Source organism: Pavona decussata, unplaced genomic scaffold (genome assembly GCF_977016875.1).
Source record: "Pavona decussata unplaced genomic scaffold, jaPavDecu1.1 SCAFFOLD_476, whole genome shotgun sequence".
Lineage (NCBI taxonomy): Eukaryota > Metazoa > Cnidaria > Anthozoa > Scleractinia > Agariciidae > Pavona > Pavona decussata.
In genome coordinates, this window is record NW_028145812.1 from 375,001 (window position 1) to 431,972 (window position 56,972).

A 56,972-nucleotide genomic window follows, 5' to 3' on the forward strand; every position below is an offset into this window, starting at 1 on the left:
TGCGATTGAAATACTTTTGGCGAGAGGAGAGAGGGAACGCCTTCCGTAAAGACCCCCTTCCATTGATTTCTGCACATCAATTTCAGTAAACTCAATTTCGTTATCCTCCAAAAACTGTTAATTCAGAACTAGCGACCAGAAAACGATGCAAAAAGTATGAAAAACATAATCTCGGTAATGACAACAAAAATTTGCAGAAGAGGGGAAAAAGCCTCAAGAAAGGGAATCGAAACAAGTACTGTAGATTTTGTGACATAAACTTGGGCCTGTGGGGAGAACACTGTTGTTTAAAAATTCACATCCGTGACAACGAGGGAGGAAAGTGCCAGTCTGATTTTGGCCGAATGTCGTAGCACAATCGGGCTTCCATAAACAAAAACAAATTATCAGAGTGTGCATAACATGTAGTCATAAACTGGGAAATGCAGCAGAATTTTACCGGTTTGCTAAGGAACTGGTTTCTGCCACTGAATATATGAACCAGCAGAATCGAAGAAAAAAATACAGCAGTTTCATTCAATTGCGCTCTGACCAGAGCAAGAAACAATATGAGACTGATTTTTTTTATCCATTAAGTGACACGGGAATGCTCGGAAAAGAATCCGAGTACTCCTATCAGGAGTCGAACCTAAGACCCTCCGATTACTAGTTCGAATGTTCTACCTCTGAGCTACAGAAGACTCGTGGGAGCTAAGGTAATTAAACTATGTTCATGGGACAAACGTCTGCATACTGCTAGGATTGGAAAGTCATATGTGGCATACGCGCAATGGAATAAATGTGATGGAACATTTTGAGCCTGGTGAACAAACGGGAATGATCCAATCGCCGCCCACCGTCAGCCCTTCTCTCGTAGGTCATCTTCCCTTCTCGTTTCCGTCATCATGCATGAAAATGTAAATTGGGTAATTCTACTTTCAGCTATGCAAGCCAGCAAAGTTGCAACAGCAGGAAACGTCGAGCATTAGGCTGTTGGACAAGGCTGAACTGATGCTAGTTGAAAGAGCTGAATTGATCATGACTGTATAAAAATATAGACAAGAGTGTAACCAAATAAACGGATGGATTTTAAAAATACAGTATGCATAATATAAAAGCAAAAGGCACTCTACTAATAATAACGCCTTTACGATCTTCAATATCCTGCGCCAACGTGTCACAATGCATCCTGTCAGTTTATGTTAGAGCTAATATATGTGTATCCTCTTAATTTTTGTAGTTAAATTCTCCCAAAACAAGATTGGTAAAGGTTTCTGAAGGAATGCACTCATCCGCTCTATGCATGTCCTTCGGGTCGACCTGCGAAGTAAGCCTACGAAGCAAGCGTTTCCGTGAAGTTTTCTGCTTTCCGTATTATGAATGCGCGTTATTTCTACGCAGTTAAACAGCGAAAAAGGTACAAACGGAATTGCTTGCTGCATAGGCTACCTGCGAAGTACTGAGAACAGCAATTGTTTACAAAATAACTGAGAGAAAGATGTATTAATTTTTGATTAATTAGTCAATAAACCCTTTTCAGGCAGCTGGTACTGATATCGCAGAATAAAGACTAAGGCTGAAAGATTGTCCCAAAAAAGAACCGTCGGCCGAGAAGCAAAGCTTCGGGGGTAGCATTGAAACTTTAAGGGTAATATTTAACCCAATGAAATTCTCTTCCGATATACCAACAAAACGGGAAGAGGGTTATTTATTTTATCACACTACAACAGGCGTGCTTTAGCGTATAGAAGAAAAATGAAAGCCTATTTGGTTTACAAGATTTCATTAGACTGTGTTCCAATTACAGCCGTTTAGGACCTAAAAGTGTAACGTTGTTTCTTTGCTTCTCTCTTGCAAAATATCAGACGGCCGCTATATATCAAATCAGACGACTGTTATCGTCACGTAACCAATGTCCGATTCCGTGCCATGCGACGCCGTTTTGTCCACTGCGAACGCGCGTAAATTAATTGGCGGTTTGTAACACCAGACAAAATTTTAAATTTTCCTTGCTATAAACCTAACATAGGGTGAAAAACAGTTTATACTTTCCTCTAATATTCGTTTACATGGCCGTTTCACTTTCTTATGAAAAAGACAGATCAAAGTTGTCACTAGCTGATCAAATATTCGTCCAGCTGCATTTTAACAAAATGATTCCAGTTTTCTTTCTATCATTCAGGGATTGCTTGACAACCAATCGTCTAGTCTCTAAAAAAAAAACACTCTAGAGACGTTCCCTTGTAAATACAAGTTCACAACGCTTTGATGCTTTAACATATCGGTGAAGGTTAGAGTGAACGTCATAGTTGTAAACATGTTCATTTAACGCCGTTAATTGAGAAGACGCAACTATATTCTATTTTCAGCTATTTTAAGACCAGAATCGACATGGAACAAGAGAGGATCGATCCTCTCTTGACATGAAATTAATTAAATGAGAAAGAACATGCGACCAGAACCAAAATAGATAAACAGAGGATTAAACGGCTTAGCACTTGGTCGAGCACGCAAGCGTGCTTTTAGTTTTTTTTTTTTTCGTCGGGAGGACATATCAATTCAAATGAATCCCCCTACCCCGCCACTACCCTGCGAGAGCTGACGCCACTGCCTTCTCTCGTAGGCTATCGCCTTGTTCGTTTTCGCATTCGTGCATGAAAATTAGAGCTAACACCTCCCTGGCGACAAAAGCCTGGTAAAACCAGGGTTATACCCTTGTTCAAGCCTGGTAAAAAAACCGGGGTATCCTGGTTCGTGAACCAGACTTACCAGGCTTGAACCCTATGTGCAAAAAGTCTGGTTAACCCTGGTATTTCAGGTAAGTCTGGTAACCCTGGTCTTGCAAATAACCAGGGTAACCAGGGTATAACCAGGCTCCCAGACGTCTTGGTCAACCGGGCTAACCCTGGTAACCCTGGTAAGTCAGGCAACCCGGGTTCCATAAATAACCAGGGTTACCAGGGTTTAACCAGGCTCTAGAGTTTTCAAGAACCAGTCTTACCAGGCTTGAACCCTATGTGAAAAAAGCCTGGTTAACCCTGGTTATCTAGGTAAGTCTGGTAACCCTGGTCCTGCAAAAACCTGGTTAACCCAGGTTTTAGAAATAACCAGGGTTACCAGAGTTTAACCAGACTCGACCCTGCAAGAACCAGGATTTCCAGGCTTTAATGCAATGTTGAGAAAGCCTGGAAAACTCTGGTATACTAACAGGTTTATGGGTAACAAAGGTAAACAATTCTACATTTGGTTTGATGGCAAATTTGAATTTGAATTTTCTTTCAGCAGCTGTAGATTCTAAAATAATATAATTTTATCAAAAGCATGGAATTTGTCCAGCACAAATTAGTTCACTAAACTGTTCAACTTGTGCTGGTCGTGACCAATAAATTAGAATTACTTCATGATCAGTCTCTGATATCTTAGATCAGATGTGAAACTACCAAATGTAATCACCTTTTAGGAACTATCCTAATTACATGTATTAAAGGGACACAGTCACCTGGTGCACATGCGAATTAGATACCATTTCTTAGCTGATTTGCATATCACACTTTATCGCACGCCCTCGCGCTGAGAAACGCATCCTTTGAAAAATTTAAACAGTCAAATCTTGTCGAGTCGAAGTATTTGCCAGTCAAAATTATTATAGTGATTATAGACCTAATGTCATAATTATTAGAACACTCATTTCTTTGATACCATGGAATAATTTACTGATGGACTTGTCCAGGGAAAGTAAATAGTCAACAAATACACACTGTACCTCTAAAGTCAAAGAATCATTTAATTGTTATTTCGGTATCCAGTCGTGTGAAAAATTATCTTAGCTGTTTCTACGTTTTTGCATGAGAAGCAAGTTGAGTTCAAACATTACAGAATATGTCAATTTTAAAACGTAGCGAATCAACTGAACCGCAGTGTAACAAAACTACTTTGTGGCGAAACGACCAGTAAGCTTTATTTCTGCTTTCAATCATATATTTTGCTTTCATAATTTCGTTTCGACAGCTTCTCCACTATCTAAATTTAGGAACCAAACCCATGTCATTGCAAGAATGCTTGCTTGACCCGTAGAAAACAAGGCTCTACTACAGATTGTCCTTGTCGAGGAGATAATCGACTGTGTACCGAAGCTTGTCTTCGTCAGAGCTCCAAACCATGCAGTCATGACGCGAAGTTTGAATCATTTACGAAGATTCTCTCCGCACGAACCTATCGTCAGGTTGAGAAAATGCAATTTTCCAAATATACATGTATATCATGGTGATTTGCTCTCCAATGTTTTTGATTGATTTCTCTTGTAATTTTAGTCGACGCAGGCGGTTGAGGTAGACGCTTTTCAAACTGACAAAACTAGTGTCCAGGTCAGCGTGGTCACAAAGGTGACTGTGTCCCTTTAACATTACATTATACAGCATTGACTTATCTGCTTGTAGTGCTCTTTTTCACCTGCTTTTTCACTTCAACTTCCATTTGCCTTGTTCATGTACATGTACCATGGTGAATCTAGTAATAATAAACAAGAGAGTTTAACTTCTGGGATTACTATATACATGTATGGAATGTGGAGGGTTCAGAGTTTGTTGTTGGCTTGATGTACCCACAGGTTGTGCTCTTTGGTCCTAGTGACCAGTGACATGAATACAGGTAATATTTTTTCAGCAGTTTTCAATTGAGTGCCCAATGCAATTTCATGTTTGCCTTGGTTTTACTTTACACCAGCTGTGCTCTATGATTTGGTGGCAAAGTTCACATCACTGGCAATTATTATTGTTCTTCAACAATGGGAAGCCAAACCAAATGCTGTCTATGTCTGTTGTGAATGGTCAGAGTAATAATACACTCTCAGGTTTTCAGCACTAAATTGAAAACCATTAAAGGACACTATTCAAAGCAAAACTAGCAAGCAGACAAACCACTAAAGTCCTTATTAATATTACATGCCTAGCAGAGAAAACATGTACATGTAGCTACAGGTGCACCATTTTTTGACATACAAGCAGTCAAAACCTTAAAGCCCTTTATCAATATTACATGCCTAGCAGAGAAAAGCTACATGTGTACCTTTTTTTCGACATGCAAGCAGTCAAAACGTTATAGCCCTTCTACAGTATCACATGCCTACAGTGTAGCAGAGGGTAGCTCCCATTCTTTTGAATAGTGTCAAAACAGTTCAAAGCTGTGGAATTTTGTAGTAATTGGCAAAGAAATGAGACATAAAGTAAAACTACTCACTGCCAATGGCTAAAGAGAGGTTTCAAAACCATTAACCTTGTAAAGCTCCAAGTTTACAGAAAGTATGATTTGACAGCCTTTGACCATCAACTTCCAGTAGAACTCAACTGCTTTGTTTTCATGGCATGACAAGAATGTCCAGAAGCTCACTCCCCTTCTTTATTACTCCCTCTCCAAGCACCATTTTTGTCTTTGCCCTATACCCCACATGGCAGCCTGTTCACAGGCTATGTTTTTTATAGTTTCAAGAAAATGATTTATACATGTAGTGTGTCTAAAGGAAAGATCAATAACAGACATTGCAGCGGTTGCTCCACAAGAGCAGAAAAGGCCAGTATGGCAGATCAGGCACCACAGAATCAATAATTATAACCATCATGTCAGTTTTCAAGATCACCGAAAGAAAATCAGCCACATCTTTACAAATGTATGTTGAGCCTTGCCACTAAATGGCTGCTAAAACAATTAAACTCCAAAGATTGGAATCAGTAAAATACCCTCTTGTTTACTGAATTTTAAAAAGCTTTTTGTCAGTCCAATGAGTCAGTCTTTATTTTTGAATAAAGATAATTTGCTCTTGGCATGGTGTTTACGGCATAGTTCAACACCAACAAGACAATTAGTATCATCTCCACAAACAAGAAAACAGGAAGAAACAGAATCTTAATTTTTTTTATTTGTACACTGCATTGTTGGAAAATAGCAATTTGGTTGACAAACTAGAAGAACTATAAGAAATATTGCTGGCAAGTTCCCTGCAGCCTTTTTTTCAAACTCAAACATTGACACACCTTAAAATGGTAAAAAACCTTTCACTCAGTACACTGTAGATTGGAGGACAATTCAAAATAATATTCTTATCTTCAAATTATATTTTTCTAGCAGTTTGACACACCACGACAAAAAGCCATGGACAAGTTCCTTTAGGAAATTTTCTTCAACCAATCAGATTAACCACCCAGATCCTGGTATATGTAGAAATTACATCATGACATTACAGAATTTCTGTGGTTATTACTCAGATGCAGCTTTCATTGGGAGACCGGGTAAATGAACAGAAGCAGGCAACAATACCCGTTCACTCAGGCTAACCAAATAGAAATTATTTTTTGATGAATTGATGAAGATTAGCATACTGTAATTGAGCATTCACACCTACAGTACATGTACAGTGCACACTGCAGTCAGTTCAAGAACTGCTACATGTATATCATTTTAGTGATTAATATGTACATGTAACACTGTACATGTACTGTAAGTCAGTTCCCATTATTACATGCTGGTTATGCAATGCTTTCGAGTGGTATACCATGAACTATCCTATGAGCAACTTGACTTACATGTACCACCAGAAAGCACTGCATACAGTGTAACTACAGTAATTTATCCCATGCCACTCATTTAACGACATGTCAATACGCGTATGCATATTTTGGTTCGCTTATTTCTGATCTGCACTGTAACTTTCCTGTTTCACGTCTGGTTCCAGGAATTCAAAATTAAGGTCAAAACTGGGGTATTCTTCTTCCATGTTTTAGTCAGTGTTGGCAGTAATTTTTTCTGAATGAAAATTTTGAGTTGTCTTAGGCTCTTCAATCAATCTTTTGGCGGGAAAAATTTTTAAGCTGCGAGGAACACCAGGATTTTTTTGGTTGCATACCACAAAATATGCAATAGGTTTCTAACTTTCTGATTGGCTGTATTCCCCATGGCATGGGATAAATGTATGTAAATGACTGCGTCAGGAAAAACAAAATTCACTACAGTGTATTCATACTTTCAAAAATTTCTGCAGTTCAGCGATGGACCTTGAACATTACTTACTGCGCCTTTCAATAACATGCGGACTCTAAAGTTTAAAATTCAGCCAACCGTTTCGCTTTTCACTGCCGTCAATCACTAGAGCGGACCTCTTAGAAAACAACGACGTTTGGCTCAACGGGGTCAAAAGGTCATGTTCGTGCGCTGTGATTGGCGGATTTCGATCCACTTTGTCGTTTTCTGTATTTTTGTGGTCAGTCGGTTGTCTCCGTAATTATGATTGACGGCAGTAAAAAACACAAATCGTCAGCTGGGGTTGAAGTTCAGAGTCCGTATGTTATTAAAAGGCGCAGTAATTTGAAAAACTGGCCCGCAAGTCCAGGAAACTCAAATGGGCAGGAAATTAAACAAAAACCTAATGTTGACTGAGCTGGAACAATTAAACTATTAGAATTAAACTGCTTTAAACTACAGTGTACATGTATTTCAAACAAAAACCACAACATGATTTCATTTACACTGAAATATAGCTTGCATGTATTGTACCTGATCAAGAATGGTGTTCCCAACATGGGAAATTATACATGAAGGTGGTAATCTGTAAAAATAATTACAAACAATTTTATTCTTAGTCAGATTAAGTACATGCACATGTGACAGCAAATTTCCATGTACAAAGAATAATATACAAAGCAATACACAATCTGCGAGGCTGAGTTTTATCAGGTTGCATTTTGCATCTATAAGTAGTGGGTTTAGCAGTTTACCAGACTTTACAGACTGTATGTGAAATGTTCATATTATAACACTGTTGATTGCACGAAATCACCTGCAAATCAGTGTCAAGCACAGACACTTAATTTTGCCAGCATTACAGTCAGTGCAACCTAGAGCAATAGGCATAAGTCACCTAAATCTCAACCAACAGCTTTAGACTGAACATGAAACATAAACAATAATTATTACTTCTGGGAATCATGTTGTATGAGTCCAAAAACACCAAGTAAAAATCAGGCCACCCAAATCCCCTCACAAACTTTACACTGTACAGCCATCTCTTGCTGTCTTATACCATCCCACATCACCCCCACCCATGTACAAATCGCTTGCTTGCTCAGAAAAAAACTGCAGCAATAAAATGCTTTGACAAATAAAAACATGGTATAGAGATGGTTTAATAAAACATTAATGCCAAGATCCTATAGTATAGCCAGCATTCAGGTAGGTTGCAACAAATTCAATTGCCTGGAATGCCATTTGTTGCAATATTGGAGTGGATTCCTTTTATTAAGTGACCGTTTAAAAAAGGTCAACACAGTATAAAAACAGCTTGTTGGGATTTAGTAAAGGATGACCACTACCGCTTAAAAGAGGTGACCATTTAAAAAAGGTCAAAATGTTACAGTTATAAAGGAAAGAAATTTTGGATTTTGACAATTGACCGCCAGAGGGTGACAGTGCAGTGCAGTGTAATACAGGTTCGACTTAAAAACTACAGTACATGCAAACTAAGCCTCATGTTTGCCACCTTTTGTTTCAGTCTTCTGTGACCAGATTACATTGTGCATAGTAGTATCTTGTTTGAAATAGAGCCCTGTTTTAAGGGTCACTTCTGTGTTATCAGCACTATGGCATTTTCGCACAGAAATTACTTTTGAGATCAAAATGAGAAACATGCGCCGGAAAAGGGCTCGATTGAGTTGCAATCGAGCCTCCTCTAAAATGAAGTTAACGTACTACAGACAAAAAAGTACATTTTGTCCAAAATCCAATGAAAAGTTGACTGATGTGGTTTCGTTCGGGCCTTCCAAGCCCATTAATATTTTTAACCGATCGATACAAGACATGCCGCAATCGACTGAAGTTAAACAAATGAAATGGCTTCTGTTCCTAATTCACTTCGAGATTTCACGAAATAAGATGTATGTAACGAATGTTAAGAAGGTGATAATACTCTTTAATAAATGGAAACGTCATGAAATAACCAGCCAAGAAGGGAAGAAGCATATCGATATGTTACTGACCTTGAAATCACCACGTCCTTTGATCGCTCCGCTTACCACAAATGATCGTCTCACAGTCATCTTCGAGCACGATAAAGCCTTGACCTTTGTTATCGTTAGCAAAAATAGTCTATATTTTCATCCGTTACCATATAGGCTATTTTTGCACACGATCAGAGCGAGTTCGTTTGCCGAGAAAACGGTTACAAACCAGTAACTGGTACCTCTTTCTTCAAAATGACCGCCTGTTGCTCCAACCGTGGGACCGCGCCTCATCAAGTCATGTGACTCTGACATCTGCTGGCCGCTGGTAGCGCTGGCGTAAACAAAAATAATGTCGATTCGTGGGAATGTAGAGGAATGTAAAGTTGTCTGTGAATTAATGATTGCTGTGGAAACTCTGAGCAGCCTAATTTCAGCTTCAGGATTCCAAGGAGATGTGGTCTAAATGACGCTATAAAGGTAAGATGCAGTAGTGATCTTTAATTTTATGAAATCAGCTGTACACGATGTAATATAACTTTGCTTTGGCGGCCATTTTGTTTGAAATATACATGTATTAAAGCTCAAACTTGACTGATTTCTGCCCTCAATGCAATATTCGGCATTGAAAGCTGTTGGTTTGAATTTAAGCAAGTTTGACGTTTCGACTCCACGAGAAATTACACAGGTCATAAATCTTTATTTCCTCTATATAAGCGTAAAAGCAAAACGGTAACGGGTCGTTTCGCGCGTACGAGTTGTTGGCCAGGCCCCAGTTGTTCAAAGGCCGGATAACTTTATCCGCTGGATAAGGCACTATTCGGGGTCTAAAATATGCTTCACGTTAAACGTTGTCCAAGGTTTTCGTTCACTCCTAAACTAGACTGTGCTTAGAGTGTGCATATTCGCTTGTACACGATGAAATACTGAAATCTTTGCACAGATTGAAACTGTCGGATAGTGACTTATCCACTGGATAAAGTTATCCGGCCTTTGAACAAATGGGGCCAGGCAACTAACGGCTAAGCCAGTTCGCTGATGTCTCATCTTGATATAATACAAATTATATGTTTACATTAAGGCAGGGCCTAGCTAACATGAGCAAGACGAGGCACTTGCCTTGCATTTCGAAGTAGAAAAACTACTATTACATTGAAGTTGAAAAGTAATCAGTTCCCCAATAAGCATTTTAGATTGCATCCGCAAAGCTCCCGGCATAGTAAATCGAACGTTCGAAAATCGAACTCAATCGAACTCAATCGAACTCAATCCGTGGATTGAGTTCGATTGAGTTCGGCAATCGAACGAAATCGAACACCAGACTTTCAGTGAGTTCGATTTCCGAACAAATCGAATTCAATCGAACAAATCAAACTAACTCGAACTCAATCCATCTGATTGTGTTCGATTGAGTTCGGAAACCGAACACAAACGAACACAATTTAATTGATTGAGTTCGATTGGCTCTGGTAAACCTATACAAAGCAAGCCCAAAGCAAGCCCATCAAAGCAGGTTTTTCTTGTGCTTTGTTACAATTTATTCAATAACAGAAACCTCATTTATAAACTGTTCACGGCAGTTAAGAGAACAGAACAGAACAGAACAAAGCTGTCATTATTCCCGCGGGCGTATTCCGAAAATGTCGTACCCTTTCCTTTTTTAGCTAACTTATAATTCCGGAGTGACAAATCGAAGGGTTGATTTTATGCAAAAATACAAGCAAATTACTAACCGCGACACAGGCAACGGCACACAGTATTTGAACCTTTCAATCCACAGCGCATCTGAAGCCATTTCTGCGTAATTTCTTCGTTTACGAAAAACACGTGCGCTACACTCCGGACTGAAGTAACTCGAGCTTCCAAGATCTGGTTAGCGATTTTCAAAGCCTGTTTTACACAAATCACGAGTTCGAAAATCGAACGTTCGATTGGGTTCGATTGATTTTTTGTCTTTTCGGTGAGTTCGATTTCGTTCGATTGCCGAACTCAATCGAACTCAATCCACGGATTGAGTTCGATTGAGTTCGATTGAAATTTAGTTCGATTGTGTTCGATTTACTATGCCGGGAAAGCTTAATCCCCGGGATTAACCCTCATAAGCTTATCAAGCTTAGGGAAAAATTCACTGATTCCAGAGGGCAATTTGTTCAAAATTACAAGTGAGAGTCATCACAAATTCATTCAATGCGACTGAATGGTGAGTTTGCAGACATCCAAAACTGGCCCTGGTAAAGTCACAATTTGCTTTGTTATGCATGTTAAATAACAGCCAAAACTTCTGATTTCTCTGGTGGGATGGCCACTTTTACTCTCTGCCTTCTGACTAATTAACTTTTTTGTGTACACTTAAAGTGCACTTACCATTATACGATGTAGAGAGAGGATTTGATACTGACTGAACAAAGCCCTGTGTTCACTTGTTTCAAATTTATAGGAGTGCAAAGGTCATTTCTTTCCTACATGTATGAATTCTGTGGCTTTTGGCTTTCTCTTTATTTTGTATTTAATGTCTACCATAATTCAGTTTGTTTTGCCACTATGCTTCTTATCCTGCAAGAATCACGAGATCATTGCATTAAGAGCAACTCATCCCGGAAAGGGATGAGATCTTCAAAGGAGAATCTAAAGTTTTGTCCTGCCTGTTCATATTATGCGTACTCAAAGCACAGTCAGTGACTAGCATAATTTTATGGTAAAAGGATGGCAAGGTGTTAAACTCCTATGAAACAAACAAAGCAAGGCAAGGTGATAGAAAAGACATCCATTCCTACAAAATACAGTGTATTCCAAGATAACACGTTCAATATTGAAATCCTAGCAGCATGCAGGATGTTTGTCCCATGAACTTACACGTAGTTTCATGGCCTTAGCTCCCACGAGTCTCCTGTAGCTCAGTGGTAGAGCATCCGAACTAATAATCAGAAGGTCTTACATGTAGGTTGGACTCCTGATAGGAGCACTCAGATTTCTTTTTTTCTGAGTACATTGTATGCCTGTGTCACTTTCTGGAATAATTCATCATTCTCTGCTTACAAGAAAGGCTCTTCATGTACATTGGCTGAAATATATTTAATGGGCCAAACCAAACCTACATGTATGTGATGTAAGAAGCATAGTCACAAAACAGACTAAACAATGGGTAAATTTACAAAATATAGAGATTAGGCAAAAGCCATGTGCAGAACGCATTACAAAGATATGGCCTTTGAGCTATGAATGTACACAGGAAACTAAATTAGTCAAGAAATGGTGAGGAAAGGCAGCCAATATACATGTAAAGAAAGTCTAAGACACGCAGGCCTTACACCATTTTATAACGTAAACTATCTCCTCGTGACACTTGTCCCATAGAGGCCATGCCAGGAGCAATGCTAAAATAATAATGTTGACTTGCAAGAAACCAAAAAGTTGCTATTTTACATTTGAACAAGAATATTTTTTTGAACATTGTATCCATGAAGAAGAGCTCAAAATAGCATTCCAGAACTTGTGCATTTCACTCTTTTCTGGGGGAGCATACGTGTACCCCCAAATTCCCCCTTGAAGCTCAAGTCCTTTTCACTTTCAATGCTCACCTTACCTTTCCTAAAAGTCTGGCTATGGCTCTGTCACAGAGTGAAAACATTATTTTGCTATGTTGAGTCATGGGTATTAATAATTTTATGAGTGCCCCCTTCTCTTGCCACTTTGTAACTTCAACTTAAGTGAAGCTGTCCTAGATTGTATATATTGAAATGAATTCTTGAATGTATACATGTACATACACACTTTAAAAGGACTTTTGCATGAAGCATACCCAATGTGTACCCTCTGGGCCAAAACTTAGAATTACATGTACCATCTACTGTATTGCACTTTGCATAAAGGAATGGATTGTAGCTCAATAACTTCAACGCAAGTCATTGTACTGTATGTGAATTCGAGGTCTGTTTCTTCACACTCTTGACACACAGTTGGTGACACAAAATCAATAACCCCATATGCATGTAAATTCAATCTACAATGTAACTTACCGGTAAACCTCATTCACGAGACACAGTCATCTGAGTGCTGGATTTCACATGTGGTGATGTCCTGGTCAGTTGTTTCCCTGTCAACCAAGAGACATACTGTAGTGGGGTAATTCAGAACTTTACTTTGGCAATGGTTAATGAATTGGCCCCTACACTGACATTCAGTGTCAACATAGACAAACTGAGTGCAGTATGCTGGCAGGAATTAATACACAGTGATTCTTGAGTTGTTCTACATTGGCTAAAAGAAATATCACACCTTTAATGGGCCAAAGCAAACCTACAGTACATTTATGTGGTGTAAGAAGCATAGTCACAAAACTAGAGCTAGCATGAAGTATGTTCTGGGAAAATACATGTATTGGTCAAGTTAAAAAAGGACGAGACCATTATCTTTCTAATACCAACCGAACAAGTTACATGCAGTTAATTAGTAAGGTTTTATTTTTCATACTTTCCCGTTGTTGCTTTCAAGTCTGCGCGGAACTTGTTTATGTTCTTTGTCTGGATGATGAAATGTTTTGCTTTTATGTTGTAATAATACTGTGACATGACAGTTTCAACAGTTTGTTTTTCATAAGCTTAGAATAGAACATTTTTGTCAAAATTGAAACACTTTGTTCCTTTCAAACATACATTGTACAACAAGTGGCCCATCTTATCGGTGTGTATAGACAAATTTGCATCACTCACGGAGCCAATCAGATGGCTCCTTTTCAGTGCAGACCAGTTCAGCTATAATTTTAATATCAATTTAATTAATATTTATTTAACTGCTTCCCTTGTTTGCTTGACAACTATTGACATTGTTGGTGGAGAAAATTTTTCTTTCTTGTCAGCAAAATGTATATGTAGGCAAAACAGGCATTTTAACCATTGGGGTGGGTAACAAATCCTTATCCGCCTTGTTACAATTTATTTTAGTGATTGAAAATACATGTACCTATCATTATACACTGTATTGTTAGAACATTGTATTCAACTTTGTTGTGAATTGCAAGTTATGAAGCATTGAACCTTGGGGAAAGAAATACCGTAAAAAAAACTTTGAACCAAATTTTGTGTATTATGCAGTTTGTAATGCTCAAATGCCATAAAGTTTGAGATCATGAAAATGAAGGTGCAAGTAACTACAGATGTATTTTAATGCATTTTAAACATTTTTTGTAGGCTCTCCCATCCTCTAAGAGCCACTGAATAATTGTGTAACTTTAAATTAATATTTACACATGTATTTCCTCACCTTTTTTCCAGGTCCATTCCTGAAGAAGAAAAATAAATTTCCAAGCAGCAGAAACAGAGCAATCATTGACATCAAAATCAGATAAGAGTTGTATAATGCAACATGTACAATTTCAATGAAGTAAACATCAGATCATTTATGAGACATGTATTATTTTCCTGACACCAATGAGGCATTGGTGTAAAAAGGATTTTTTTCTCAGAAAGTTGTTAACCATCAATTTCTTTACAAAGTTTATAGTTGTAGCTGTCAAGAATTTATCTTCTCAGCATGTGTACATGTACATTCTCCGTTTTAAATTCCAAGGAAAGTGTAAGAAATTGCACAAGAGTTTGCAATAAAAGTTGTTACAATCTACCTGAACTTGAATGGGAATTTTGTTATTATTGTGATTTATGATTTTGTTTCTGATTGGTTGAGAAATTTGCGCACATTTTGCTACCCAATCACAGAACGTAGTAAAGTAGAACCATAGCCAAAGCAAACGTGAAAAAACGCTTGGATAAGCTAGACTTCTCTGATTTCCTAGTTTGTTTTCCTACTACAGCTGCGTATGCACCCTTTAACTGAGAAAACCAGGCTAAACTTTGCTTTCCAGGTAATATTTGCCAACTTTGAAAGCCTGGGGAAACCAGGCCAACCTGGCTTTTCAGGTTATGCTTTCCCACCACACTTACCCTGAAAGTCTGGGAAAACCCGTCTAACCCTACTTTTAAGGTACGGTGTTTTAACCACACCCTGGTAAAACCAAGGTCACCTGGCTTTTCAGGTTCTAGTTTGGGCGCCGAAACCAGCTTTACCAGGCTTTTTAGGTAACTTTTGACCAAGCTAACCAGGAAAGGCTGGTAAAACCAGGCATACCAGACTCTTAACCAGACTTGAGTTCAAACCAAAAGCCTGGTAAACCTGGTTGAACCAGACTTCACCAGGCTTACCAGGCTTTTGTTGCAAGGGCTTTGCAGTCAATTAATTTTCGCGGTTAAATTCTTCCAAAACGAGATTTATAAGGGTCTCTTAAAAGAATGTGTTCATCCGCTCAATGCATTTCCTTCGGGTCGACCTGCCAATTTTCGAGGCAGTAATGGTTTTACAAACAAACTTCGAGAAAGCTGGGTGTAATTAATTTGTCAATAATCCCACTCAGGGGACTGGTATATCAGAGGAAACTGCCCAACGCTTAAAAATAGTCCGAAAAAAAAAAAAAAAAAACAGTTGGCCGAGAAAACACAACCAAAACATTACCAAGCCATTGTCTATTCTGTGCCAAAGACACTCTAGCGACAATCAAGTTCACAATTTTTGGAAACCTTAACATATCGCTGAAGGTCATGATATAGTGAGCGTCATGACTGGAACAGTGTTCATTTAAAACCATCACCAACTGAGTAGGTACAACGATATTCTACTTTCACCTATTTTAAGAGAGGAATCGACATGAAATAATCAAATGACAAAGAACATGCGACCAGACAGAAAATCAATAAATAAAGATTAAACGGCTTAACACTTGGTCGAGCACGAAAGCCTTTTAATTTGCCGTTACGGTATATCAAAGAGGGGAGGGAAAGGAGGGGACTGGGGTAATCTAAGGGAAACTGTTTGTATGAGGAAGCAGGATCTTTGATGTGAAAAATACTGGGATATCAGTGTGATCTTGTGACGTTAAATATTTTAGTTAAGTCATATTTTATTTTAAGATTTAGGCGCGCGAAACCAATAATAAATTTTCGTGACTCACTTCATTTAGTTCCTTTATTCTAATTTTGCCCGAGAAACCTCCTGTTAGTTAGCTTACAAAAAGGATGCGTTGAACATAAAACGAATTGGAACTTGTAGAGGGAGCATGAAATTGGTGTTGCCTTTGTTCAAGATCCCAGATACTTGCGGTACCTCTTGAAAGAAGCTAGTAGAGTTGTCCAAACAGCTTCTACGTACTTTCTTGTAATGTTTACTCACTCGGCCTTTTTGCTTTTTTTGTTCTTTGTTTTTAGAACGAATGGAAGAGGTTCGTCACTTGCTGATCAAATGTTTTCACAGCTGCGTTTTATCAAGAATGATTTTACTTTCCCTTTCGTCCTTCAATTGGAAACCTTAACATATCGGTGAAGGTTAGAGTGAGCGCCATCAACTGAGAAGACACAATCATATTCTGCTTCTGCATATTTGGAGACCGGAAACGTCCTGCAATCAATTACGTAAATGACAAAGAACGACATTCGACCAAAAAGAAAATAAATCAATATTAAATAAAAATTAAGCGGATTGACGCTTGGTCGTGCATGCAGGCTTTTTTTCCATTATGGCACAGTACAAGCCACTACCTTTTCTCTCCGCAATGGCTCAGGAGAAGTAATTCGTCCGAAAAATTATCCCTCTACGACGGCACTTGGTTGTTGAAGAGCCCACACTCTTAGAAGGATAGTTTGTCCTCAAATCGATCTATATAGACGGATAATAGGGCTTATAAAATTAGACGAATTGCCCGTCTAAATTATAAGCGACTCGTTCACTTGCAAACGCGTAACATGTTCAAGATTGATAATCTGTCAGACAGGAAACTGAATTTTCAGGACCTGAAAATGGCCAACACATAATGGGTGACTTAAGATCAAAAAGAAACAGTCAAATATGCGTGTGTTATTTCCGGCACGAAATTATTAATATAACAATAAATACATTAATTGCCATTTGAAGAATGCACATTATCTAATATATGCCGTAAAGAAATTGGTTTAAGTTTCACGTGCTCGCTTACCAGAGCTTAAAATAGAAAAAAAAAAAAAATCAGCAGAAGTAACAATCAGCCACCTTCAAACATCCAGCCGTTGATTGAAAGAAACCGACAGACTATGTATTAAAAATTTGTTCGCGTCTGTATTATTATTACTTATTTCAAAATTTTATTTCTCTGTATAGAGTATTATAACTGCATATTTTTCATTTATCAAAGTACCGAAGATAAATGTGTCGTCCGACTGCCAAAGCCCACTTAAGATAAGTCCTCACTTGGGTCATGCCATACCCCGCAGAAACGCGAGCTTGTGCATATTGGGAACAGCAGTAAAGTGTATATTCTAAGAGATGGGTTACTCTTAGTTGTGAAACCTCTGACAAAGAAGAGTGGTTAGGCGATTCACATAGAAACTCGACATTCAGTCTTGCAGCACTGCCGATAATAATTATGTGGAATATAAGTCTGCGCAAGCAGCCTGGAAAAAAAAAATTAAGCCGCAGACGTACGAGCAAAGTGGATCGACAAAAATTCACTCGGTCGTTCATTTCAGTTTTAATAGAACAAAAGCTTTTCGTGGCTACAGTACCACTTTTCTCGACGCTCGTACAAAGGACTGAATAACAGCCACATACCAAACAGGAAGTAAAAACGTTTAACATAAGGCACTTACTAGTTTTTTAACAGTGAAAACGTACAAAATCCATCAGATGTAACGCAATTCACTACTCTTTCAATTTAAACAGCCAATTGCAAACAGTATGAAACTTAAGGTTTCTTTCAGTGCGAAAATCAATAAGATATTGAGGTTTGTGGGGCTTTTTGTTTTCATATTGAACAGGGAAATATTCCCTGCACATGGTTAAACAAGAAAATATGTCAAAACGGCGGAATAAGTCGTGACCCGATTCAGTAGAACTTGAAGTGGATTTCAAAATTATACTGCAGGGCAGACCATTTCGATGAAATTATTGAAATTATTTCAAAGAACCGTGATTTACAACAGTGTTAATTCTGGGCTACATTTAGTTTGTTGCAAGTTTCAATTTAGTTTAAACATTTACTATTATTGTTATACTAACTAGAAGATTACAAACTCTGTCTAAACATGTCAATAATTATCTGGCTGTTACTGAGTACGCTATTTTGCCCCCCTAAAAGGGATTTGAAGGTCAGGGGAAGGGAGGGTAGCAATCCCTCAGATAAGCGATGGGTTTGCGAATTTTCTTCTTGAGAAATGATATGGATCGTAACACTTTGGTCTGAACATTTGAAAGCGGTTATGATTCTTAAACACTAACCAGCCTGGACTGTATTGAAAGCGAACTGAATTTTAGAAGCCAGGTCAGTTGAAAAGGGGAGCCATTCAGAATTTCCTATCAGTCAGGGGGGGGGGGGGGGGGGGGGGGGAGAGAAATAGAAACTCCATGGAATCCCCCCACTGCTGTTACCAGCTAAAAGAGCTGAGTTGATCATGGCTTTATAAAAAGAGGAACAAGAACATAACAAGAAGGTGATCGAATTATACGCGATTTTATATATCAACATTAAATAATAGGCGCTCTACTAACAATAACGCATTTTTCATCTTCATACGTCAACGTGTGCACAGTGTATTCTGTATGTTTAGTTTAGAGCTAAGATGTTTGCAATCTCTTAATTTTTGCAGTTAAATTCTCCCCAAAAAGAGATTAATAAGGTTTTCTTGAAGGAATGCACTCATCCGCTTACTCCATGGCCTTGGGGTCGACCTGTACAGTTGCGAAACAGCAATGGTTTTACAAACAAACTGAGAGAAAGCTCTCTATAAGGAATAAGTCAACAGAGCCCATCTGGGAACTGGTATATCAGAGGAAAATGTCCATGCAAGGCTAAAAGATTGACCGAGAAAAAAACCTCCGAGCCAACTGGGAAACTTTGAGGATAATCTTTAATGCGAGGGCATTATCTCATGCCGGACATGCCAGCAATACCACAAGGGCTTCCTTTACAGATTCATTACTTTACTTTGGAAAAGACAAAACAGCTAGTGATGGCCTCCTCTTTGTGATTGCAGCAAAATAAATACAAGCTAATTAGTTTCCTGTCGTTTCTTTGTTTTCCGGATCAAAAAATTTGGGCCACTGTTATCAAATCGGACGACTGTTATTAACCGTCTGATTACCAAAGTCCCATACAGTATCATGTGCCGTGTTTGTCCAGTGTCAACGCGCGTAATTAATCAGTGGGTTATATCTCCACTTTTCGTTGTTATAAACATAGGAATAGTATTAATAGTTGTCCGAACAGCATCTGTATGCTTTCCTGTAATATTCAGTTACGCGGCCGTTTTGCTCTTTTTTTAGAAAGAGAATGGAAGGGGTCGTCACTTGCTGATCAAATGTTTCCACGGCTGCGTTTTATCAAAAATAATTTTACTTTCCCTTTCGTCCTGCAAGGGGGTTAAAAAAAAACATTACAAAGCCATCATTTATTCCGTGTCCAAAAACACTCTAGCGACGATCAAGTTCACAATTCTTGGAAACGTTAACATATCGGTTAAGGTTAGAGTGAGTGTCCTGATTGGAACAATGTTCATTTAAAGCCATCAACTGAGAAGGTACAACCATATTCTACTTTCACCTATTTTAAGAGCGGAATCGACATGAAATTAATCAAATGGAAAAGGACATGCGATCAGAAAGAAAATCAAGAAAAAAAAGGATTAAACTGCTTAACACTTGGTCGATCACGAAAGCTTTTTTTTTTCGTTACGGTGCATGGGAGGGGAGGGAAAGGAGGGGAAGGGGGTAATCTAAGGGAAACTGTTTGTATGAGGAAGCGAGATCATTGATGTTAAAAAATACTGGGATATTAGTGTGAACTTGTCACCTTAAATATTTTAGTAAAGTCATACTTTATTTCAAAAAGATTTAAGCGCGCGAAGCCAATAATAAATTTTCGTGGCTCAGTTTATTTATTCCTTCATTCTAAGTTTGCGCGGGAAACGCTTCCACCTGTTATACCAGTTCTTCTGATTGTTTTCTGTTTCTGCTAAGAAGACTTACAACTCATGCTAATTATATTAGATCAGCGCTAATATTCTCGATATCTTTTTCTTTCCTTCACTTAGTTTTCACGGGTTTCAAATCTGCCCCTTCTCCCAGCTAATTACCTTTTATTCCCCTGTACCAATAGAACTAAACAACGCCTCTTAAATTATTACCTAAATTTTTGCTGGCTTCGTTCCATAGGATTCACACCTAAGGGTTAGGTTGTAGCCTAGTTTAGCTTGATTTAATAGGTTTAAGTAACCTCCTGTGAGTTAGCTTACAAAAAGGATGCGTTGAACATGAAACGAATTGGAACTTGTAGAGAGAACTTGTAGTTGTTGTTGCCTTTGTTCAAGATCCCAGATACTTGCGTTACCTCTTAAAAGAAGCCAGTTGCTCTGCTGTTCCCCGTGCCAGTACAAACTAAAAGGAATTGAATTTTAGAAAGGATTAACTGAAAGGGATTAGATCAAGGGATTAAACGTCTTAGCACTTGATCGAGCACGTTTTTTTTTTTTCCGAGGACAAACAATTTCAATGAATCCACCTACCCCTTCACTAGCCTGTGAAAGCTAACGTCATTGCAGTCTCTCGTTGGCTATTGCCTTGTTCGTTTCCGCCATCATGCATTAAAAATCGAGCTAAAACTTTGCATTCTCTTAATTTTTGCGGTTAAATTCTTCTAAAACGATATTTATAAGGGTCTCTTGAAGGAATGCATTCAACTGCTCACTGCATGGCCTTCGGGTCGACCTGCGAATTTACGAAGCACAACTGGTTTTACAAACAAACTTCGAGAAAGCTGTGTGTAATGAATTTTTTAAATAACCCTTTCAGACGACTGGTATATCGGAGGAAAATAATCAGGGCTGAAAAAAAGCAAAAAACAGTTGCCCTAGAAGTAAACTGCCGATGGTGACTGTTTAACTTCAATGATAATCTTTAAGTCGAGGGCATTAAGCCGCGGCCACACAAGCGATTTTTTGCTCGCGCAGGTGATGCGATTTTTTCAAATTTTGTCGCGTCGCCAGCGCGAGAGGGTGGCTACACGAGTGACAAATTCTAGCGAGTTTGGCGACAAATTGAACGCCGCGTGAATCGCATACTTCAAGAGACCTGGCGCTATAAACAGACATGGCGGACGGCCCTTTCGGACGAGGATATTGTTTTATCGCCTATTTGCATTCCTCTTCTTGACGATAAAAAGCAAACGAAGGGAGAAGAAAATTAAGAAAAGGTGAACGTGGGTCCGTCCGTGGCTCGGAAAGAGAAAGGAACAAGGATTTTACTATCAACTTCTGACGGAAATTTCAGTCGTTGATATCCCGGCGTTTCCCGAGCTATTGCGGATGACGAGGCTTAGTTGCAGGGTGGCTACACGGGCGCTATCTCTACGATTTTGTCGCGAAAATTTCAATTCTGGCAACTTTTTTCTTGCGATTTTTTTTCACCTGTCGCGTCGCAAGTTCGAGGGTGGTTACACGTGCAATTTTCATCTCGCGCTGGCGACGCGACAAAATTTGAAAAAAATCACATCACCTGCGAGAGCAAAAAATCGCTTGTGTGGCCGCGGCTTTATGTCCTGCCGGATATGCCAACAATCCCAAAAGGGCTTCCTTACAGAATCATTACTTTACTTAGGAAAAGACTAAAGATAACAGCTAAAGATTGCCTCCTCTATCTGATTGCAGCCAAATAAATACAAGCTAATTTGTTTACCAGTTGTTTCTTTGTTTTCTGGATCAAAACGTTTGGTCCACTGTTATCAAATCGGACGACTGTTATTAACAGTCTGATTACCAAAGTCCCATACTGTATCATGTGACGTGTTTTGTCCAATGACAACGCGTAATTAATCAGTGAGTTATATCTCCACTTTTTCTTGTTTTAAACATAACAATAGTAGAGTTGTCCAAACAGCTTCTACTTTCTTGTAATATTCACTTACGTGGCCTTTTTCAGTTCTTTTTTTTTTTTTTTTAGAAAGAGAATGGAAGAGGTCGTCACTTGCTGATCAAATGTTTTCACAGCGGTGTTTTATCAGTTTATTTAAAGCCAGCGGTTGAGAAGACATAAGCATATTCTACTTCTGCATATTTTGAGACCGGAAACGACCTGAAAAGAATTACCCAAATGACAAAGAACATTTGACCAGAAATAAAATCAATCAAAAAAAGTAAAAACAAAACTAAACTGTTTGACACTTGGTCGAGCACGCAAGCTTTCTTTTCTTTTCTTTTTTTTTTTTTTTTTTGATTATGGCACAGTACAATGGAGGGGAGGGAGGGAAGAAGATTGTCTAGAGGAAACTATTTGTATGAGGAAGCATGCAGTACCTCTGAATCTCAATGTGAAAAATACTGAGAAACAATTACAACAACGCATTTAAGATCTTTATCCATTACGTACGCCGACGTGTGCACAATGTATTCTGTCTATTAGAGCTAAGATCTTTGCATAACTCTTAATTTTCGCGGTTAAATTCTCCCACACGAGATTAATAAGGGTTTCGTGAAAGAATGCATTCATCCGCTCACTGCATGGCCTTTAGGTCGACCTGTAAAGTTGTGAAATTAAACATTAAACAAACCGAGGGAAAGATCTATACATGAATAAGCCAACAAACGCAATCAGAAGATTGTTTTATCGGAGGAAAATGTCCAAGGCTGGAAAGATTGTCCGAAAAATTAGCATTTGACAAAGAAGAAAACCTCTGAGGAAAACTGTGACACTTTGAGAATAATCTTTAAGCTAATGGTATTATCTCCCGCCGGATATGCCTACAATCCTAAAAGAACCTGCTTTACTGAGTAATAACTTTACTATGGAAAATACAAAACAGCCAGTGATGGCCTCTTCGTGATTGCAGCCAAATAAACCAGCAAGCTAACTAGTTTACTAGTTGTTTCTTCGTTTTTCTCGCCGGGCATTTTGTGGCGACTGTCATGAAATCGGACGACCGGTTATCGTCTAATAGCCAAAGCCTCATTGGATACCATATGACGTGTTTTGCAACAGAACGCGCGGAGGTTGATTGGTGGGTTATAACTCCAGAAAAAAAGCAGTTGTCCTCTGACTATAAACATAACATAAGGAGAGTTTCCAAAAATGTGTCTACTTTCTTTTAATACTCACTTACATAGCCCTTTTACTTTTTCATTGAAAAATACAGGTCAAATTTGTCACTTGCCGATCATGTTTTTTCACAGCTGCGTTTAATCAAAAATGATTTGATTTTTCTTTTCGCCCTTCAAGGGGGTTAACATAACCAAGCAGCCGCTTTTCTGTGTCCAAAAAAAACCCTGCTGACGATCGTTCGTAAATACAAGTTCTTAATTGTTGCTAGCTGTAACATATCCGAGAAGGTTAGAGTAAGCGTCATAATCATGGAACAATGTTTATTTAAAGCCGTCAGCTGAGAAGACACAACCATACTCTGCTTTCACCTATTTTAAGCACAAAAAATGCAATTAATCAAATGACAAAGAAGAAACGAGGATAAAAGAGTTAACAAATAACAGCTTAAATAGCTTAACACTTGGACCAGCACGTAAGCTTGCCCAAGCATGCTAGCTTTTCATCACAATAGAAGGGAGGGATTGGAGGGGAAGGGGGGTAATCTAGGCGAAACTGTTTGTATGAAAAAATGAAGAACTCTGATTCTCAATGTTAAAAATGCCGGAACAATAGAAAGTCTTTCAATGGACAAAAATGAATTGTTACGTATCGATAAGTCTTCTACATATACGGTTGCAATATTACAAAAAAAAAAAATCGCTCCGTCACATCTAACATGAATCATTACAAATTTCACACGATGGCTTTCATTGGATATGAACGCCCAGAGTAGATGTCCAGATGTTTGTTCAATTTTAAGTTATGCTTAGCAGTTATTGACTGCTGGGCAGTGTAGGCTTAAAAATACACCTTTATTTTCCATCTACATAATTCCTCTAGCCGAAAGTCATTCTCCCCAAAAATGATTTATCTAATTCCCTTGTTTTCTTTTATTGAATTATAGTTTCCTTTACGGTTTATTTATTTCCACTGAAAATAATAACTTAACTATTATGTAAATAAATTGCAAATCAATAATTTTTGGCCAAAGGATGATCGTTCTAAAATGATTAAATGCTGGAATTTCGGTAAGCTAAGTGCAGTTAATAATTTCCTTCAAATAATAAAATTAAATAATGAAAAATAAAAATAAGAATAAACAAATAATTTCGATGTTGGAGGGGAAGGTGGGGAGATACCTCATCCCCCGTGAATGTCTGGGGGTTAAAGAGGCATTAAAAAAAATATTAAACTGAAAGGAGCCTTTTAAATCTGACGTGTGAGGGATACATCTTAACCGATACATAAAGGATTTCTATTAGAAAAACACTTTAAATGAGGCCAAATAAAGATGATGATCACGAAAACGTGTTGCATTTAACATTGCCGCACGAAGGTTTTCCTTCAGCTGAGGCAAGATGTCTGACGAGCGCCATCTCCCCCTGCACCTGTGCTTTGTGTTATTTACAGTTGTGCTGCTAACCCGAGGCAATGAAGGTAACTTGAAAAGTCAATTTGCTTTAATTTCAACATTTTCCTGGTATTTTTCGTAATTTCGTCTCTTAATTAAAGCTAAAAGAGTAACAAAGATTTGAGGGTGGGGCGGAAGTAGATCGCTGTGGAATTTACCAGATAAAATAGTATTTTCAAAGATAATTTCAGGTCTTTAAACCTTTTTTGAAAGCATATATTGCACGCTTTACAATTAATAGTCACCTGCATAGCTTTCTTGACGTCTAGAATTAATTTGAACAGCAATTATTGGTTGGGTGCTCATGGATGGACTATACAATCAACCAAAATACTTTTGTGGATTAGTTTACTGACGACAAAAAAGTCTTCAGTCTTAGTCAGCCTTTGTCTATTGTCTCCTTTCATAGCCGCCAGTTTTAAGGCCGGAAAAGACAACGTAACAACATCCAGTCCAGGACTGTTCGCTTGCAAGAAAATATCGTTTACTCAACCTTTCAATGGTGGAAAGAAAGTGAAAGTGTTTGCCTCATTTGGTCATTCAGTGCAAAGAAGCCCAACTCGTGGTAACGGTGCAGCTATTTGGGTTGAATCAGAAGATCAAAATCAATTCACCACTTGTGTTTCTGAATACGGTGAAGGTTCTAATGGAACAGCGGAGGTGAATTGGATCGCTGTCCAATCCGTTCCTTCTGGGGCTCAAATAGGAACTGCTGGCTTGGATCCTTGGACTACTGGGACACAATGCAAAAGGATCGACTTCCCACAGGTTAGCATAATTGGTATTTCTATTAGTATTTGTTTCATGGAATTTCGATTTGCAAAAAAGAAGTAGAAAAACTTCTTCCCGCCGGATTCATTTGTAATCAGAGTTCTAGGTTTAAAATAGGATCTTAAAAGTAACGGCCTTTCGTTTCTGGTATCAACTTAAGCCAGCTTTGGAAAAAGAAACCGTCTGTTAATTTAGACAATTTACTTTCCTTGCGAAAAGTTAGACGGACAGTATTTTCAACCTTATTTGCCAAAATAATTTCTCGATTACAGGACGTCAATTTCAAAGTAAGCAGTCGATACCTTTTTTGTCAAAATTGATTTGTCCTCTCAATTATCGATATTTTGTGTAACTGATGCTTTGGAAATTAAAAAAAAAAGCTTACGCTCGTTATAAACTTAATTAACCATTGCAGTTGGTTTATCGAGGTTCACGTAAGAAGTTCTAAATCATAGTTTTTGTTTTTCTCACTTTTCTAAGCCATAAGCACCCAGACAGAGGTCCAAAAGTTCATGAGCTACTAATCTACTTTTCAGACAATGCTGGCACAAAATCAATGATACGTTAGGATTTTGAGTGAGTGAATGAGTGACTGAGTGAGTGGGTGAGTGAGTGAGTGAGTGAGTGAGTGAGTGAGTGAGTGAGTGAGTGAGGAGTGAGTAAGTGAGTGAGTCAGTGAGGGAGTGAGTTAGCGAGTAAGTGGTTAGGTGGGTGCATGAGTGAGTGAGGGGGTGAGTGGGTGCGTGGGTGGTTTATTCGATTAGTGAGTAAGTGAGTGAATAATGCACGCGTTTCTGCGTGTGTGCGCGAGTCAGTTGGTGAGTGGGTGGGTGGGTGGGTGGGTGGGAGGTGAGTGGGTAAAAGTGTGAGTGTGTGATTGAGTGAGTGTGTGATTGAGGGTTTAAGTGAGTCTGTGAGTGAGTGAGTTGCTGAGTGGGAGGATGTGTGAATGCGTGAGTCAGTGAATGAGTGAGGGAATGAGTGAGTGAGTGAGTGAGTGAGTGAGTGAGTGAGTGAGTGAGTGAGTGAGTGAGTGAGTGAGTGAGTGAGTGAGTGAGTGAGTGAGTAAGTGAGTGAGTGCGTGAGTGAGTGAGTGAGCGATAGTGATAGTGATAGGGTATCTTTTATGCGCCTTAATCTCTAAAGGGAGATATTGGTCTAGTTACAATAAACATTTCGATGTTAACTACAATAACGAATTAACTAATACAAGGAGATTACAACAAAGAATAATTGATATGAAAAGAGTGAAACAATTCATTATTTACATGCTGATTCGAGGAACTTTTCTCTCTTCTGGAACATTAAATTAGTATATTTACCTACTGTTTTAGTAGTATTTTCCTTGTCTAGAGTAAGTGGACAACTAATTTTGTCTTTATTACTTAAGTTGGCGATAACATGATTATTTTTGGAAATGAGAGAATGGAGTTCATGTCTAATTTTATCATACTCTTGGAAATACAACAAGAAAGCCGTTTGTCCTCAATGAAATTTCTTTTGCATATTAAGCAGGTTCTTTCTTCTACCGAGATTAATGCCCCTTTTTTTTCTTATTTCCCAGTTTGTATACTCAATGAATGAAGCACTAGTTGCAATTTCGAATTCGTAATACTAATTCTATGTGCTGGGTTTCTGATGGTCTTGAGAGAGTCCTCTAGTTGGTTGTCATTTTAACGTGTTTGTGAGTAGCTTTTTCTCTAGAGTTTTCAGAACTGTTACTGCGGATCTTCGGCTAATTTTGAAAATAGCTTTTTTTCTTAGTTCCTTTATAAGGGAGGAACGACCATTCTTCATATGTTGTCGATTTACTATATTGCTTGTGGAGGGCATTCGTATTAACTATCACTATTTAATTCATCAAAAAATCTTGCGTAACAAAAAGCTTCATTAAAGAGATGATTGTTTGTTTTATGTAGTAGGCTTTGCCAGTAACTAAAAATTAAAGCCTTTATGTCTATAGTTGAGAGGCTCCGTCCAAGTTCTACACTACAGGCTATGTTTTATGTTTTATTTGTACCAGGGTGTATTTATTGTTTCTTTTCATAACTTAATATGGACTTGTTCAACAGTGCTTTTGTCAAAATAAGTCTTATATGATAATAATTCAGGCTCACCAATTTCGCGTTCATATAATAGTATAAGTTTGACAAGGGCATCACAAAGTTTATTCCTAATTGTAATTTTGGTCGTATCGGAATTAGAGAACGACCGTTTTATTATTGTTGTTATTTGTCCTCCCAAAAACCTTTCCTTATTCTTGTATGTTTGATATCATAGCTCAGTCTGCCTTCTTACTTAGCAGTAAAAGGCATTCTTTCTCAGTTTTGTCATCCTGGCCCGTCTAGATTAGCTTTGCTACCTGCGGCGCCCAGAAAGTGTCCATGTAAATTTATGCAAACACCAAATAAACTTGAAAGTTTAAGTTGAAGATAGAACTTTGTAAGCTTTTTTACTAATGCGAATTCGTGGGATATAACGACCAGATCAAGTCCTTCTATCCCTACTATGTTTGTCTTTCTCTCAAAGATATGTTTGGCTACATTGTTCTCATTTTGGTATAACATTATTAAATTTAATTATATTTTGAATTTAGGATGTCTTTTCTCTTCTGAAACATTAAATATGTGTATTTACCTACTATATTTGAAGTGGTTTCATTTTCTAGGGTAAGTTAATACAGTATCTTATCTTCATCATTTATGTTTTTAAAAATCATCGTGCGTTGAAACGAGAGAATGCTGCTCATTTCTAATGTTATTGAGTGAGTGAGTGAGTGAGTGAGTGAGTGAGTGAGTGAGTGAGTGAGTGAGTGAGTGAGGAGGTTGAACTTATATATTAAATGGTGATAACAAGTACTGTTCGATTATTATCAATTTCGTCTTGTTTTATATTTGATTTTTTAGCGTTTTATGACTCCACCAAGTGTTCTGGTAACCCCTTCTCACAAGTTAGCCAAAAGACCCCAGGATGCCATGGCTCTGTGGATTCAACATCCCAGTGTGGACAGTTTCACTCTTTGTGCCCGTGAAACGAAGCTTTTTGATGGCCTACACCAAAATATAAAAATTGTGAGTAGTTACTTTTTATTATTACTGTTTTTCAAGGTATTGCTTTTTTCTTCTGTAGCGTAATTCTTTGTCTTATAAAGAAATAAACTCGCCCTTTTAAAGGGTGAGTTGGACTGGAATAGAAAGTGCCCGAACTTGTCTCTGAACATTCGTGCCTATTGGAGTGAACGTAGCAATAAGCACACTCTCTGACTTTTCCTAAAATTAATCTAAGGAGACCTTGGTTTTGAGACCTTTATTGTGAAATGATTCTCTTAGAAATAAATCGTAAACGATTTTGACAACGATGGTGCTTCCTCCTCTAAAATGTCTTTGTCCTTTGATTATAAAACACTGCGTTTATCGTACTTTTCTCTTTTTACATTTTGTTAGTTTTATCAGGGGCTATAGAAAACAGGGTCTCGACTAAATAAATATTACAGTTTATCTCAAGTAAAGTTGAAATACTCACAATGAATCAGTCTTCTGTTTTTTCTAATCGTTGCTCGCCATTTATGTCAAGTAGAATAGCCCTGATAACCCTGCGTTTGATTCAGAAATATCCTGCAAGCGTTCGTCAAGTCTTGGTAACCGCGCGTCGTACTCCAATCCCAGGCGCGGGCGCTAAGCGCGCGAGTGTTAACCCTTATGAGTTAAAACTCGCGCGCTTAGCGCCTGCCCCTTAGATTTGATTAGGACGCTCGGTTACCAAGACTTAACGAATGCTTGCGATATAGTTCTGAATCATAATGGCGCGTTGTTAGGGCTATTCTAAAAGAAATAAATAAGGAGAAAAGACCAGTAAAGACAATAGACTACTTCATTGTGAGTAATTCAACTTTATTTGAGATAAAATGTAATCTTTACTTAGTCGAAACCCATGTTTCCTATAGCCCATGGTTTCATTTATTGTTAGGTCAATTCTTGGATGTATTGATGATGTGTTGGAAAACCTAAAAAATCCAAATGAGATAGTGAATCCTGAAAGGCGGCACTTAAGATTATTGGCTTAAATCCCAGGCTATATCAGTTCATTGTCCCAATTTGAAAACGTAAATTAAGAGACAGTTTGAGACTTAATGCATTAATCTAGATAAAAAAAGGCGTGGGCTAAGAGGAGAAAGGTAAAAGGAGAATAAGAAAGTACAAACAACAGCAGAGGTGAAAAGAAACTCCAATGTAGCATGTTTAAACTGGTGTAGTAGCCTGTCAGACAGTCTGGTCAAATACCCAAAAGATCTTAAAAACTGAAATAAGAGGGTTATATTCGATTAAAGAAAAGGTTGGCTTGAGCATTAATTTATTTTGCTTTCTTGCAGAACTGGTTGGCATTTACTAACCTTAATCTGGACAATTTTACCCTGACGAACAGTCTGTTGTTTGCAAACATTACCTCACCATCACACAGAGATAACTATGCTTTCTGTCAGGTAAGGAAAGTAAATAAGCAAAATTACTAACTTTCATCATAGTCCTATACGTTTATGCATATTTATTTATTTACTTATTTATTTATTTATTTATTTATTTATTTATTTTCTCTGATAGAAAATCAACTTTACAGACCCATTCTTTGTTCCTCCTGTGGTAGTGGTGACGCCTAAACGCAGTTATAACAACTCGCGTCTGTCTGCTGTATCTGGATGTGACGCAATTGTCAGCTGGGTTGAGGTACTTTCTTTAGCTTTGCTATGTTTATCGTTGATCCAATAAGCAATTGCTTTAGAGAAAGTAAGTAAGCACGATTTTACATTATCTCCTGAGAATACAAACAAGTCCATATATCTAATATCCACTTGCTTCAAATTTTATCACAACACTGGAGAGGTCCACTGGATGTTTTTGTTGTTTTATGCTGGATTTTGTGGCACTGTGAGAAGAAATCCACCCCTACTGGATACTTAACTTACTCAAGCAGTCTAGGGTCTGGGTTTGAAGTATGTTCGAAAAATATAACTCGTCCACAAATTTTCGACACCTAAAGCCTAAGACGGGATGAAATTTTGCCTTATTTTAAAACTAATTTTGGAACAAGGTCTTTCTTGGATCTCTCAGTAAGTAGTTTTTGGTCGGCAGATTTAAAAATCAATCAAAATGGTTTCAAAAAACAAAGAAATTCAACCAAGATATAATAATGCGAACTTTAAATTGGCAAAAAAGATGCAACTCTAGCACTGATATAGTCTGCCAAGACGGAAGTCTTTTAGCGCCATCTCGATCGGCCACATAACTAAGAGACTTGGAAAACATATACAAAACGTATCCTTTGACATATACAAAAAAAAAATAACATGTACAAAATACAAAATACAAAATGTATGCTTTGAAGTCCGCAATGGACAGAGATAAACGTTCAAAGTCAGCGTGGGTAAGATACCTTCCCCATCGGCCTATATAGCCTTAAGTTATGATTGCTACGGAAAAATAAAATACCAGGGATATTTAAATTTTGTTAAACGCCAGTTATTTGTTTGCGATAGGTCATAAAATGAAGTGGTTTCTGCTTAAATATTATATAAAAAAGACTTAATTACAATTTACATCACTGCTATCTCAATCTGACCCTTAAAATGAAACAATTCTGTTCAATTTTAGCACACATCCAAAATGGAAACAGAAATTTGTGTGAAACATTATAACAATGATGTCAACAATAAAGACGCCATCCAAGTAGATTACGTGGTTATTGGAGGTACGTAAAATCAGTTGTAAATGAAGACCAAGCAACAATTTATGTTTATTGTCCTTGCTGACAATTGTTTCTCTGGACTTTTCTTTACCTAAAATTAAGGACACAGTCTTTGGACGAATTCTCGTTGACGTATTCTTTTTTTGCGGACTGTAGAAATATGTATGCACGAATGAAAGACTACCAGTTCTCCAACCCACACTTACAGTGTTGAGCCCGTGTACCGAAATAGGTCAGTTGTCTTCTGGAGAAACTGGTGGGAAAGTACTATGTGATTGACAGTGGATAGCATGGCTTCTAGGTCAGATCATGATACACTGGAAATTATATATATATTGAAATATTTTTCCCAATCCCCTTTGTCTACCATTCCACGTACATTCATAGCAGATATGACGCTAATACAAAGACGCTTGTACACGTCTCCATGTTGACTCAAAGGGGATTGAGAAGAATGTATTTTTCCTTTGAGCGTTTCCGGTTTTGATAACTGCCATAATACCAAGCCAAATACATGGAAATTTTTATATTCATCCTCCCTGAACCCAATTTCAAATCCACACGCTCTCCTCTTGCCTCCAACCGGATGTTCTACTTTCTCGTAACATTCCTTCCTTTGCACATTTTTCTAGACTTGGATCCATGTTTAGACGTCACGTGCGATTACCACTGTCTTTGTAAGGCTTTTGGGCCTTCCGATGCTCGCTGTGTCAGTGTTGAGAACTGTCCCTCGTTTCAAGAACCAATCTGTTCCTCAAATGGTACGACTTATGACAACAAGTGCCTGTTTGAACAGGAAATGTGTTTGCTGCAACTGAATTTTACAGTGCAACATCCTGGCAGCTGTGAAGGTATGATTACTTAGATATAGGTTGAATTCTAGATACGTCTCTGAAGACTTCTGGCGTGCACATTATGCAAACCAAGAATAGGCAATTGTAACAATGTCTGCAGCATTACACTCTTGTAAAAGATGCCGACCGGGGAACTAATATTACGAAAACGTGTTTCATGTTTGAGAGGAAAGATGTTATACTATGAGACATTCACAACTCTGGAGTTCTAAGCTAAAGGCTGTCTTGAATTAAGTCCAAAAAAAAATTCAAACTTAAAATTTCAAACTCCCACAAACTTAAGAATTCAACGTCATTTTACTTTATAGTCGAAGGTGATCTGAACGGAGGTTTGGCGGGATGCGGGATCTGGCTTATTTTGGGACCGTTATTCCATGTGCGAGTAGAGTAGGGATGCATTATCATTAAACCGGAGTGGGTGTGGGATTCTATGTTTGTTAAGGGGTCGAGATACGGGTATCGGGAGGGATAATAGGAGAATACGGGGTTACAATTTGACATGACGTTATGTATTGACCACGCATTTCATAATTCATTTGGTAAAAGGAGGATTGCCCTAGCTGTCATTCATCTATATTGCAATAGGCCATTTTACAGTTGTGTTTAGTGACGTGGCCTTGGATTGGCGAGGCTGGGGGTGACCTTGTTTTGATACAAACCTCACTGTTTTTCATATGTAAATGCAAACTACAGTCGAACCTGCATTAAGCGGTCACCCTCGGGGAATGGCTAAGTGACCGCTTAATACAGGTTGTACAGAATACATCACTTACTTGGTTAAGGAAGTTCGGCGATAAAATGGTATGACAAAGGAGAGCATGGTATTGAAACGGACTAGTAAAACATTAACTCCACGATTGTGCAGCTCATTAGAAACTCGATTGCCTGGCACGCTATTTGTTGCCATATTTAAGTTGTTTCCTTTTACAAAGTGACCGTTTAAAACAGGTCAAGACAATAGAAATGAGCTCGTTGGGATTTAGTTTTGGGTGACCGCGACCGCTTAATAGAGGTGACCATTTAATACAGGTCAGGATTACAGTAAATAAGGGAAGTAATTTTCGGGACTTTGACAACTGACCGCTTAGTAGAGGGTGACCGCTTAATACGGTGCCGCTTAATACAGGTTCGACTGTAGTATGCAAAAGAACATCTTGATCTATATATGAAAGCAGTGAGGTCTGTAAAAAAAAAAGTGACTAAGCACACAACTGTAAAATGGTCTATTCTCTATAAATTCAGAAACCAAATTTAACGATTTGGCTTGATCGGAATTTAGACGGAAAGAAGGGCGTGATGGCGAAAAAAAACGGGCGTAAAGTCGAGATCTGAAGAGCTCATTGTGGACACGCCTACGAAGCATGCGTTTGACAAAACCTGTAAATCTTAGAAAATTCCTTTTTTTTCTTTTAATTTAAAGTATAAAAGGCATTTTGTCCTCCAATGAAACATTCCAAAAGCCCCACTTGTGTTTACATGGCAACGCGCAATTACACCCTTATCTGTCTCATATTTCATTTTTTTATTTCCCGTCATTTGGTCTGATATATTTTCTTTTACTATAATAACATTTTTCCAGTCACTTGTGCTGATTTAAGTTTTGTATTATTATATCAGGATTTCCATTTCAACGCGGTCGTCGTCACATGCCACACATTCCATCTCTGGGGTACTCCCATTGTGAAGTAATTCGTTTCCAACCTTACGTTTTCTATCCTGACAAACCCATTGATGTGCAGATTACTGTCAATCACATTGACACCAGTGACAAGTCCTTTGTGCATGATGCCACAGTTTCTTGGGTTGAACACGTAAATTACCATCAATTTACTGCCTGTGTGATGGCAGCCGGTTTCAACGAACGCAAATCTAGTGCTAACGTGTCCGTTGACTGGATGGGTTATCAGGGAGCTCCATTTGGTGGTGTCAGTGGAGAGGTGCGCATGTCACAGTGGTGGACTGGGACAACTTGTGAGACTGTGAATTTTCCCTCGGTAAGTGATTTGTTTGTTTCGTTTCCTTTAGTTTGTTTTTCCTTACTATGGGGTGGGGGTTGCTGTTTTTAAGTTTTTTCCTAATCTCAGAAGTGCTCATTTAGCCATATCTAGACCTGGCTTTCTTTGTTTTCAGTGGGCAGAGGGAGGGTCTGGGCGGATTCCGCGCCCTCCTTATTAGAGCTACGACAGTGACACTTGGAAGGTAGATAGTTCGTCATAAGATGTTTCATTTAAGGTCCACAACGTTAATTGACGACGTCATATAACGTGTTAATTTTGTCATAATTTCCAGTGGCAGCCATCTTGGATGCGCCATCTTGGATTTCTGAATGTATTAACCAAAACTTCCGAAAAGCGCCGAAATTGAAATAGAAAGGTAGTCAAAACTAACACAGGAACACCATTATGAGCTAAAAATCCAAAAACAAATACGGTACGTAAGAAAAAAGAATTTTACTTCATCTTAAAACTGAAATGTTTATTTTTACAAAAACAAACAAAACAAAAACAACAACAACAAAAACGTCTGACTTGGTTGGCAAGGTATTATCAAAGTGAATAAACACTTACCTACCACGTCAGATGTTTTCCAGATAAATTTCTGATTAATTCCACAAGAGCAAGGGCGTTTGCTCAAACACTATTAAAAAATTATTTGACATCAAATTTGCCGTGAGTAGAATCCCCACCTCCAAGCCAGTCTAGATAGTTTAATGCCAGAGTCACACGATAGATTTCTTAAATTATACTTTCAAAACTGAGACTTTCGCATGCGACATTAATTAGCCTGGCCCGAGTATTTAGACCACTGGTGTGAGTTCTATTGATACGATGCACTAAAAACTATAAAGGTCTTTTGCGTTAAGGTAGCATCGGTATGACTAAGCCGCATAATTATTATTCTAACTTTTTTTTATTTACTTTAATCTACAGGGTAAGTTTTCAAAGAAACCTTCAGTTTTTGTTACCGCGGCACACCACCATGCTGGGCTAAAAAGGGATGCTGCCAGTGTTTGGTTGGAGGACCTCTCCCAATCGTCACTGAAAATATGTCTGAGGGAGCTGCAAAATTACGCAGGCTCTCATGAAGATATTTACGTTGTAAGTGCATACAAATGTCTGTTGTTTTGCCCAGTTGTTTTGATTTAACCCAATTCGTGTGTGCCACATACGGCATCCTTAGCGACTGCACAGAGGTTAAGGAAGAAATTGGTTTCAGTGAAATGTCTTCTTTATTGAGTTTTCATAAGATTACCTGAAAAATCCCTTTTAAGAACACATTATTTACACTTGAATAAGGTGAAGCGCATCAAATACATGTAAAAAAACTGAGTTATCGGTTAATAACTCTATGTGGGTGTTTCAAAACTTTTCATCCATCATTTTGAATGGAAAATACTATATCTACGTGATGTGGCGTAAACATATTAAGCTTTCTTGAAATCTCCCATTTGTACAAAAACCATTTAGAAAACCTAATCAGCTATGGTCTACTTCTCTTAAGTCTATCTGCTATTGTATATAGTAAAGTCACACGCCCAGTGACATATAATAGTGTTACCCAATTTTTTTATAAGATTTTTGTTCACTTACTTTCTCTAGAGCTGGTTGGCGTTTTCCTCTCTTCACAAGCCTCTTTTCTCGGAACACAGTTCAGTTTATTTTGCAAACTCTCAGCCTCCTCCTGCTGATTTCAATAATGCCTTCTGCAAGGTCAGTACACTTCGTTTTTACTTTCAACTGCAACGTTTTTCTGTAGAGAAAAGAGTATGTTTTCTTTTTGGACGTATATATCCTTGACATCCGCAGGATCGCCAACTTCAAAGTGAATTATACTGATTAGTTTGAGAGTGAATGTAATCCTTTTCTAACCACTACGACTTTTTCATAGGACATACACTTCACTAAAGTATATCAAAATGCTCCGAGCGTTTTCGTTTCATCAAACCATTCCTCAAGTGGTGGAAATCAAGATCCTATGCACAATTCCATAACAGCTTGGGTTGAGGTAGGTCAGCCGCTTCAATCTATACTAGATATGTTCACCTTACCTGTTAGAGATATTACTAGCTGTTAGAAATCCATTTAAAAATGGAGAGAATTTACCATGGAGGTTTATGATTCATGAATACATTTTACAATGTAACATGAGTTTTCTAGGCTTTGATGATAATCAACATTTCAATCTTTGCAGCGGTCTATGTTGCCGCTTCCGGACACCAATGGACAATCAAGTAGAAGGGCTATTGCTATAAAATTTAATTATCATTTTGTTAACAGTCTAAGAATGCTCACGTGGCATGGTGGATAAAGATTCGATGGAGGTCATAAATTCAATGAGACACTTTTTGAAATACAAAAGTAACTCTGTGCTGAAAAAAAGTATAGGAATTTGCGAGTCAACTATCTAAATAATATACCATTCAAAAAGGTCTGGACTACCTCTCTAAATAACGTTATTTGTTTTTTCGTTTGTTAAAACTGCATCCGTGTCACCAATTATATTTTAGATAATTTTCTGTAACTCGCTCAATTGCGAACGATCATAAATCTCTAAGTTTTAGTCGCACAAATTACGCATGTACTAGGTTGTCATAAAGAAGGCGAAGTCTAGGGAACAAACAAAAAAGCATAGAGCATTTCATATGAGTTTGTCTTATTTTACAGTATATCAACACCACAGGAGCTCGTGTATGTGTGAAGGAATTGTATGTGTCAAAGTATGACCCGCTCTCCATATCATACACTGTCCTGTCAGGTAAGAGTACAAAATCCATTTTTTTTGTTTTGTTTTGTTTTGTTTTGTTTTGTTTTGTTTGTTTTACGTACAAGTAATCAATCATTTCACGAAAGAAGACGAATAATTGTTCACTGAATAAATCAATGGAAATGAGCAATGTACAAATATACAAATTAATAAAGAAGTAAAACCTAAAGATTAGATTTACAACCAAATTGGGCTAACCAATAAAAATATGTAGATTTTATTACTCTTGATTCAGGACAGTATGGAGTGGGGGGGGGGGGGGGGGGGACTTCTCTTAGGGTGTTCTCTGATTTTTTTAAGGCTTTCTGTAGATGTTTCTTTATTAGAACTATTTTGGTTAAATTAGGTAACTATTTGTTTCCATAATCACGATATATATTGTAATAGAGGCTGAGACAACAACTTTTAACCAACAATGCCATCTGTGTTTTTAATGTCTGCTGGAAACCTATCAAGAAGTAGCAAAGTATTTAAGTAGATGACATTCTGCACGTTGAATGTGCAGGATTTCTAATTTGCAGAGGTTTTTGTTCTATATAAAGTTGAGTTTTGAGCACCATTCAAGATGACGCACATTTTTGCCAGCACTCCGGATGACGTTATAGTCCCTGCATTCGCACTCCCCGGACCCGCATCTCAGCAGTGCCATAACCCATAATACAACCACTCCCTTGCAGAGTACGACATAAGGTATGCATTAACCGAGGAGGACAAGTTTGGTTGTTTGTCTAAAACTTTAAAATCACCTTATTTCAAATTATTTATGGCTAGCCAAGGTAATTAATAGGGAACTTAAGCAACGACGACGGCAACTGCAACGAAAACGTCACCTGAAAATATAACTTTATTTCATTTGTGCTACTTCGCGATTATTTCAACTCGCTCAACTTTTACAAAAATGACCATTTATCCAGGAACCAAATTGGTAGGAGTGGCGTACAAGTTAAGAAAGAAAATGAAAAATTCTCTGTCGTCCGTTGACGTTCTCCACAAAACCTTAAATTTGGTCATTTCACGTTGTTGTTTTGCAGAGGACGGCAAAGAAATGTACCAAAATGTAAAACGCACGTGCACAGCGATTGTTTTTGCTCATTAAACCTATTGTTTTGCAGTGTTGTTGTTGACGTTGCCGTCGTCGTTGCTTAAGGTCCCTAATAACTAACACGGCTGAATCATAACAGAATTAGTTGCCTGGAAACAGAAAAATTTTGTAAGGAGAAACTACCACTGAATATTTTTTTTTATGCCCTCTGTTAATACAGACATATGTCGACCAGGCTGGAGTTACTTTGGTGGTTACTGCTACTTCACAAGCCGCGCATGCTCCTCATGGCTGACCGCTGAATCAAACTGTTCAATTATGCACTCAGATCTAGTGACGGTTCACAATCAAGAGGAAAATGTCTACATCCAGCATCGCAATAACGGCGAACGAAGTTGGATTGGTCTCAATGATAGAAGTGTTGATGGATCGTTTGTTTGGACCAATAAAGAAGTGAGCAGCTTTAGGTCCTGGGCGCCGAGACAACCAAACAACTGGAGAAATGAAGACTGTGTGCATACTTTGGGTGCCAAACATGGTTACACTTGGAACGATGTGTCATGTGACAATTGCAACAACTTTACTTGTTTTACAGGTAAATTGCAGTAAATATGTCCACTTCATATAACACTTTGACGTAAAATATCTTGTTGATATTGCTAGAGGCTTGAGACAAGGTTTTTTATTATTTTTAGCGTCCCTCTACAGTAAGTACCGTCTTTTCAGTATACCTCACGCCAATAGGGCGGTTTTGTGAAAATAATACTACCTTTGTTATCTTACCATAGTTAAGTCTTGTTACTTGTGGGACAGTGACACTAGAATTGCCCTGAGCAAAAAACAAATGTCCTAAGTACTTATAATAATTTACATTGATATATAACAAAATACAAAATCAGAAATAACAAATAACAAATCAGTAATCGGAAGGTTACCCGTGTAAACTCATAGACATGTTGTAATTATCATCATAATGAAATCTACATCCCAGAAGCCACCACAAGGGAGCCTTACTGTATTGGTTGAGGTCCCACTTGCACTTTTTTACAATGGTGTCACAAGAATTTAAACTGAGCTGTTTCGCCGTTTCAAGTGAAATCCATTAGTTTGTTGCCAGCGTCAAGCAGCAAAATCCAAGCAGATTTACCACGAAGTTGACAACTCCGAAAGTATAGTGACATTATATATCGGTACCCGATCTCGATTTTTAAAATGCCTTGATTCGGGTTAACAGTAGAACGTCAGTACCAAATTACTTCATCAACTCTGTTGGCAAAACCAAACATTCATTTATACCCCCTACCGACTACAATTACTTTATAAAGCAACCCCCTTATTCTGTGAACTCTGGCCTACCATTCCAATAGTTTCCCTAGTAAGTTGCTAAAACAAAAAAGGCCATGAAGATTGTGTCCTTTGTACAACATAAAATGAAAGTCAAAAGGCTAAAAGTGGGCTCTTGCACATCCCCCCCCCTCCTCCATACCCACCCGTCTGCATAGGGTTAACGTTGTTGTCTATCGTTGTATCTTTCCAGACCTAGACGAATGTACCACAAACTCCTTTGATTGTGACTCCAATGCTGCTTGTCAAAACACCGAGGGCTCGTACACCTGTGGTTGTAAATCCGGCTATACAGGAAATGGCAAGATTTGCAATGGTAATAAATTGGCAGATTGCGCAAAAAAAATTGTAAAATGTAATTGTCGTTCGTATTCTCGTTCGTTTCTCCTTTGCGAAACGAAGTCTCGAAATCATTTCCCCGAAATGCAGTCCGCAGAACTGTGATCTTCGGTTTTTAACAAGTGACAACTTTTTACAAAAGAAAGCATGCTGTCTGGTATTTGACTGCCTTAATGGAACTGTATGCTCTCCTTTTAAGAATTATTTTCAACGAGTGAATCATAACGCTTTAAATAATAGAAACAATGGGAAAGCAGCAAAACTGCCCAAGGTCAAACTAGATTTTGCACGCCGTAGTTTTTATTTTTTAGGTACCTCGACATTTAATTCTTTTCCTTTAAGTCTGAGAAGCATTAATTCTAGATTTTTATTCAGGAAAGCCTTGGACGATTTTTACCTGTAAATTTTTACTGTAGTTCGAAATTAGTGCATGTTTTGCTTTTACATATCACTTCTTAATTATTCTTATTTGTAAGTTTTTAATTCTTAGTCATCAGGAACCCGTTGATAACAGTATTCTATACTGAAGGGTTATCCTGGATAAATATTCGATTATTATTATTATTATTATTATTATTATTATTATTACTATTATTATTATTATTATTATTATTATTATTATTATTAAGTGGAATGGTGATAATGTTTTGACTGTGGGGGTGAGAACTTCGACGGTAAAATAACGAGGACGAGACTGAAAATAATGATAACGAAGTTATGATAATGATTAAGAGGATGATGATACGAACAAAATATATGTGCAGTCGAAGTGCGGAAGTTATGTCAGTCATATTAAAGAGCACATTACTGTAATATTGTAATCATAGACTAACATTTTACCAACTCATATTGTCTGAAAGTAGCAAGGGCCACTAGAAATTCTCAGGTTTTTTTTTTTTATGTCACCAATCCAATCGAGTGGGTGTTTTATAGTCTGTTGCATCACGAGAACAGCAGACGAGAAATAAAAAAGACGCAAGAAAATAAAATAACCCAAGGTTTTTTGGAAAGTTTGCAATATAGAAATAAAAGAACTTGTCTGATGCAGCTTACGGCAGTTTCCATATGCAACGTTTGCTCTCATTACACTTTCGCAGATATAGATGAATGTGCCACCAACTCTCACAGCTGCGGTGTTAATGCTTCCTGCAGTAACACCGACGGATCGTACACATGTGCTTGTAAATCTGGATATTCAGGCGATGGAAAGATTTGTACTGGTAAGCTACTTTAATTTGCGCTTTTCTCATCTGGGGCCCGTTTTTCGAAAGACCCGGTAACCTTTTGGGTCCTTGTAAGTGGGCTGTGAAGTCCCCGATAATTTTACGGGTGTTTCTCGAAGCTCCCGTTTTTTTACGATCCCGATAATTTTCCTGGTAACTTACCTGGTAATTTACGGGAGGTCATGACCTCCCGTAAAGTTACCGGGAAATCGCAAATGTTGCGATACTAAACAAAACGGTGGCCGTAGGCGGACTTTTTTGTTTAGTTAGAAGACCTCGGTCATGTCAAAGACGACCAATCCTGGCCGACATGGCTGACTGTGGAGTCATAGAAAGATTCAGGCTTTCACGTGCGAGAATCGAGTGGCTCGTGAATGAACTTGGAGACGAATTGAGGAGAATTATAGCGAGAAGCGGCCCGCTAGCTTCGGAAGCAAACGTGAATACAGGCGTAGCATTATTGTTGTTGTTGTTGTTGTTGTTGCTGTTGTAAGTGTTGTTTAAGATGTTCATAGAGCGCTAAGGGTGTTTGCATATGGGCGTTGTGTAAATTTGAAATTATTACTATTTTATTTTTATAAATTATCAACAAAAGGTGGAGGAAAAAATAAATATTTTGTCATGTAAACGCGGCTCACTCGCAACACATTATTACTTCGAAATGGCTTCCTTTTAGCGTAAAATGGGTTCCTGTCTTGCAAAACTAATCTTACAGCAAGCGATATTGTTTTCTTTCCTGTAATGTGCAGAATTTTCATAAGAAAGAGGAAGTTAGAAATCTGACATGCTACCTTGAGATAAATGTAAACATAATCATTGTTAGTATATACCTCACAAGTGAATAGTACTTTTCGCGCGCGCTGATTGGCTAGCTCAGAGATGATTAGCCAAATACTATTCACCTCCGAGCAATCGAAGAGAAACAAGATGGTTCCCGTTTCGCCACGGTCACTAAAGAGGAATGTATTTAGATAAATGAGACAGCTGTTACAAAAAATACATAAATGGCAACAAAGTTTAGTTTGACGGCATTAAATGGTTAGTTATTTAATCTTTCCAACCTCATATTCTAAGGCGAAAAATGAAACTACAATGCCTTGTTTACGAAAACTGCCGAGCACTATAATTACAATGTAGACAATAAAACATCTAATGTTTTGGAGCATGGTTTCAAAATCAAGACCAATTTTACACAACAATTAAAGAAATGACTCTTTAGCAACTAAACAAGTGTCTCAAAAAGTTTAAATTGTTCGCAAGAAAGCCGCGAGACGGAATTCTCTATAACAAGAAATCGCTTACCGCACGGCGCGCGGGATTTTAAAATTTCCCACCATTTGTCGGTATACTGTCAAAAATAAAGGAATTTTGGCCCACTAGTTATCCAGCTTGTGTGGCATATACTTTTAAAATATCCACCACTATTCACCTCCACTTCGATGAATAATTGTTAAATATAAACAGAGCGATAGCAATGAGAGTCGATTTATGGTCGTCCTCCAAATACACAAATGCAGCGTTTGCTGCTTCAGCTAGAGGGATAAAGAAAAAAAAAAAGAGCTTACAAACGATAGATAAACGAGAATAAAGAACTTAAAAATCGTTCCACTTTTCGCAAAATAGTTTCAGTCGCATTTCAATTAATCAATCCTTCTTGTATGATACAAAAGCCGATTTTGGATCGGTAAAAGTAGTGCTTGATGTCCACTGGATGTCTGCCGGAGAATACGATCAAATCACGCCGGGCCCCAGTTGTTTAAAGGCCGGATAACTTTATCCGCTGGATAAGGCAGTATTCAGGGTCTAAAATATACTTCACTTAAAACCTTTTCCAAGGTTTTTGTACACTCCCAAACTTAACTGTGGTTAGAGTGTGCATATTCGCTTGTATAAGAGGAAATACTGAAATCTTTGCACAGATTGGAACTGACGTATAGCGACTTATCCACAGGATAAAGTTATCCGGCCTTTGAACAACTGAACCCAGTTGAACTATAGCTATTCAATTTTAAAACTTGTATAAGATCCTGCCTTATTCCCAATATTCTCTATACTTACTAAGGCCGCTAAAAGTAAATTTGTATCAGTACGAACTGTTGAAATAGGCGTTGAAATAGGACACCACACAGACACTGTTTCCCCGGCGGTCGCCATAGCTTGCTTACCTTCATCTCTTCTACAACTTTGAAGGAATTATATACTGATCCTGACTATTAGTTTGATGCTTACAACAAGAATTGATGATGATAACATCCATAATCCTTTTCAGGTTCTATTTCGCATCTGGGAGTTTCCTGAAACTAATTGCCGATACCATGCATGATGCAAATTAGTGATCTCTCTTGGTCGCTCCCCTTTGATAAAACTAAAAAGTTAAACTTAGAACGTATTGTATTGTCCTTCAAAAAGCATGAAGACAATCCTGTCTCATCCATAACCGTGCTTTTCTCGAATAAATCGAATGGATTACGGGTGGTGTTAAGTTCGTTCTCCTTCCCTTGCGAACGAGTGTGAAGCGCGCGCAAGAGCCTGGCAATGGTCCCCTATTTTACCGGGCGCGGATATTACCGGGAAAGGTTACGGGTGCTTTCGAGTAACGCATTATCGGGCCCGGTAAAGTTTCCCGATAACGGCCCCGATAAGTTAACGGGCCAGGAAGTTACTGGAACTTTCGAGAAAAGGGCCCCTGGGTACATAATTACATTTTACAACTAAACCTACGTTTATGGGTGTAAAAATAGTGTAAGAAATTTGAACTTAAATTAAAGCAATTTAAAGTACCCTTAAATTACATATCATGTATTTATTTATTCATTTATTTTATTTTAATTTATTTAATTGCTTGGTGTATATTATTCAAAGAGCAGAATTCAATATGCTGCATAACATTGTGTTTAGTGGCAATTGTTTTCCGGGCCAAATAACTTTGAAGTTTACAGGGCCCTCCAAAAACTCACCATACATTAAATAGGTGTTTCATTGCCCGAACATCAACAGCAACAGAAACAGCGTCAACGACAACAAAAGCAACAATAGCGACAGAATAAACAATCATGCAATAGTGCAAAACTAACAGAGTGATTTTAGAGTCGCTTCACAGGGGTGCAGCTTACAATAAATTCCACATGAAATAATTATAATAATGGATACTTTCTCTCATTACATTTTTTCTAGATATAAACGAGTGTTCGACCATCTCTCACGGCTGTGATGCCAACGCTGTGTGCAGTAACACCGTTGTATCGTACACCTGTGCATGTAATTCTGGATATTCGGGCGATGGAAAATCGTGCACTGGTAAGCTATTTCTAGTCTACTATACTAGAGAAGTAGTATTGTTCACATTTCCATAACCCAACCGTCCCTACGGCCCTCCCTAATTAAACGAAAAGTTGAAGGAAAAAAGGTTGTAAGCAGGCCTGTACACCCTTAACTCGAGATTCCATTTAGGTGCTTGTTATAAACTGACCTAGGAGCAATTTTCACTAGCCAAATAGGATTTATTAAATTATAATTTATTAACCACTTTATTTGTGTATTTGCTGCATGTACTATAATTCGCATGCTTCATTAAAATTTAGATGACTAAAACTAGAACTACGGCTAAAGTAAGAAGCACGAAGTATTATGGGTCTTCTCCACAGATATCGACGAGTGTATCAGCGGCGTCCACGACTGTGTCAGCAGTGGCTCATGTACAAACACATTGGGATCTTACAGCTGTTCGTGTAACCATCCTTTTGTAGGAAGTGGGAAAAACTGCAGGCATTCTGCGTCAGGTGAGTTACATTCGTCTGAAATAAGTGGTTGTTACCTTTGAAGTTTTAAAAGTTGATATAACCCATCCAAAAAAAGAAATCTGCAAACAAACACGTACACACACACAAACTGCAAGAACAACGTGGAAAGGAAAGGTCCCTTTGCTCGTTTTCATTATGCATTGGGTTACTACTGTATTAATAAAGATACAGTATCTCGATATATTCAAAAGCAGTAGATCGCTCTGTTGACGCGTTCTGATTGGCTACTGAAACTCGCTATAGCAAGCGCTATTCCCGTCCAAGAAACTCGCGAAGCTTACGTAAATTACGAGAAAAATGGCTTCCTTGATTGCAACCGTAAAAAAATTAATTAATTAATTAAAAAAACAGAGAAAATTTACAAATATGCAAAGAAGCTGTTACCGCTAACATGAAGAAGGCGGCGAAATTCGGTTTGGTAGTTTTTGCAGGTAAAGCTTGATCCTTTTAAGCCCGAATTTGTCGATGAAACTGGTGGCAAAACTTTGGGTTACCAGTGCAGATTACTCTTGCGAAAGTTGTTATCGTTGACAGGAATAAATGATTCAAAATATCACTCTTTTCCTGCTATATTATCGCACTGTATAAGTATATAGTACAACAACTATTCACCTCAGTGTCGGTGGCCAGTGGTAAATATCTACCACTAGGCACCTCCACTTCGGTGAATAGTTGTTAATTTTTAAATATAAAAATTGCGCCTAAAACGTGTAGATGTTCTATGACTGTGTTACTGATAAACGTAATCACAACGTGCTGATTCAAAGCTCTCGTTTATGTAGACAATTAACAGAGAAAGGATTATACAGGTTAAAATAATAATTATAAACATAATATTCACAATGATAAAGAAAAAACAGTAAGAAGGTAAGCTTTATCGCCAGTGTAAATATCGACAAACTACATGAACAAGCAAATTATGGTTGAACTGAATGGCAGAATAATAGTTTCGCAAATTTAATTAGTTGCTTAGGAATCAAAATTCTTTGAAGAATGAAAGAAGTGCAGGCAATGTACAAAACATAAATTTAAAATATTCCCAAAGCAAGGGCTCAACACTCAACTCTTAATCATAAGGCCCACACAAGTTGAAACTACTGTGTGAAAGTTTGAAATTGTAAAATAAAAGGAATTGTTTCTGTAACGAAACATTCAAATCAACTTTGCAATAATGCCACGAATATAAACATTCAAGTTAAATAAAAATCATATTCAATTTACTTCGGAAGTGTGCAATTTTTGGGTGTGTGTGTGTGTGTGTGTGTGTGTGTGTGTGTGTGTCTTTGAGAAGGGGAGCTATATATAGGGTATTTAAAAGACAAAATACACACCTGTTCTTCGCATTTTTATGTTTCGGTCAGACGTAAGGCAACCTGGGTAACATTTTAGCCCGACTTTGACCTTGCGTCGTTCATGCATCGTACCAGCACCACCCTCTCGTTAAACCTTCTGCTGTATTTAATTGAAATCTCCCATTAAAAGGTACAGGAACGCAGCAAAGCAATCCACTTGGTAGGGCGCATAAGAAGGAAAGTTATTCTTCTCTGGTCTTTTTCTTGATTTATTCCCGTTCCGTACAAGTAAACCTGCCATCCACTTGCTTAAATGCTTTTTCGTTCAGACGTTTTTAGGAAAAGTGAATGGTCAATGATTTTTAATTCTTTGATATGCATTGCAAGGTCTTTTTAGTCTGGCACGTTTACTTTCATCCTCCGTTTGTGTTTCTCTGAACGAAAAAGAACCCACTGCCCGCCTTATCTCCGCCATACCAAATGGCACAAATTAATCAAGAAAAAAGGATAGAGAAATTTTGCAAACTTTGTTAGTCACATAAAGCCATCAAGAATTCATTTTACTCGTTCTACTTCCCTCTCAAATTGTAGGGGTTAATATATGCAATATTCAAATTGCGTAAGCCTTTAAAAAGAAACGGCCAGCACACTATTTGGAGGTGAATGGGCAAGATAAAAGCTCTTGTTATCGAAAGATAAGATTTGCCAAACCAGGCAGTTTTTAGTGATATAAAATCCGTCAGTGGTATAACACAAGATCACATTACGATGTCGGTGCATAGATGTCAGCCATCGAAAATTTATCTGACAAAAATTTATTGCCCATCTCCGTCACATTCTTTAGTTTTTCTTAGAACAAGGGGTGTTTGATTTTACTAATTTGTATACATCATATCTGTGGAGTGCTCCGAGCTACGTCAAAATACTTGATACACCAACTATTGGCCCCCATACCATTTTCATTTGAATCTCTAGGGATTGGATGCATACTCTTCGTGCAGTATATTTCTTCGGTTTTTATAGTGTAATCGGATTAGGCCATGCATCAATCATTTTTATTTGGTAGGTTATATCTCGATGCCCTTCTGTTCTAGGTTGGCATTTTAAGAATTTAGCCAAGTTCGGCAATCTCCTCTGTGTTCTTGCGTTCTGAATTCCCTTCTTGGACTCTTTTATACTTCCAATTCCCGCCACTTTTGGACTTTTGGGTTCTGATTTTTAATGCAAAGAAAAAATAATGTCAACGGGTATCCTTCTGAAGAAAAACAAATGTGTTGATTGAAGATTGATGCTGGAGGGATGTCTGTTTTCCCTGCAAGACCAGCGCGTTGTATTTCCGCCGTCCTATTTGACTGGAATTTAGAGAAACAAAAAGATGGTTTGTAATAATCTAAATTTGCAGTGAATACAAACACTTTGCTGTGTTCCATTTACATTATTTCCTACAAAAACGGGTGAGAGCCCTTTTCTAACAAAATTCAAGTACTTACATCAATTTGCTAATTGTATTTTTGATACATCCTCTAATTTTCAACAAAGGTCTACATAATTGACACTAACGGATGCTATTCTGCGAAAAGAACATGAAATATAGCGATAGTACCCCAGAAGTATTAGTTGTTGTTGTTGTTGTTTGTCACTAAAAGTCTAATTACTTTTCTGCTTTGTTTACGTTCAGTGTTTACAATAATATTTTTGAAGTTCTACAGATGTGAAGAGAGAGAGCGCTTATGTGCCCGAGTTACTAGGCCCATATTCTTATCAATATTGTAACCAGTGTGCGTCATACGTGTACATTGCTTAACTCTATTTAACTTGCTGCAATATAACCTGTAGGATATAAGTACATCCAACTGTTTCCTTTGGCGTCCGCAGCATGAGGTGATGTCATGCGACGTGGGAATTAGGTCCGTGATTATTCACGACTACCTTCCAAAACTGGTTCATCAAACACTATGATAATCGTATCAAATTAAAAAGTAACAAAGAAACACTATTTTTTGACAAGAGAAAAAAAAAATCGATAAATATGGTTCTCAAAATCTTGTTGCCATAGAGAAATCATGTCACGTGAACATATAAAAGTCATACGAAATTTGTTCCCTGATAATCAGATAAGTTTAGGGAAACGTCAAAACGTTGGTTGATGTTTGCTTTAAAGGGAACCTCCACTACGACAACAAATTGACGGTAAATTGTCGGAGAGAGTGTCTAAGTTCTAAGTTTTAGTTTAAAAAGTAGAAGTGACATTCAAGTGTACTAAAATTAGATATGATTATCGCCTTCTTTCGATTTTAAATTTCCCGGGCGCCGCCATTTTGCATTTCATGACGTCATACGGTTGTTGTTATTGTAAGAAAACAGAAGTTCCTTTGTTTGAAACAATTGAGAAACCGTATTACATCATGAAATCCAAGATGGCGGCGCGCGGGAAATTTAAAATGAAAAATAGGCGATAATCATATTCTGTTTTGTCCGACACAGAACTATTCTTTCCATGTTTTCCAACGAAATTTGAAATAAGATTGTATTTTCAACAGTTTAACGTTAATTTACTCCATCAGTGGCGGTTTCCTTTGATATCAAAAATGTTATGAATGTTAAAGTCAGAGAGGGCGCCCCAACCCCCCGACCATCCAGGCTGAATACGATTAAATGCATTTCAATTCCATGGATAGTCTTACCTAGCTATTGAAAGTGCAAATCTATTTAAAAAAATCATTGTCAAAATTATGACTCCTGCTTAAGCTTCTTTTTTTTTGTTCGATCAAAGCTTTTTTTGTTTTTGTTTTTGTTATCATTTTGTCGCAGTACAGTCGAACCTGTATATAACGGCCCTGTATTAAGCGGCCACCCTCTATTTAGCGGCCAGTTTTCAAAGTCCCAATTGTTTGTTTATACAAACGCTGTATTTGATACCTGTATTAGGCGGCCACCTCTATTAAGCGGCCGCGGCCACCCTGTAGCAGTCCTATGTTTGTCTTTCTTTGTTATTTTTACCTGTATTAAGCGGCCACTCTTGAATGGAAACTAAGCCATATGTTATTTTTTGCGGTATTTTATTGTGTTTAAAGTGCGATCCAGCATCACTATAAAGAGATAACAAGTACAAAGCTACTGTAAGCTGATACTCGGCCGTTTAATATAGTTAACGCTTTTCAGATGTCCGCAATGTGCTGAAGTACAGTAACATATTACGAACGCTAAAAAAAGTTTGTTTTGAATATGCTTCACTCTTTAGCAAGAAATTCTTCTTTAACTTGTTCTTCAGCCATGTGATATTGAACATTGAGCGTAACAACTACGTAATGAGGGAATGAGAAATTTTGTTGTGAGCTGTAATTCATAGAAATAGAGCACTGTATACCGTAGGAGAGTAGAGGACAATTTATTGTATAGCACTTTTACACAATGTTACGTATATTATACCGTTAAGTTACAAGTTGGCACTGAACTTTTTTTAAAGTATTGATTACTTGAAAGAGTGTTGATTGTTCTATTGTTTCCTTGCATGAAGTGTTTTTGTATGATACGCCATTAAAATTGACATTAGACCACGCCCAGTGAGTATTTTTAGTGATCCTGTATTAAGCGGCCAGTTACTCAAGTCCCGAGGGTGGCCGTTATATACAGGTTCGACTGTAATTTGAAAACATCGTATCCACTTATTTATTAATATTTGGATTACATTGCATCGCCACTGGTTTGAATTTTGAAAACAGCGGATCATCAGAGATTTCCTTGTTTTAATAAAATGAGAGGAAATCAGAGCAAATTTGTTCTTATTATATTTATTGTCATCATTATCGATCGTACGCAGCCCACAAATGCATGTGCACGTAAGGATTGCTCTCGGTAAGTTTAATGTCTTAGATGTCCTCTTAACTGACGATGACATTACCTGTTGAAATTGGATGTCCTATGCCAAATTCAATTTAAAGACAAAGTCGCGTAAGTTCTTTTTTTTCTAAATCCTGGTTTTCACTAGCGACGCAAGCACAAGCGCAAGCATAAGAAAACTCGTTTTACCTTGAAAACGGCCTCGACGTAACCATAAGCGCAAGCGCAAGCACCAAAACAAGGAACGTTTATTTTCTTGTGCTTGTACCTGTGCTTGCGTTGCGTTCGTTTTCACTTGACATAAAGCTGTTATGCTTGTGCTTGCGCCCGTGCTAGCGTCTCTTAAGTGAGAAATGCTTAAGAGTGGGCCAACGTTTAAACAAACCTATGGATATACTGGAACGTGAGGAGTTGATAGACCGGACGTTGGTTAGGTTAAATTGTAAGGATATTATCCCCCCATTCACCCGCTTTTTTATTTCTCCACAATTTCTGTTCGGACTTCTTCCACTACCATGGCAACTCATCACGCCACTTGAACACAAAATTGTTGTCAATACTGCGACTTAATTTTAACACTCGGGCATGTAAGAGAGGAAAACGGGATGCCATCCCTTCCTGTGGCATTTGTGTTCAATATTTAAGTTGAGAAGACTATTCGTCAGTAGGTGCCGTTTTCAGCAAATGTTTGCCTATATTTATAGCAGCAATTTGGGTGAAAATCCGCTCGGATTCGTGTACAGGATCGAAAACGTACGCCCGCTACCGGAAACAGTCAGATTCCATAATTTACAGACGTCCGCCCGCTCGCGCACTGAAAAATAAAAAAAAATTGTCATCAGTGTTTTACAGGCAAAGAGACAAACGCCTGTCCTTCACATTTGCAAAACAAATGAGGATCTTACCAGTGCCAACTTCCATGTGTTTATGAATATGAATAAATGGAAGAGAGCAAATATGACCTTTTTGCACCTGTCACCCAAAAAGCGGCGACATAACTTCCGGGATATGTTAGTAATTAGCCGTGACTAGTACGTCATCGCCTACGATACAATTTATTACTATTTGAAAACCCAGGATTGAAAACTTACTCTGTCTTGCTAAATTCAGCGAACTGCAGTGAAACTTTTTTTTTTTTAGATGCCAAGATTAATTTCTTATTTTGTGTTATTTATTGTATGTTATCTTAATTTTCAGTTTGTAGGATTTCGAGTGTATGTGCGTGCGCATGTGCGTGTATGGTAGCTACGCCTCTGTTTTCCCCAGCAGCATAATGCATTACGAGCTGGAATGGTGTTGCTAAAATTATTTTCAATTATGATTATAATAATTATGATTATTTTAATGCTTAGAAACATTGTCCACTGGTAATAATGACCTGGGATAAGAGAGCGAATTGAAACTTGTTTTAATCTGATTTTTGATGATTATCACTGTGTTACTTTTATTACTGTTTCTCTTCAGAATGCCAAAACTATTACAGTCTGAACAATGGTAACAGAAAGATAACTTACACCTCTCGTCAGTATAATTGTGACTCTGGACTGTCTGGGTGGTATCGGTTTGAAGGTGCAGCAGGGAAACGAATGGCTTCCTCATGCCCTCCCACTAGAAGGTGTAACACTGCTGCAACAGGATGGTTAACAGGAGGGCACCCTAATGTTGCTGATGGTCAAGTGAGCAGGAGGGTGTGTTTTCACTGGAATACTAATTGCTGCCTGTGGGGAACTACCATCCAAGTGAGGAACTGCGGTTCTTTCTACGTGTATTACCTCAGTGGCACACCTTTGTGTAATCTCGGCTACTGTGGTAGTGACTAGAAAAGAACTGAGACTGTTCTATTTTCAGCAAATCCTACAGTTTAGTTTATTTTTATGCGGATGATTTTCTTTTTTTTTTTTTTTTCAGCTAATCAAGACCATAAGTACAGGGTTTTCAGTTTTATCTTGGGACTTGTCAGTACAGTAACATTTTCCAATTTAATTATTTTGTTTTCGGAAAATTATTCCAGTCTGAAATACTTAAAAAATACATTCTTGGTTATTATATCTAGAAGGTGATCACAAATTGCACTTATCTTAAATTCGAGTTTAGTTGTGATCAAGAGTATAACAACCTTTTGTCAATCAGTTACTTTAGCTATAATGCTGACACTTCCAAGGGAGCCGAGAGCCACGAAAATCTAATATTGGAATTTTTATTGAAAATTATTTGCTTGCGCTATAGGTATATCTGCTCTTTTTAAGGCCAGTTTTCAAGCTGAAACTTCTATAAGACCAGCTAAGGCAACCTACTGAATAGTTTTTGTTTTCGGTCCCTTGACCTTGAGGCTAACAAAGCGATTACACTTTCAACTGGAAATAATATCATGGTATAATAATGTGCCAAAGCTCCAGTGCTGTCTTTCAGCGTTTGTAGTTTTAATCCTTTGATGAAATAGGAAAATGCTATTGCTTTCAGTAGTTTTCCAGCTGAAATTTATCTCATCAGGCTCACATATCACTGATGCTAGTACGTATTCCTAGATGTGGATGCAATTAAATTGTTTTGAAGAAAAGTACAATATCTTTCGGCCGTTAAAACAGCCATCACCAGTAACGAAAAAAATGTAACAAAATTGAATTTGAGATAAATATATAACATAAATATTTTACTTATAACTTGTTTACCGCAATCAAGACGTTTAATTAATCAGTGTGAAACACCAAACCCAAAATTTAAATGTGAAGCCTGGACATGATTGATTCTGTTTTTCTTGTTGAGGTAAAAAAAAAAAATGCCAATAAATTAAAATAGTACGGGATAACTATATATCTTTAACTTTTGGGACCATTTTCAAAAAACCAATGAGTAGATTGTAAACGTTACACAGTTAGGGTTGACGCAATCAGAGAAATAAAGCAACGTGTTGTTAAACGTAAAAGTGGTTATTATTTTGCTCTCATAGTTATTAATAAGTTACATAAATCACGGCTCAAAATTAAACAGAAATGCGGGCAACAGAGTCTTCTTGCAAAAGCTCCAACAAAAACAATGGATAAAATGACAGAGCCGTTCAGTTGATGTTATACCCTAAGCATTGTGTTTTCCATATCAAGCAAATTTCCAGGATTAGAATGAATCACCAACTATGGATACTTTCTCTGTAAACCACAGAATAGGAAACAGTATTAGGGTCAAAAGTCATCAGACATGTTTAAGTCATTCGAGAGCTTAACGGATACAAATGACTCAGACTGCTACGGCTTCGGATCCTTCTCCATACAAGTAACTTCTGCTTAAATGAAACCACTCGGAAAACATTCCTCTTCTCTTGTTTGTCTGTCGTAATTTTTTTTTCCTCACGGGTAGCATGTTTCTTCGTCTAAAAAGCCAGTTATTCGTTGTTTGTCTTATTTCTTTATTGTTTTTTTTTATTTTTGATTTTATTGTTTGCTGTCGGTTGATTTCATCTTTAGTTATAAGGGATAAACGGTGACATGACAAACATCTTATGTTGGTCTGATCTGAAATCGTACCGATTTAGTGGGTGGGGGGGGGGGGGGGGGGTTGAGATCGTGCTTGTCTCGTATAAACGCTTCATGCTTTCACACCATGCCAGACTCATGAGTAATACGACAGATGTGAGTGGAACGTCCGCACCGGGAAAACGTGACTCCCTAATTAGAACAGAAAACGAAATTTCCTTTCTCCTTGAAATTTTCTCCTTGGAAGACCACCTCTTTTTTATTTATTTATTTCTTTTTTTTTTTTGTAAGTTGAAAACAACCACAAATCTCCTCTATCAAGCAGCTTGTAACAATATCGGGACCAGTCATCAGCTGTAGTGGATGTTGTCCCAGTTTATTAAATTACTACCATTTGATACATAAAGGATTTGCAAAAATACCGGGACATTCCGAGAAACAGAATCCACTTTCTAAATGAAACTGGGAAAAAATGACAAATATAACAGTTGAATAATTATGCTCCTAGTTATGTTCTTATCACTTCTGTTCGGAGTACAAATGTTAGCTGCAATCATAGCAAGTTACCCGTGAGGTGGTGACTGTTGACGTTCCAGGGTTTCGGAGATTTTGAAAATTTTTCTGAAAATTTGTTAGCTTTTTTCAGCAAGGTTAGATTTAGTTAGACATGACCACGGCAACATTGTGCTTGAATGTGCTAATGTTGTTAAAGATACTGGGAAGGTCACACTAAGAAGCGTACTAAAATGTCGCTGCCCAGGCTCGCAAACTGCAGAGACTAAGACGAAGAGCTTCCAACAATAAAAGGCCAAAAGGAGGAGATTAACTTCAAAACAATAGGTCCAACCCTTGGTCCAACTGATTTGCCTTGCGTGATATATCTCTTGTATATATAGTTTTACGAAACCTGGTACCTGTACATGAACATGCTCACCAGATTCACAATATTTCTGGCTTACTGAGCCGATCACCAATTTATTATATCTGCTAAATGGCATAATCTGGCTTGTATATGACGAGAGTTAACTGGCATAAGTAATTTTCCAGGTGATTAATTAATTAGTTCCCAATGCAGTCTATTCTCAGCAGCAGGCGGAAGTGGGGGGAGGAGAGAGGGTACAGACAGTGAGGCCTGGAACTTAGTATAGTTTACAAAAGTTTAGAATTTTGGCCGAGTGAGACAAAGTACTTATACATGGAGGCCGATAATTTGTGCTTCGGAGAGGAGGAATATCTGCATTTTTGAAAAGCTAACAGCAGCTCGCGATTCGGGAAATAATATTCCACTCCCTCAACCTTTCTGTAGCCTAAATTTTCAGCTTAAGCATTCGAACAGATCAAATCCCATTAGCTTACACAAATGTCTTCAAAAAGGCACAAAACGATTCGAGCAACAGATGAGACACAAGTTTAATTATTTTGCTTAAATTTTCTCATTGGGTGATATAGACCATCCGCCTGAAAGGGTTTATTTACAAAAACATATTGTACAGCATTCAAACAGCTTCTGCTTTCATCGAAGCTGTACACGAGGTGATAAAAATCGAAATGTTGAACAACACACTAAGCTATTTAAAAAAATATAGTTACTTTATTAGCAAACTCATACACACTCCCTAGCGGTTTCTTGAATCCTTCTGCACTAAAAGGTGGAAAAAAAAAATCTCTACCACGAGCGATTGTAAAGGATTTGTTCATATTATACATATTAATAATTTAGCGCAAAAAATAACACACGCATGTTGGACTATTTCTCTCTGCTCGTCTGGTAGATTATTTATCGTCAACACCTTACTTATCTGTAACTGAACGGGTCAGCTTATAATTTAGACGGGCAATCCGCCTGATTTTATCAGCCTTCTTGTATGTCTATTTACATGTATCTCAGAACAATTTATCCCTGTAAGAGCAAGGATTCTGGAACAACAAAGTGCCCAATCTCGTACCCAGAGTCTTCAGGCTCTTTGAAAAACGGTTATTAGCCAGGAAAGACTCTGGAGAATTGGGGATTTCGTTTTGATTGGCTGCATCATAACGGCTTGCATTATTTTACCGCACAAATCCTGCATTAATGAAATTAAAGTTCCCCAGTCTGTCTCCTGGTGACCAAGCGCTGACCAAAAAACCCTGAGGATTGTGTGTACGAAATTGCCAAGTGCCGTGTTCGCACTTAGAGGGATAATTTTTCGGACGGATTATTACTGCAAAGAAATTATTATGTGAAAGCAGTCATTGCGGAGAGCAAAGGTAGGGAAAAGCATGAAGATAGTCTATAAGTGGGCGAGTCTTGCCTCGTTTATAATCCTTCTTTCAATTTAGCGATGTCCGACCATGCTCTCTACACGTTCAATGCCTGGAATAGAGCGGTTTTCAATTGAGTGTCGAAAATGATTTCGCGTTTCCTTCCGTTTTGTTCAGTATCACGCTCTGTGATTTGTGAGAAAAACTCGCGTCACTTTTTCAACCAATGAGAAGCAAGACCAAAACCAATCGTGCCTTATTCGCACGCGTTTTCCCGCGCTTGGCGTCGGTTACAAGCATTTGCTTCGAATTCCGATTAGTACATTGCACTGTTCACGTGTTTTGTGATTGGCCATGGTAATTGCTTTGTTTTTCGCAGTTTACGACACTCAATTGAAAAACGCTCTAACTTAACCCTTTAAGCCCTAAAAGTGATCAGCATCAAATTTATCCTTGTAATATTAATGCTTATTCAACCCCTGAGGTCATGAGAATTAGAGATATCATCACCCAAGGTGAATTTTCTTGATATTTTAATAACTTTTCCCTAGTACTTTTATAAGAAAAGTATGGAAACAAGATAGGATAATTTGTTCTTTGATAGAAGGGGTTAAAGGGTTAATGGAATCTTCATTACTACTTAGTTTACACACAAGTCCAATTAGACGACGAACTCGTATTAAATGTATTCGGTCTTTCAGCATTGTGTTCCACGAACCATGTGCCTTGAAGCCGAACCAGCCATTTTTACGAAAACACCATTTTACAACATGTTACAACAAGTTCAAAAATTCATGTTATTAAATTTCAATTTGGTAATCCAAATCTTTAAAATTTTAACATCATAACAAGGATGTACGAAGACGCAAAGCTTATTAAAGAGGGAAATTCTAAAAGCACCTCTCAGTTGATTTTGCCACTCAATGAATTTAGGACAAAAATGGGACAATAAATCTGTGAATTGGTGGAGTTCCGTCTTGAGACGAGCTTTTTTTTATCTCTAATATAAATCCAATCTACGTCCTTGCAAACTAAACTGTTACAACTATTAATTCATAATACACTCTATTAAGGACAAACTTAAAGCTGCTCTTTATGCCTTGCCAGAGCCAGGACCTATTTTACCTTCTCTGTGCATGCGTCTGAACTGTTTTATAATTTTTGTGGGAAGCTGACTTCGTCTATCTTCTTTTCACTAATTTTTTTACAAGCCCAGAAAACTTATTACTTCTGGAATGGAGAGCAAACTTTAACTCAACTTAACTTAACTTCATTATTTATATAGCGCAAAATATATGGGTATATGATCTACATTTCAACGCCTATAATTCTACAATGTTACATCTTTTAAATAGTTAATAAATGGATACTAAATAAAGAATGTCACATATATATATATATATATATATATATATATATATATATATATATATATATATATATATATATATACCTGAATTTTTGAAAAGATGGCTCCAGAAATATGGCCTGATGTTAGTTTCTCTTGTGAGATTTTGCTTTTTTATTTATTTATTAATTTTTTTTTTTGCATTTTTTTTTGTTCTAAGTCAATAAGAAAAAAATATAAAGGGTCATTAGCAGATATTTATAAAGTCAAAATATTTTTCTCCCCCCCCCCCCCTCCCTCCCTCCTTGTTTTGCTAACCTAGCCCCACTCTCTCTCAAACGTCTTTTAACCGCGCAACGATTTGGCTTTGAATTCGGCGCGCGCTCTGAGATCAGAAC

At 37.8% G+C, this 56,972-nt stretch overlaps 1 protein-coding gene and 1 long non-coding RNA gene across 4 annotated transcripts; one reads left to right on the forward strand and one right to left on the reverse strand.

Moving 5' to 3' along the window:
- Nucleotides 1-3,920: 3,920 nt before the first annotated feature.
- LOC146450236 (uncharacterized) lies at nt 3,921-9,123 on the reverse strand. The gene is made up of 3 exons (XR_014860360.1): nt 9,000-9,123; nt 7,522-7,573; nt 3,921-4,485 (listed from the first exon to the last, which is right to left on the reverse strand). It is a non-coding gene; the product is annotated as an uncharacterized LOC146450236 (long non-coding RNA).
- A 14,705-nt stretch (nt 9,124-23,828) lies between these two features.
- LOC146450237 (uncharacterized) lies at nt 23,829-51,422 on the forward strand. Of its 3 annotated transcripts, XM_085100592.1 has the most exons (18): nt 23,829-24,536; nt 24,920-25,278; nt 28,188-28,352; nt 29,651-29,761; nt 29,880-30,002; nt 30,927-31,023; nt 31,653-31,871; nt 33,492-33,868; nt 34,805-34,972; nt 35,474-35,584; nt 35,763-35,879; nt 36,539-36,629; nt 37,901-38,275; nt 39,218-39,340; nt 40,461-40,583; nt 43,761-43,883; nt 44,231-44,365; nt 50,983-51,422. In XM_085100592.1, exons 1-18 carry the CDS (start codon nt 24,458-24,460, stop codon nt 51,336-51,338), a joined length of 3,252 nt encoding a protein of 1,083 aa, XP_084956718.1. In that variant the 5' UTR covers nt 23,829-24,457; the 3' UTR covers nt 51,339-51,422. The 3 variants fall into 3 exon arrangements, with proteins under 3 accessions (XP_084956718.1, XP_084956719.1, XP_084956720.1); XM_085100593.1 differs by lacking the exon at nt 40,461-40,583; XM_085100594.1 differs by lacking the exons at nt 23,829-24,536; nt 24,920-25,278; nt 28,188-28,352; ... (1 more) ...; nt 29,880-30,002; nt 30,927-31,023 and adding an exon at nt 31,183-31,252.
- Nucleotides 51,423-56,972: the final 5,550 nt, after the last annotated feature.

Excerpts from the sequence above, each read along its gene's own strand:
- LOC146450237 (XM_085100592.1), top strand. The coding sequence starts at position 24,458 with ATGTCTGACGAGCGCCATCTCCCCCTGCACCTGTGCTTTGTGTTATTT. Across the intron at positions 30,003-30,926 it reads CAATTGTCAGCTGGGTTGAG|CACACATCCAAAATGGAAAC; the intron begins GTACTTTCTTTA and ends GTTCAATTTTAG. Across the intron at positions 40,584-43,760 it reads CGATGGAAAGATTTGTACTG|ATATAAACGAGTGTTCGACC; the intron begins GTAAGCTACTTT and ends CATTTTTTCTAG.